Source organism: Zingiber officinale, chromosome 3A (genome assembly GCF_018446385.1).
Source record: "Zingiber officinale cultivar Zhangliang chromosome 3A, Zo_v1.1, whole genome shotgun sequence".
NCBI classification, from domain to species: Eukaryota; Viridiplantae; Streptophyta; class Magnoliopsida; order Zingiberales; family Zingiberaceae; genus Zingiber; species Zingiber officinale.
Genome location: NC_055990.1, coordinates 44,906,226 through 44,978,314, shown reverse-complemented (window position 1 = coordinate 44,978,314; position 72,089 = coordinate 44,906,226). Strand labels below are relative to the sequence as shown.

The window sequence follows — 72,089 nt, the reverse complement described above, 5'->3', positions numbered from 1 at the left end:
ACAGATACAAGAATGTTAAGATAGTAACACACCTACTATCTTATGTAAATTAAGTGCAATATAAAATAAATATACCGACAAAAAGATTTGAAAGACGGAGCTTGGTCGGCACGAATGAAGTTGCTTGCTGAAATCATAGGCGTGAGCAAATTGCAGAAAAGCACCAGAATTGATTAGAAAGTTCTCTACTGCCTCTGACTTCGAGCCTTAATTTATAAGAGTACTGGAGGTTCGGTCGACCGATCCCTCTTTTCAGTCGACTGAACCAGCTCCATACCTTCCTCGCTGAAGACTGCAACAGGTTCGATCTGTCGTAGTAAATGCTCATGAATGGTTCGGTCGACCGAACCCATTTTTTGGTCAACCGAATAGTTTATTTCCTTGTTCGTCGAAATCTGCCAGATCCTCATTAATGCTACAATTAATTTTGATTGGATCGGTCGACCAGTCATCCGGTTCGGTCGATCGATCAGCCTTTTCCCTTTTTTGCTGATCGATGTTTGTTAACTTGGCCTGTGCTGAGTCACCAGGGATCGGTCGATCGATCTTACTGTTCTGTCTACCGATTAAGCTTTGATCAGACTTTGACTTTGATCTGGTCAGAGCTGTTTGCTTTCTGATTTTTTCTGTTATGCTTTGTTCGGTCGACTGAACCACTAGTTCGGTTGACCGATCCAGTCTGACCTGCAGCACAGTGTTAGAACAAAAACTTCCTGCAACATAGATGTTAGCACACAACATAATAATGAATGAGTAATAAAAGAGCAGTAGAACTGTTCTTGATCTCAACTTGGAAACCTTCCTAGTTTCTTCAGTTGGATCAGCGACCTAGGGTTATTCCCTTCTGGAACTCGACCTCACAGTCACTCCTCCAGTTTGTTTACCTCAACCCACCTGCCAAACTTTGATCCTCCAGATCTAGTTTGGACTTTTCACTCAACCTTGATCGGCTCCCCAGGCCTTTTCCTTCGATCTTCAGCCCTCCAGACCTCTGGATCATACCACCAAGCATTGGGTCCACTTGACCTGCTTGGATTTGCACCTGGGTTCCACGATCTGCTAAGATTTCTCTTGCCTAGCCTCCAACTAGCTCTTCTTAGTTGAGTAAACATCCTGCACACTCAGTCAACTTGTTAGATCATAATAAGACTTAAGTTGAACCTTTGACAACATCAAAACTCAGGTTTGATTCTTGTGCAACTTGCACCAACAACAAGAATACACAGCAGAAAAGAATCACAAAAATTCAAACGCTAGCACAAGTAGTTTTACTTGGTTCGGAGCCTTCGACAACTCCTACTCCAAAACTTACACTCATTGAGTACTTTCGTTGAAAAATTACTATCAGTTTAAATATTTGAGTTATAAAACTTGAGTACACAAACTATAAAATAAAAAGTTACCAATAAGAAGAAAGTATAAACAGAGATCCTTAATCGTTGGTTGTCGGAGTAGCTTTTCAGGATCATCAGAACCTTCTTAAAGCAACGCTTAAGAATGAAAGTTGTAGCAAATGTTATGTTTAAGTTGTTGGTCAAAGTCTTCTTTTATAGCCGTGTTCGGGCGCCTGGATCCCCTCCTGGGTTCCTAGACTGTGCTGACTTGGCGAGCTCTCATCGAAACTTCATCCTTGAAGTTTATCCACCTCCAGGTGCCCGAACCCCCTCCGAGCGCCTAGACCATTGACATGGGTCAGCCAGTCATCGAACTCCAACTCAGCTTTAGAATGAACTTTGCTGGTCTGGACACCTGGAGCACCTCCGGTTGCCCAGACTGCCCAAGTGCCTGGCCAGGCACTCGCTCGGGCCTCATTAAAGCTTGTTTGGGCACCCAAATCAACTCTAGTCCACAATTACCATTCAATGAATATAAACATGTTATGAGTTTTACATCAAACCAGTCCACAATTACTCCCTCATCCTAGAACAAAGACTCTACTCCATAGACGCTAGAGAAAAACCCAAAGACATGGTGAAACTAAACATACAATCCTCAAAAGCGAAGAGAGAAAGAAGAAGTATGCTTATCCAATGACGATGAGTGATCTTCGGATCCAATCCTTTGCTTCTGGAGTTGAGGTGATGGAAGATCGCTGGATTAATGTCTTGGATGGTGTGGAATGACACCAGAATGAATCTCCTCTTCCCGGCTCATCTCCCGGCTCTCCCCCTTTGGGAAAGGGGTTAAAACCCCTTTTATAAGCTAGGGTATGGCACGGTGGCACGGTCGTGCAAGAATGGGATGGTCGTGCCCTAACTGGCCTCTGGATGCGCTGCACGGCTATGCCAATTGGCACGGTCGTGTGATGCTAGGGCTTGGATCTGGGGTGCACGGCCGTGCAGGGTTGCACGACCGTGGTCTGCTCCTCCTCGGTCATGGGGTGCACGGTCATGCAGGGTTGCACGGTCGTGGTCTGCTCCGCCTTTGGTTTGGTCGCACGACCGTGCAAGGGTTGTACGGTCATGCATATCTTCCCTTCTGTTTAGCCACACGGTCGTGCAAGGTTTCCACAGTCGTGTTTTCTGGTTCACTTCGGTGCGTCGACAAATGTTGCTTTCACTCCGAAAGTTGTCCCTATGAACACAAAACCAAACAAATAGCAGATATCCGTACAAAAGAGTATATATGATGAATACATGATAAAAGAGACGATCATACAAAGAATACGTATGTATAAAGTAAACGAATGTGCATAAAAGCATGCATAAACCATCCTAATATTTACGCACATCACACCCCTAGACTTGAACCTTTGCTTGTCCTCAAGCAAAACACTACAAACTATGTTCATGAGCGCCTGGTAGTGTTTCATGATCCCTAGTGCATTTGCCTAACTCTATCAACTAGTTTCATTGATAAGCATGATTGTGAAGTTACCTAACTATAGCCTAAGTAAAAGTTCCTTGTGCTCGGTGCAATAAGTAGCGCAAACTCTTCAAGTTTCAATTCTTTGTCCTAGTTAAGTCGTCATACGATTGAGTTCCTAATGTTCCCGGTGATAAGCACTTACCTGCCACACACTTGGTTTGTTTTTCTTAAGTTACACAAGGTCTCAAAGGATACTTCTCAGAATCAAGAGAAACATAACATTCATTTCCCCAGTAACCTAACTCAGTCTCAAAGGGGTGAATTGTTAGCTTCCACTCACGACAACTGTTGTTTATCCTTTATTTTTTTCTCTTTTTTTTATGGTGTCGTGTAGCACTAATCACACATGTGGGATGCATATGTTGGGATTTAGATTTTTTTCAAATGAGCTTTCATGCTCTGAGGTTGTCTAGTAACCAAAATATAAGTAAGAAATCCCCAAGGGAACACAAGTACTAACCAATTCGGATGAATCATAACTATTCCAAAAAATATTTCCACTATTCAAGCTTAAGTACTTAGGTGTAGTGTAAATAAGATCCTTAAGGTTAGGTCAAAACTTATATCAAACTCCGTACAATACTTAGCTTGTTTCATGCTACTAGAGATAGAGAAAAGAGATACACCAAACATACTAACATTATCTTGACAACTCATAAACTAAGAAAATGTTAGTCATTTTGCTATCGGACAAGTAGCAGAAAAAGTAGAAGGTTTGATGTTCTCAAATATGCCTCAAAACCAGAAATACAAAATAATAAAAAAAATGAAATAAGAAAAATGCAGAAAATAAACTAAAAATAGAAATATGCAAATCAGAAGGAAAATGCAAAAAGAAAAGAAAACATAAAAACTCGCCTAGGGTTGTGCAGACAAACACAATACCCCCCCCCCCCCCGGCAGACTTAGACCTTTCATCATCCCGATGAAATCAATATGTTAGTGGGGGTGGGGGATATGGATGTCCTTAATGTGTGTTAGGGGGAAATCTAGGCATACTAGGAAGATGGCCAAGGTGTTGATGATATTGATATAGGGTGTCTACTTGTTGTCTAGTGATATCCATATCATCCATAAAATTTCTCATTCTTTCCTGATCAACATCATAGTCCTGAACGAACCCTGTCACCTGACTATAGAAGTCTCTAGTGAACCAGAAATGATCCTGTACCTCCCTAAACTGGTCGTCAAATAACTTGAAATGACCCTCCAACAATCGTTGTTGGGAATTTTGCTTCTCATGAAGGGAGTCTAAAGAGGTACGGAAGTTAGAAAAATCAAACCTAGAGGATCCCGTGCCATAAGCAAAAGAGTGTCTAGGAGGTTCCGGATGTCTGGAAGGCTACAGGAATCTTGATGACGAGGGCTCTTGGTGGTACTCGGGTTCTTCTATAATAGAGGGCACAGTCTCAAGGTGTAAATCAGTAATCACCCAATTTAGGGGGTCGCGAACTGAAGTGCGCTCGGGGCAAGGAAGGAGTAATGGAAAACCATTGGTTCTAGGGAAAGCAAACTCATTCTCATCCTGACAAATTATATTCATAGCAAGACAAGAATTTATGTCGATCTTGTCATTACCATGAATTACCTCTAATCCATCAAGTGCACAACCCAAATTGAATGCTACTTGGGTGATCAACCCACCAAACACTATCATCCCCAAAGATGCCTTAGCTACCTTCCACAAAGTTTGCAAGAAATGAAACCCCGAATCAAAATCAACTTTATTTAACATTTCCCAAAGAAAATACAGTTCTATCTTCCTAACCACCCCATCACTCTCTCCTCGACCAAAGATCGTTTTGCTCATCACTCGGTGAAGGTATCTAAAGGTTGGATTTTGCATGTGGGATGCTTTGGCTCTAGAGGGCTTATAAGGGTCTTTTAATCCGGTTATCGACGTCCAAAATTCATTCCGCCTAATTTCATCATCAAATCCTCGGGCACCACCAATGGTTAAACCAAAAATATTATTAAATCACTAAAATTCCACCAAACTTCTTTATTCATCATCCTAAAAGTTATGCCCCCTACATAGTCATGTTTAGAAGAAAATTTAACATCGAGTGAGCTCAAAAATTCAAGGACTAGGCGGGGGTAGGTCGGTGCATGAGCATACATGATGTCATTCCAATCTAAAGAGCTTATCATCCAATCTACATCATCTCTAATTTCTATCATGTCCATAGTAATAGTTGTTGGTCCCTTTGGAGGCCGACAAGAGGGGAGGGGTGAATTGCCCTATAAAAATAAACCACAAACCTTTCTCGGATATTCAACTAATTTAAAAGAACTTGTAATTATAAACAAAAAGAGACTAATTAGAAATAAACTCAGACACAGAGGGTTTACTTGGTTTGCAATCAGAGGATTGCTAATCCAAGGTAAAGATGGTGCACTATCTGATTCTCCTCTGGTCGGAGTAGCCTCTAATAGCGTTGACAGTACAAAAGAATAGAAAGCACAGAGAAAATGAATTACAAGTTGGTTTTCTTAACTGTGCAGATCAGTGCTATATTTATAGCACTGGTCGAGGCGTCCCGAAGGAGTTCCGGGTGCCCTGGGGGGATAAAACTTTATCCCCCAACGTTTAGATCGCGTTAGAATCGATCTGGTAAAAAAACTTCATCCCGGGCACCCGGAAGGGTTCCGGGCACCCCGGGCTGCTCCGGGAGCCCCGAGCCTTGAAGTCAACAGAAGTTGACATTTTCGTCTCTGGTTCAGCTCGTCTCGATCCGGGTCTTGTTCGCTCCGGCTCCGCTAGTTTGGGCGATCTCGGCCATCCGAAATAGGGCTCACCCAAGTTCTGGCCTTCTCCTCGAGCAGCCTTCCTTCTTGGTTTCTCGCCCCTCGAACGCCACGCACATTCTTCTTGTCCACCGGTGTACTCTTCCACGGTCACCTCGTCCCTCGGACGCACCGAGCCCGTCGGCTCTCTCCCCGTGCCGTCCTTCTCGCTAGCCGCGTCTTCCGCTCGACTTCCTGTGTTCCTAAGCTCCTGCACACTTAGACACAAGGGTTAGACAAAACAGGACCTAACTTAACTTATTTGATCACATCAAAATACCTTGGGGTTCCAACAATCTCCCCCTTTTTGATGTGAGCAACCCAAGTTAAGTTAGGGTAAAACAGATGCAATAAAAACAGTTAATATACAAATAAGTCCAAATATTTTTCAATTATATACCTCCCCCTAGACTTAACATACTTCTCCCCCTTTGATCACATAAAAAATAGGGGTTCTTAAACAAGTCTAAGGTAAAAAAAAATTCTATGGCAAATCTTAAAAACAATTTCAAAAAAAATTTCTAAGTCAATATTCATTAAAAAATTTCGAAGGCAGTTATCATAAAAAATTCTTAGGCAAAAAAAAATCCCAAGGTAAATTTTATAAAAAATTTCTAAGTCAATTTTTATAATAAAAAAAAATTCTAACACAAATTGAATAACTCTTTTAAAGCATTAAGTAAATTAAATTAATGCTTTTTCAGTTAGTCAATTAAACTTTTCATTTTGATACTTGGCTTCCAGGTCGTGGCGAGACACTAGACCTTCTTAGTTATTGGAGCAACAACCACTTCCTTAGACAAAGCCTCATAAAGAAATTAGTTGTTTAATTTCCTTGATGAAAATGCTAAGTCTAATTTTAATTTTAAATTAAACAGGTTTTTGGAACCCAATAGAGGTTCCTTCCTACAGGGTTAATTAAATATTTTCTAGGTACATAGGCCTTTGATATTTTTCTAATTTAATTTTGGTGAAATCTATAATACCAGTTTAGTCCTCTATAATTTCTAAAAGTAGAAATATTTGAACCATTAGACTTTTTCAATCTTTCTATTTCTTCTTTTAGTTTTTCATTTTCAATTTTCAATTTATCTAAATCCTCTATAAGACATGATTTTGCCAAAAAAAAATTGATTCTAAAATTTCATTTTCTAATTTGGTATTTTTATTTTCTAATTTATACATGGATTTAGCCATTGCCTTAATACCAAAGTAAAGTTGATCAGGGGGTAAGAGGCATACCTCACTTACCATATCAAACTTGAAGCCTGAATCTCCCCCTGCTTCGCTTCTTTCTTCTGAGGTTGCTCCCCCTTCATCGATGCTAGGTTATGATGTGCTTTGCCCTTCGTAGCTTGCCATCAGCGCTAGCCCGGCATATTCTTGAATCTCGGACTCAGATGATGAAGTGTCGTCCCAAGTAGCTTTTAGGTTCTTGTGCTTCTTGGGAATTTTGCCTTTGTCCTTCTTTAGTTCTGGGTAATCCTTTTTTAGGTGTCCTTCCTTTTGACATTGGTAGCAACGCATCCTTCTTCTATTTCTTGAATTCTTTTTATTCTACATTTCTTTGAATTTATTAGATCTAAAAAACTTTTTAAAGTTCCTTACCATGTATGCTTCCTGATCGTCTTCTGAATCTGACTCGGGTTCATCCTTCTTGGTTGCATTTAGTGTGATCATCTGGCTTGATTCCTTTGTTCCTGCACACCTAGTTTCATGCAATTCAAGAGTGGAGAACAGTTCTTCTAAAGTACTTACCTCCAGGTCTTTCGAAATGTAGTAAGCGTCGATGATTAATGTCCATTCTGAAGTTCTGGGAAACACGTTGAGTGCGTAGCATATTGTATCCCGATTTATTACCATTTCTCCGAGGTTCTCAAGACCAGTAATCAGTTCTTTTACCTTCGCGTGTAAATTGGCTACCTTCTCACATTTTTCCAGACGGATGTTCATCAGCTTGTTCTGGAGGATGTCTCTTCTAGCGAGCTTCGCTTCGGACGTGCCTTCGTGGAGTTCCAGGAACTTCTTCGAGAGTTCTTTAGAAGATGAATAGCTTCTGATGCGGTTTACCTCATGAGGCAGCAACACGCTCAGCAGGTGATATTTTGCACGGCTGTTCACTACAGACTCATTATGTTCCTTCTTTGTCCAATGGCTCTCTTCTTTTCCTTCTCCATCTTGATTCATCGGAGCTACAAAACCATACTTCATAATAAACTGAATTTCAAAATTAGTTCTTAGGAATACCTCCATACATCGCTTCCAGTCTGCGAAGTCCCCCTCTAATTTTGGTGGAACGATGCTTGGTCCGGTAATCTCGTTGCTTCTATCGGCGGTTAGTCCTCCTAAATCGCCTCGCTCTGATACCACTTGTTGGTCCCTTTGGAGGCCAGCAAGAGGGGAGGGGTGAATTACCCTACAAAAATAAGCCACAAACCTTTCTCGGATATTCAACTAATTTAAAAGAACTTGTAATTATAAACAAAAAGAGACTAATTAGAAATAAACTCAAACACAAAGGGTTTACTTGGTTTGCAATCAGAGGATTGCTAATCCAAGTCAAAGATAGCGCACTATCTGATTCTCCTCTGGGCGGAGTAGCCTCTTACAGCGTTGACAGTACAAAAGAATAGAAAGCACGGAGAAAATGAATTACAAGTTGGTTTTCTTGACTGTGCAGATCAGTGCTATATTTATAGCACTGGTCGGAGTGCCCCAAAGGGGTTCCGGGCGCCCTGGGGGGATAAAACTTTATCCCCCAATGTTCAGATCGTGTTAGAATCGATCTGGTCAAAAAAACTTCATCCCGGGCGCCCGGAAGGGTTCCGGGCACCTCGGGCTACTCCGGGCGCCCGGAATGGTTCCGGGCGCCCGGAATGGTTCCGGGCGCATTCCGGGCGCCCCGAGCCTTAAAGTCAACAGAAGTTGACTTTTTCATCTCTGGTTCAGCTCGTCTCTGTCCGGGTCTTGTTCGCTCCGTCTCCGCTAGCTTGGGTGATCTCGGCAATCCGGAATAGGGCTCACCCGAACCCAAGTTCCGGCCTTATCCTCGAGCAGCCTTCCTTCCCGGTTTCTCATCCCTCGAACGCCGCGCAAGTTCTTCTCGTCCACTAGTGTACACTTCCGCGGTCACCTCGTCCCTTGGACGCACCGAGCCCGTCGCCTCTCTTCTCGTACCGTCCTTCTCGCTAGTCACGTCTTCCGCTCGACTTCCTGTGTTCCTAAGCTCCTGCACACTTAGACACAAGGGTTAGACAAAACATGACCTAACTTAACTTGTTTGATCACATCAAAACACCTTGGGATTCCAACAATAGTATCCATATATTTAGTGCATGTAATTTTCCTAGCGACAAGGATATCATATCTAGCCTTTTGTTTATGATTTCTAAAAATGATATTGAACTCGTTTTCGTTACCTTCATCGCGTGCCACCCTTTTTCCTTTGCCTTTTGATGTGGACGCCTTCCCTTTGCCTTTGTCCCCTCTCGGTGCATCTCCTTCACCAGATCCACCACTTCCCTGACGAAGTCTTTTCAAGATCTGTGACATGGTGCAAGGCTTTGAGGAGTTTCTTGTGGAAATGAGTCTTGAGGGTGGAAGGGGAGGAGAAGGAAGGGAAAATAGGAAGGTTTCTTCTCTCTTTTCAGACTTGTGGCTTGAATAAATCTTAGATCTAGATGGAGATCTAAGAAAAAGTGAGCTCTAGAGGTGGGAATCAGGGTTTGATGAGGTATAGTAGAGAGGGTAAGGCTTTTGGAAGAGAGGGAGATGGAAATAGGGTTTTTAGAGAGGTAGGGCGGTGCACACGGGTAGAGGCAGGGTCGTGTCTTATAGACACGACCGAGTTAGGTATGGCTCTGCACGGCCATGCCAATTAGCACGACCTCCTCTATTCTCCTTTCGGCCAAGGTCTCATGGCCGTGCCGGATGGCACGACCCAGTTCTTCCTCGTCTCTGGGCATGTCTCACGGCAGTGCCAATTGGCACGGCCCGAGCCTTCTCCTTCTCGGGTAGTCTCACACGGTCGTGCCGAGTGGCACGACCTGTGCCCTCATTCTCTCTGCATAGGCCACACGACCGTGCAGGGTTGCACGGGTCGTGGCCTCCATCCTGCTGTTGGCTTCGCACGGCCGTGTGGAATCACACGGTCGACTCCTTTAAACTCACAGTGACTCACCTTTTGCTCTCTCGGTCCCTCTGATGCCTCCATGCCCATGAAATGCTCACGGCTAGCTCATGGAGGCTTACACATCCTGAAAACGAACACCCAAAAGTGAAGAAATGATAAAAATGCTAAAGGAAACAACATTCTAGAATGAAAAACCCTTGGGTTGCCTCCCAAGAAGTGCTTGTTTTAGGCCTTTAGCTCGACCCCATTTCAGTTAATGCGTACTAAACCCGTGAGAGCACGGCTCTCCTCCACGGGTTAATGCTCCAGTCTGCGCCTTCAGTTTCACTCGTGCAGGACAAATATACTTCTTGTTGCTTGCTGGAGGGGAACTCTCATGGACACTGCACTCCTCGACTTTGTGTATGTTGATCTTACTAGAATTGTCCTGAGAAGAGGGGTTGCAGATGGAGGAATCAGATAAGTCAAACTCGATCTTTTCTTTACCTATCTCCAAGGATAATCTATGACTTTCTACATCGATGATGGCTCCAGCTGTGGAAAGGAATGGTCTTCCAAGGATGATCAGTATCTTGGGGTCTTCCTCCATATCCAAGATAATGAAATTTGTGGGAACTATACATCCACCCACTTCTACTGGCACATCTTCCACTATTCCCATTGGGTATCTGCATGAATGGTCAGCTAGTTATAGTGCCATAGTGGTCAGTTTAATGTTCTGGAGGCCCAGCTTCTTGCATAAAGAGTACGGAAGTAGGCTAACGTTGGCCCCCAAGTCACAGAAAGCTCTCGGTATCTGTTCAGATCCAATCTTGCACGGTATGGAGAGACTTCCTGGATCCTGAAGCTTTGGTGGAGAATTTACCGTAAGGAGAGCGCTGCAATTCTCTATTAATGTTACGGTCTCGAAGTCGCCCTTCTGCCTCCTGTTAGATAAGATACCCTTTAAGAACTTTGCGAACTTCGGCATTTGGTGCAATGCATCTATCAGTGGTACTTCTATGCAAATCTCCTTGATCTTCTTAAGGAATCGGTTGAACTCTTTATCCTTCTGGGATGTTATCAGTTTATGAGGAAAGGGAATCGTCTGATTCTGTGGGGGAACTTGAAGAGTTTTTTCAACCTTTTTAGTAGCCTCCTCTCCATTCCTGTTTTGAGTCAGATTGGGCATTAGGAGAGAGGGCTCCTTCTCTGAGTCAAGTTCCTTCTGGGTAATGATTTGGGGATCCCCCATAATACGTCCGCTCCTCAGCTCAATGTGGTTGCAATGCTCTACTAGATTTATATCTGGCTTCCCTGGAAATGTTCTTTGTGCTCTTGAAATAGATTCGGCTATCTGGGCTATCTGGTTATCTTGCATCTTTTGGTGCTTCTCAAAATTCTCCATTCTTTGAGTTAACAACTTGATCTCATTCTTCATCTTCTTTTGCTCTGAGAGAGCTTCTTCAAGCATCTTTTCAATTCTGGACAGTTGTGAAGGTTGCTGTTGAAAAGTTTGTTGTCCAGCTGAGTAGTTCTGCTGCCCAGGTGAGTAGTTCTGTTGTCTAGGTTGATAGCTCTGTTTTGCTGGCCCTTGATCCTGATTGTTCCAATATGAGAAGTTTGGGTGATTTCTCCAACCTGTATTGTATGTATTAGAGTACGGTTTATTTTGCCTTTGGTTGTAGCTAACTATTGCATCACACTGCTCAAGTTGGTTTATCTGTGCTTGTATTGGCCCTAGGGGGCAAGTATCTTGAGCATGATCCATACTTTCGCAAGTTTCACAAACACAAACTATCACATTGACCGTGTTGTTGTTGTTTCCCATGGCCTCAAATTTCTTGGTCAGAGCATCCAACTTTGCAGACATGAGAGTGACTGCATCCACGTCGAATTTCCCTGACGCTTTTATTGGATTCCCTGAGAAAGAACCACCTGATTTTTTTGATGCCCACTGATGGTGATTCTGTGCCACATTCTCTATGATCTCTTCAGCTTCATCAAGGCTCTTGTTCATCAGTGCTCCTCCTGCTGCAGAATCGAGGGATACCTTCGTGTGATAGTTGATTCCATTGTAGAAGGTGTGCAGGACCAACCATTTCTCAAGGCCATGATGGGGGCACTATCTCAGCATGCTCTTGAATCTGTCCCAGACTTCAAATAATTATTCTGAGTCTATCTATTTGAAGCTTTCGGTCAAGTTTCTCATGTCGGCAGTTTTGCTTGGTGGATAGAATTTGTCTAGGAATTTCTGCTCACACTGCTCCCAAGATGTAATGTTGTTCGCTGGAAGTGAATTTAGCCACTGCTTGGCTCTGTCTTTCAGGGAGAATCCAAAGAGAAATAACCTTACTGATTCTAGAGGGACTTCGTTCACTTTCATGGTGCCGCAGATCTCGTAGAAAAGCTCCAAGTGGTGGTTTGGATCATCGTGTGGTCCTCCTTCAAATTGAATCTACTGAACCATGTGAATTACTGCAGGCTTGATTTCAAAGTTGTTAGCTTCGATTGGCAGTCGAGTGATGCTAGACTGAACCCCTCGTGCATAAGGTGTTGCATAATCCTTCAACAATTTATCAGCCATCTTTGAAGATTCTTGTGTTGCTTGAAATGCCTTCTGTAGGTTTCTCCTTCTCAAGAAAGTCCTATCAATCTCTGGATCGAATGGTAGAAGTTGTCCTGAAATATTAGCTCTTCGCATGCAAAAATAAAATATGAACTATAGTAAAGAAGAAAAGATGTAATAATAGTATTTTTGGCGTTTTTAATAAAAATGCAAAAAGTAAAGAAAAACAAGAATAAAATTATTTATCTCTAAATGCGAATGAAAGTAAAGATAAAAGAAAAGAAAACAACGTCTAGTCTAATCCAGTGTGACTATCACCAATGTTATAGACGCAGTCCCCAGCAACGGCGCTAAAAACTTGTTACGATTTCGCAAGGGCACGGATTCGTCGTCAGTAATATAAAAGATTGTCGAACCCACAAGGACTGGTTATAAGCACTAGTGAAGGCACACTTAGGATTGGCTATGCTATCGATGGTTGTAAGTAATCTAAGAGAAAAGATCGGGAAGCGAGGAATGGGAACTAGCAACGAGAGGAAATTAACCTGGTTAATGAAGAGTTCTAGGAGTTCGATTTCATTGTGGTGGTATTGATGTTTCTCATACTATCCTATACTCATTGTGTTGGATCGAGAAACGCTAGAGGGGGGGGTGAATAGCACTCGTGGCTATTTCGTTCGATTCGTAAAACTATCGGAGTTAAATCACACAGCGGAATAAAGAAACAAACACAGAGACACAGGAGAATTTACTTCGTTCGGAGTCTAGATCGACTCCTACTCGAAGGCCCGCGATCCTTGATCGCTTTCCGTGGGCAACAACTATATTTTGGAAATGTTTTACAAACTAATTACAATAAAAGCTGTTAAATTTACCAACAACGAGAGAAATAGTAGATGCAGAGCTCCGAGTTGTCGGTGTCAAGTCGCAGCACTTCGGGATCGTCTCGTAGGCAGCTTGTATCAGAAGGATTGCTTGGAATCAGAGATGCTGAGCTGCTGGTCGAAACCCTCTTATAAAGGGTGTTCAAGGCGCCTCCACCAGGCTCCAAGGCGCCTTGAATCCCTAAGTATTATCCCGAAAATAATTCTGCGATGAAGCTTTGACCGCTGCCTCTTATCCATCTTAAGGCGCATTCATCACTGTCCAAGGCGCCTTAAGCCACCTGTTCAAGGCGCCTTGAGCTTCCTTCAAGGCGCCTCCAACCCTTCTGGACAACTGGCTTCGGCTCGCACCCGAGGCGCCTCCAAGCTCCATGGAGGCGCCTCGGTTACTGTTCATCCGAGGCTATTCTTTGCACTTTGGTCCCTATAAGATACATTAATCCCAAATATACCCTGCAGCACAAAGTTAGCACATAAAACATAATAGATATGATAATGACAGTCTCCGAACTGTCCGGGTCTGACTTCAAGTTTCCAACCGGAAACCCTAGGTCGACCCGATGTCTACTGTTCCCTCAATGGGGAACGCGTCCTCACCTACTCCACTCAGGAGATTTACCTGATGTCAGTGCGATCCTCCAGATCGACTAGACTTTTGCTCGGTGCTCGATGCATCCGGACTTTCTACTGGACTTCCGCTTCCCGGCTGGTCCAGTCTTTCACCTGGTTCACGAACCAGGACTTTCCACCTAGGGTTACCCCCCCCCCCCCTTGGACTTTTGCCTGAAGCACTCGACCCACAAAGACTTTCCACATAGGGTTACCGCCCCCTATGACCTAGGGTTACCACCCCCTAGGGTTTTCAACTTGCCTAACCGCAACTAGGGCTTTTGCCTAAGTACACTTAGGACTTTCCTGCAATCTCATTCATACCGTTAGATCACCACACATCTTAACTTTGAATCCTTTGCCATTATCAAAACTTAGGTTCGATCGTCGGATGCTTCCCGCGCCAACATATTGTCCTTCGGCATGCATTCATCGGAAGCTAAAGCAACTATCTTTGAGCACCAAACAAAGACAATCCCTACGAAATCCTGTCACGATTAACCCCTATCACTAGGGTGCCTCGGTAGATCACAAGGATATGACTCTTACTGATGTTATCAATGATAGAATTAAGAAACTAGGTTTGGTCTCTTACTTCCTTGCGAAGGAGTCACCTCTCCTTTCGAGGAAGTACCCTAGATGTCCATGAACGGGCTACCCCTATCACTAGGGCCCCTCAGGTGTACGATCTAAGGTATCCCCTCTACGAGGTTGGCAATTCCTGTGCAATTAATCCACACGACAAAGAGATCGAGGAATCGAGACAAAACAAGCGAAATCATTCAATGAATATAAACATGTTATGAGTTTTACATCAAACCAGCCCACAATTACTCCCTCGTCCTAGAACAAAGACTCTACTCCATAGACGCTAGAGAAGAACCCGAAGACATGGTGAAACTAAACATACAATCCTCAAAAGAGAAGAGAGAAAGAAGAAGTAAACTTATCCAATAACGATGAGTGATCTCCGGAGTTGCTTCTGGAGTTGAGGTGGTGATAGAAGGTCATTGGATCGATGTCCTGGATGGCACAGAACGGCACCAGAATGATTCTCCTCTTCCCGGCTCGCCTCCCAGCTCTCCCCCTTTGGAAAAGGGGTTAAAACCCCTTTTATAAGCTAGGGTATGGCGCGGCAGCACAGCCGTGCAAGAATGGCACGGTCGTGCCATAACTGGGCTCTGGATACATTGTACGGTCGTGCCAATTGGCACGACTGTGTGATGCTAGGGCTCGAATCTAGGGTGCACGACCATGCAGGCACTACAACAAAAACATTAAAAGACAACGGTTAAAAACCGTTGTCGTAGGCCCTTTAAAACCGTTGTAATTGGCAGTATTGTTAAAAGTGGAGGCTACGACAACGATTTAAAACCGTTGTCGTAGAATGAAACAACAATAGTTTTGCAACGGTTTAAAACCGTTGTCTTTGAATGAAAAGACAACGGTTTAAAACCGTTGTTGTTTAGAGCACTTTTAATAACGCTGCTGTCAGTTACAACAGTTTTTTGGGCTACGATAATGGTTTTTAACCGTTGCCTTTTAGGGTGATAGACAACAATAATAACAATTTTAAATCGTTGTCTTTTAAACTATTATCTTTTGATACCAATATATCATATTTCAATATAAATATATAATAAAAGCTTATAATCACAAAAGAAAGAATATTCCCCATATCAATGTCATTCAAAATATTACTTATACAAGAATTATAATCATAAAAGAAGAAACATGTCTCATATTCAAATAAAATTTATCCCAATACAAATAAACAGATAAACTCCATTTACAACTGTTTCCTGTGGGGCAACTCCCTGAACGTTTGTGGGCTCATTTGTGGACTCTCTTCCCTCAACGTGTCATTGAGTATGGCCAACTCCCTGAGCTGTTGCTTCTTGTAGTAGTCCATTGACTCGTCCTGCAAGATTTGGAGTTTGAATAGTGACTATGTTTCGATAATAACATTCGCATCGACATCTTGTAGAACAATGAGGAGGATGCAACCTAGGTGAAAGTTTTTGTTGCCACAGGCTTCAGAAGATCTTCAAGGGTGGCAACAGCTTGGTTTAAGCGAGCATCAATTATGTCTGGTGTAAATTCTACCTCTAATAGTATGTGCAGTGGTTTGTTTAAGTGTTCATATCCAGATTTATCCCATAAGCTTTCTTCCTGTTCAAAAAAAGGAGGGAAAACTTGAGTATTAAGACAAGAAATAATGCACCTTAGCTTTTGAGTTGATAATAACAATCCATTAATTAGGACATATTATAGGATGCTAATATCGAAAATTACATAAGTTCTAAAATGCACGGTTAACTTAATGTCGATGTAACTTGTACAAAGAACAGCATACTCTAGCAGAAACAAGAGAAGAGAAGCTCATATCACATTCAAAAACATGGATTATTTTGCCTTCAAACATAAAGACAAAGATCTATTTTTTTATGTAGGTAGGCCTTAAAAAGTTAATAGTGAGGATAATACATCAAGGTTTGGGAGATTGGAATATACTCATTTTTCATTAAGCTAAATATTACATGATATCCACATACCATTATAGAATCCTTCACTGAACCTCAACCTCATATATAAACCCTGCATTGAGTTGAAGCTTCAACTCTTTTTAAGGAGTTCCCACGTGGTCCTAGTAAACAGCCAACAAAGTTGTACTGAAACGCATGAAACCAGCAGTTTAATACATGTTGAGAGATTAACTAGTTGAATTGATTTAGACAATCTATCGACAAAATCTTGCTAAAGAGACCTGTCATCAGTTGCATTGACTGCAGAACCTTGGTATCTGGAGTCACTGTGATCAGTTTATTCTGGATATAGGAAAAGAATCGGCATCAGATTGGAAGCAAAATAACAAAATCTTGAAATAATACTTCTACTCAATTCAAAATTTTCATACATTGTCTGTACAACTTGAGATTGAAATTTACCTCTTCAGTCATGATGTCACCAACTTTAGTTGACTTGGAAGATCTTCCCTGTACAATCATTTTGATAATATAAAGAAGAAGGAATCGTTAAGAACACAAGTAATTTGCACGGCAAGTATAATTGCATAAAAGAATCATTATCAAAACTGGTTCTTAGTTTTCAAAAAAGATATTGAACAGAGGTGAAGACCAAATTTATCTACTAATCAACTGCTCTTGTAGGATGTTAAAATTGTCTTGAACTTATTTCCCTAATGTCTTGAAGAGGTGAAGAACAAATCTGCTGCTTAGAGAGAACTGGCACACACATTGGACCATCACACAATTGATTTGCATCAAGTAAATGATTGTGTTTGAGACAATGTGATTATCAAAATGTCATGAAAATAACTTTCAGGATAATTAGATAATTTTTAACTTAATTGAAATTTAAAACTTCACATTGGCGTACACTCAGTTGTAAAAAGATTGCCATAAAAATTGAAGCTGCCGAAGAACATATGAAAATCATCTACCCAGTTGAATCTACTGGAGCAGCCATAGAATTGAGAAATTTACCAACTAATTGGAAAATATCTTATGATTTCACATAAATGTTTAGCTTTAACCATGCACCCATGAGCACATTTAATACCATTTCACAGCCAACAAAAACAAACATGGACAATCAATTACCTCTCTCAGTAACAATTCCAGCAATTGCCTTCTCTTCTCCGGGTCTCACCACCACTAAAGCTCCAACATTGTGTTGTGTCATCTAGAAACAGTAGAGCATAAGCCATCAGTTAAAACTATTTAAAGCTGGATGGTAATCCTAAACAAGATTGACACAATGGCCATTTACAGATTTGACAGCATCATAAACAGTGTCATTAGTTGTGCACCACAGCCAGGAACCATCAGCATTCTTCCCCTTAGCTGTAAGAACATCCCGGATAGTCGTGCTTTCAAAACCATGCTCTTCCAACTGTGTAGGAGAAACTGACTCAAAACGTGAAAACACAGTAGGTAACATCGCTGGGTTCACACGCATGTGTTAGAGAACACCTCACTTAAGGGCATTCCCGTGCAAACAGAGTGCTTGAATTGCTCCCTGCATGTTTCCTGTCATCAACAATGGAGTCATTAAACTACTTGTCTGATAAACCCAATACATATAATCACTAAGCATCAACAAGTAGATTTGCCTTAAATATATGGTTCTCAATTGTTAATAGACTGACATAATATACAATCCACAGCATCACAGGAAACCCTCAACAAATTGTGCATGGAATCCATTTGTTCTAACCACTTATCCAAAAAAAACTCTGAATTGTTAGAACAAAGAATCAATTTGTATTTATATTAGAACAAAGAATCCAGCAGCTAAGATTGTGGAATTACTAACCGGGATCGCATTGTTGATAGAAGTCCTCGAAATCTGCACAGGCGAATAACCAGGAAACAACAGAAGGTCAATGACGATAACATCGTTGAGAAAGGAAAAGAAGAAAGAAGCAGAGTGGAGTTACCGGTGGTGAGCGCCCTGATGATGGCGGCTCGTCGGCCCTTGATGTCGTGGAACACCTCCTCCACCAGGCGGGAGTTTTGGGCTGCCGATCCACGGTCTATCTTGGCGATCGAGGGGGCTCCTAATTGATCACGAAGCTGAGAACATAGCCAAGAGAGAGAAGGGCGTCAAGCTTCGTGAGCGAGGGGAAACTCGATCAAAAAGGGAAAACCAGATCTTTCTTTCAGATCTGAGTTTTACTGCCATCCATACCTAAAACCTCATATCTACAAGAGGGAAAGAATAAGGAGACTCACGAAGCTGGTCCTTGATGATGCCGGCAACGGAGTAGGGGAGGGGGTTGATCGGGGGAAGCAGATAGCGGCGGAAGGAGTCACAGATTGTTGATGAAGGCCCCGAAGGGATCAAGGTTTGGTTTCAGCACCATGTCGCACAGCCGTATGAGGAGAAAGATCGTATGAGGGGAGAGGTTTAGGGTTTGGGTAGGTTAAGAGGGGAAAATAGAGCGCCAAAAAAATTTCGGAGAGAGGGAAGCAAACCACTGCTACAACAAAAACAACGAAGGGGAAAAACGGTGAAAGAATAAAGTCAAAGACAACGATTTATTAAAACTGTTGTCTTTGACCCCTAAAAAAGCGCTTAAAGACAACAGTTTTAGGAAACTGTTGTAAAAGGTGTTGTTGATTTTACAAAAAGTCGCTCAACAACAACGGTTTTTACAAAACTATTGTCTTTTATTTTTTTCAGGCGCTCAAAGACAACGGTTTTGTCAAAAACCGTTGTCTTTTACCAAATTAACAACAGTTCCTTCTAAAATCGTTGTCTTTATGGTGTTGTCTTTTAACAATTTTGTTGTAGTGAGGGTTGCACAGCCGTGGTCTGCTCCGCCTCTGGTTTGGTCGCATGACCGTGCAAGGGTTGCATGGCCGTGGATATCTTCCCTTCTGTTTGCCCACACGGTCGTGCAAGATTTGCACGGCCGTGTTCTCTGGTTCGCTCTGGTGAGTCGACAAATGTAGTTTCACTCCAAAAGTTGTCCCTATCTGTAACGCCCGAAAATTCTCAAAATAATTATTAGAAATATCCTAGTATTTTTCTGAAATTTTAGGATATTTTTACAGAATTTTTATAGTAGCGGAGGTAGCAAAAATAAATGGAATCGTAAAATAGCCTACGCGGGAATTGAACCCGAGACCTATTGGATCCTACGACTTATAGCGGACTCCAGTAACCAAGTGAACCCAGCAGGGCTGTGCTGAAAGAAAAGGGAGGCAATTAAATTTATATTAGAGTTGGACCGAATTACCCACTTAATATAAATAGGGAATTTAAGTGAGGAATTGTTATTTTCTTAAACGAGAAAACCTTTCCCTCACCCTAGCCACGCCGCCCCCTTCTCCTCCCTCATCTCTCGGCGCCAACCACAAGCAAGCCTAGGGTTTTATCCCAAGGGCTATAGGAGCACCTTCCGGCGACGACTCCGACACGAGGATGTTTCTCTCCGCAAGAAGAACGCATAAACGCGAGAAGATCGTCGAAAGGATCATCTTCTCCGGAAGTCTAGCGATTAGAATCGTAAGAAAACTAGCGCAGGAGGTAAGAAACCCCTCACCTGCAGTATAAGTAGCTTCCGTATGAATTTTATGCTTCAGTTAGTAGTATGTAGATTTTCAGCACAAAGGATGCAAATTAGCGCATACCAAGTGTTCGGTTAAATTATTAGCACGGTTAAAATGCAACTTAAGCATTTTACCAGCTTAGCTAAATGCAATAGAAGCATTCATTCAGTATGTTTAGCTTTAGTACAGCTTATATGGGACTACGGTCCAATGGGTGGGCTCCCACAGTCGCCTCTAGGTTCAGATAACCTAGCTCTAGGTTCAGATAACCTAGAAATAGCAATATAAGAAGAACTCAGCTATAATCAGTATTTTATTTTAGCAGTGGCACTGTACTGGATTAGATATCCATTGGGTTGGGCTCCCATAGTCGTCCCTAGGTTCAGATAACCTAGTAACTCTACTAAATTCGGGACTTGCAAACCCGGGTCTAGTTAGGGATGCGCGCATAGTACGTACAGTTGTCGGGCCCAAACAACAGCATGATTATTATTTTAATCTATTTATGAAAATAGTTTTCAAAACTTCACAAATAGCTATGTGGATTCAGTACAGCTTTAGCATTGGTTAGAATTAACTTAGTTCAGTTTTTGTATCAGTTCAGTTCTCTATTGATACAATATGATAGTTTATGTTAGCACTTATTGCCATGACTAGTTTGTTTGTATGCCATGCTATGCTCTTACATGTTCAGTATTCATATATTTCAAATAGCATATTTTAAAAACATAAATTGCATCGTATGCATATTTTAGTGAGGTAGATGGTTTCTTACTAAGCTCTCAAGCTTACAGATACTATTTTTCCTTATACTGCAGATAAAGGTAAAGGGAAGATGGACTAGCGGAGGCTGGAGGTCAATGCAATGATGAAGATGTGTGTGTATGGAACCTGGAATAAAGACCTTGGAAGAACTAGAACATTTAAGAACTTAGTATTTCTTATCATGTTACTCTTTGCTTATTCAGTATCTAAATGCATGGAATTATAGAAAATCTGTTTAGATTGTTAGTAACCATGTTTAGAATATTAGTTGTTTAATATTAGAGTGTTCTCCAGTTATTTTAGAACTTATGTAGGTGAGTTTGGCACGAAACAGTGCTGAAATCAGAGCCTTGCTGCGAAATCAGAAACCCCAATCGATCAGTGGATCGATTGGGAGCCCTCAATCGATCAGGGGATCGATTAGGAGCCCTCAATTGATCAGGGGATCGATTAGGAGCCTGGTTCCGTGAACAGTAAGCTTCTGGATCGATCAGCCGATCGATCCAGTCGCATTCTGTCGCATACAATAAGCTTCTGGATCGATCAGCCGATCGATCCAATCGTATTCTGTTACGAACAGAGAGTTGGGGAAATCGCTCCCGCAAACAGAGAGTGCTGGAATCGATCACTAGATCGATTGACCAGTCTGGATCGAACAGCCGATCGATCCAGAATACTACCCCGAGCACAGTAGCCATCTGAATCGATCCATGGATCGATTCAACAGCTTGCAATCGATCGAGTTCAATCTAGATCGATTGGGAAGTTGGGTTTCGACCAAGAGACCTTGTAGTTCAGCTCCTTGACCATAGAGGATATAGGGTATGCCATGAATACCTTAGGTTGCATCCCTTAGCACATGTAGGACCAAGAACTTGTATTAGCTTAGCAGAGTTTTAAATTGGTACAGTTTTCCGCACCTAGACTTAGTAATGGTCATGGATATAGCTTAGCACAGCATAATGTGACGGTCCGGCCTTACAGCCTATTTAGTAGAAGGTGGGTCGTTACAGAGTGGTATCAGAGCAAAAGTTCCATACTTCCTTCACACACTTCAACATTGAACCTGCAGCTTCCAAGTAAGAATACCTCTCACTTTGTTATGTTTATTGCTTTCATGTTTGTAGATAACTAAAGTATGCTTATCTAAGATAGTAACTAACATGATAGTATTAGCTATGTAAACATGATGCTTTAGTTATGTATGTCCTTTGTTCCTTTAGAGATGGCACGAGGACGCCCAGCTAGAAGGGCACCAGCTACTGAGCCCCAGCATGAGGCAGGCAGTTCAGTGCCTCCCCCAAACCTTACAGCATTAGTGGCTCAGTTACAGCAGCAGCTAGCTGAACAGCAACAGGAGATAGCCACCTTAAAGGCTAATCAGCAAAATACTCCCACAGTCACTCCAGAACCAAACTTAGCAACGCCAGTAGTCTTAGAGGTTCCACCAGTCCAGCCTACAGCACCAGTAGCCCCAGCAACAGAGGCAAGAAGAGAAGCCTATCTGATCCAGTGGCAGAGAGTTAAGCCAGAGAATTTCTCAGGCACTAGTGAACCATGGGATGCTCAGGCCTGGTTCAAAACACTGGAGAGTACGATGGAGCTTCTGGACTAGCCAGAACATGAGAAGGTGAAGTGCGCCTCCTTTTACTTGATAGGAGATGCACGTATGTGGTGGGAGAGAATTAGAGCGAAGCGCCCAGTAAACCAGATGACATGGGCTGACTTCGAGAAAGAATTCTTCGAGGAGTTCTTTCACATGCGGGTCACGAACTACCACTACGACGAGTTCACAGAGTTTCGCCAGGGCAACCTTTCAGTGGAGGAAGCCGTGAAGAAATTCAACAGATTGGCTCGTCTATGCCCTGAACTAGTCAGCACAAAAAAAGAACGAGTCCGGTTGATACTTAAGATGCTGAGGCCGGAAATAGCAATGAACGTGGCTGGCGGTGTTCATAGGCCGCAAACCACCAAGGAACTAGTCAGCAGTGCTCTGACCACCGAGCACTACCAGAATAATATCAAGCAGCAGAAACAAGTTCTCTCAGAGTTCAAAGGGCAAGGAGGCTCAGGTACTCAGAAACAACAGGGCCACAGCTCTAACTGGAAAGTGAACTCCAGCAATAAGCGCAAACCAAGGAGTTACCCAAAGGGAGGACCAGCCAGCAAACAGCCTAGTTATCCCAAGTGTGCTACTTGTGGGAAATTTCACCCAGGAGTTTGTCGCAAGGGCACACGAGGATGCTTTGAATGTGGACAAGAAGGGCATATGGCTAAGCAATGCCCGAACAAGACAAGTCTTCCTCGACCACAGCCGATACACTATGGAGGCCAGCCAGCACAGCTACATCAGATGCAGGCCGTTTTAGATGGTCCACACATCAGCCAGGGCAGACTAGAAGCCCCTCCAGCTACGACCAATGCGAGGATTTACTCACTCACCAGAGAGGGCGTAGCGAATGCCTCGACAGTTGTTACAGGTCAGATTAGTATACTGCAGCAAAGTACAACTGTCTTATTCGATACTGGGGCAACCCATTCGTATGTATCCAGGGCATTTGCCGAGAAGTTAGCGATACCTCCAGAGGTACTCAGTAGCCAATTTTTGACGATGCTACCTTCAGGAGAAATTATAACATCCACGTACTGGCTCAGAGCAGTGCCAGTCATTATAGCAGACAGAGAACTCTTTTGTGATCTGATAGTGCTAGAAATGACTGATTATGATGTCATCTTTGGAATGGACTTCCTGATCAGATACGGTGCCTCTATAGAGTGCCGTAAACAGAAAGTCGTATTCCAACCGGAAGCAGAAGTACAGTTCGAGTACATCGGAGAACCAAAGAGAAAGGCCAAGAAGTTTCTCTCAGCTCTAAGAGCACAGAAATTAATGGATTTAGGATGTACGGGATTCCTAGGACATGTAGTCAATACCAGTCAGGACAAGGACCAACAGCTAGCAGAGGTCCGAGTCGTATGTGACTACCCAGCAGTCTTCCCTGAGGAGTTACCAGGTCTAGCACCAGACAGGGAGATTGAATTTGAGATAGAACTCATTCCCGGTACAAATCCTATCTCCAAGGCACCCTACCGCATGGCTCCAGCAGAACTGAAGGAACTTCATGAACAACTACAGGAGCTGCTTGACAAAGGCTTCATACGTCCTAGTCACTCACCATGGGGGGCGCTTATATTGTTCGTGAAGAAGAAGGACGGGAGCATGCGCCTGTGTATAGATTACCGGGCACTGAATCAAGTCACAATCAAGAACAGGTATCCTCTTCCCAGAATTGATGACCTGTTTGATCAGCTAAAGGAAGCAGCAGTGTTTTCCAAAATAGACCTCAGATCAGGTTATCATCAGGTGAAAGTTAAAGAAAGGGATATACCCAAGACAGCATTCAGGACTAGATACGGACACTACAAGTTCGTAGTCATGCCCTTTGGCGTGACAAATGCTCCAGCTACTTTCATGGACCTCATAAACAGGGTATTCAGAGAATACCTAGATAAGTTTGTTATTGTATTCATCGATGACATCCTTATCTATTCAGGAACTCAAGAAGAACACGCCGAGCACCTGAGAATAGTATTGCAGACCCTTCAGCAGAATCAGCTGTACGCCAAGTTCACGAAATGTGAATTTTGGTTAGATCAGGTGTCCTTCTTGGGTCACATCATCTCAAAGGATGGAATCATGGTAGACCCCAGTAAGATAGAAGCTGTGAGTAGTTGGAAAAGACCCAAGAACGCCAATGAGATCAGAAGCTTTCTGGGATTAGCAGGTTATTATAGAAAGTTCGTAGAAGATTTCTCTGTTGGTTGCTACTCGGAAAACCTATAGGTTCCACTGTACAAAAATTTTGTACAAAGGTCTGAACCTTTTCCTAGCTACCATGTGTTCTTTTAAATTAAATTTTGGATCGCCTGCGGAACTTAACACGTTTGATCCAAAACTTAATCTATTTGTTCTTTTAGGTTTTGACTTGGATCTCCTGCGGAACTTTACACGTTCGACCCAAGTCTCCTTAAGTTATTAATTCCATTAAATATTAATTTCCATAATTGGGTCCCAGTACTGACGTGGCGAGGCACTGTGCCTTCTTGGATATGGGAGCAACCACCACCGACTAGACAAAACCTTTTATAGAAAGCTAATATTTAATTTCCTAAAATAACTTTAGGTTAACCAAAGAGAACAATCAAATCACAAGGAAAAGAAAAAATAAAAGAACACAACATCGAAAAAACATATTCGAAATTCTAGAACGTAAGCCTCTTGTATTTGGTATTATTTCCATAAATAACTAGCATGATGCGGAAATAAAAATTACTAGTTATACCTTGTAGAAAAAACCTCTTGATCTTCTACCGTATTCCTCTTCTAACCTCGGACGTTGTGTGGGCAACGATCTACCGAGATGAGAAACCACCAACCACCTTCTTCTCCTCCAAGCAAGGTTCGGCCACAAAGGAAGAACTTCACCAAAGAAGAAAACCAAAATACTAACCAAGCTCCAAGAGATGCTAGCTTTCTCTCCTTCTTCTTCTTCTTCTAAGTAGTATCCGGCCACCACAAGAACTCCAAGAGGGATGAAGTATTCGGCCACCACAAGAGGAAGAGAGGGAGAGGATGATAGCCGGCCACACCAAGGAACAAAAGAGGGAGAGGAATAATAGATGTTGTGTCTCATGAAGGCACCCTCACCCCTTCTTTTATATTCCTTGGCCTAGGCAAATTAGGAAATTTAATTACAATAAAATTTTCTTAATTTTCCTTGACATGAATTAATTGAGAAAAATAAAATAAAATTTCCCAATCAACTTGTGATGGCCGGCCACAATCAAAAGAGCAAATTAGGAGAGTTTCAATCAATAAATTAAAACTTCCTAATTTGTTTCCGAAAATTTTAAAAAATAAAATTTCTCTTTAAAAATCTCTTCATGGTTAATAAAAGGAAATTTCTATAATTTTAATTTTATTATCATGTGAATAATTTTAAAGAAAAAATAAAATATCTCACCAATCTACAAATAAGGAAAGAGATCTAATCTCTTTCTTTAATCTTTTGTAGATCTTTTATAAGAGAGATATTTTAATTTAAATTCTCTTTAATAAATTATTTCTTCCACATAATAAAAATTAAAATTAAAATTCCTTTTTAATTTAATTTGGCCGGCCCCCACTAGCTTGGGTTCAAGCTAGGGCCGGCCACCCAAATTCATACCTAGGCCGGCCCTAGCTTGTTCCCAAGCTAGCTTGGCCGGCCCCTATTGGGTGGGTATAAAAGGTGGGTATAGGTGGGTATAGAACTCTATAACTAAGAGGCTACGATAGGGACCGAGAGGAGGAATTGGTTTTGGTCTCCCGATAAAATTAAGCATCCCGTGTTCGCCCCGAACACACAACTTAATTTTATCAATGATAATTCATTCCACTAGAGAACTATCATTGAACTACCGCACCAATCCCAAATTATATTTTTGGGCTCCTTCTTATTATGAGTGTGTTAGTCTCCCTGTGTTTAAGATATCGAATGTCCACTAATTAAGTGAGTTACTGACAACTCATTTAATTAATATCTAAGTCCAAGAGTAGTACCACTCAACCTTATCGTCATGTCGGACTAAGTCCACCTGCAGGGTTTAACATGACAATCCTTATGAGCTCCTCTTGGGGACATTATCAACCTAGTATCTCTAGGACACAGTTTCCTTCTATAATCAACAACACACACTATAAGTGATACCATTTCCCAACTTATCGGGCTTATTGATTCATCGAACTAAATCTCACCCATTGATAAATTAAAGAAATAAATATCAAATATATGTGCTTGTTATTATATTAGGATTAAGAGCACACACTTCCATAATAACCGAGGTCTTTGTTTCTTTATAAAATCAGTATAAAAGAAACGACCTCAAATGGTCCTACTCAATACACTCTAAGTGTACTAGTGTAATTATACAGTCAAGATAAACTGATACCTAATTACACTACGACCTTCTAATGGTTTGTTCCTTTCCATTTTGGTCGTGAGCTACTGTTTATAATTTATAAGGTACTGATAACATTATCTTCTGCATATGGCACCACATGCTATGTTATCTACAATATAAATTAATTGAACAACTACAAACAAATGTAGACAATTTGACCAAATGTGATTCTTTATTCATAATGAATGTTTACAAAGCTTAGGCTTTCAGTATACACTCCAACATTCTCCAGGATAGCCTCCCCACTGACAGCTCTTACCAGAAAGAACAGAAGGTTTCAGTGGACAGAGGACTGTGAGAACAGCTTTAGCGAGCTAAAGAGGAGATTGACCAGTGCACCTATTCTGACTCTACCAGAAAACACAGGCAGCTTTGACATTTATAGTGATGCCTCTAAATTGGGACTAGGAGCAGTACTGATGCAAAATGGCAAGGTGATCGCCTATACCTCCAGACAACTCAAGGAATATGAGAAGAATTACCCTACTCATGACCTTGAGCTTGCAGCAGTAGTGTTCGCTCTCAAAATTTGGAGACATTACTTGTATGGAGCTCAGTGTAGAGTATATATAGATCATCAGAGTCTAAAGTACTTCTTCACTCAGAAGGATCTGAATATGCGACAGCGTAGATGGCTTGAGTTGGTCAAGGATTATGACATAGACATCCTCTACCACCCAGGAAAAGCTAATAAGGTAGCAGATGCACTTAGCAGAAAGTCCAGTGCTACCTTACTATCCCTAGCAGCCATGTCACCGCCCCTACAGAAGGAGATCACATATTTTGGTCTCGAACTCATAGTGGGACAGCTCTCTACTATGACATTAGCATCTACCCTGCTTGGTGACGTCCAGACAGCTCAGGAACAGGATCCTGAAATTCAGCAAACCAAGCAAGGGTTAGCAGAATCAGAAAGTGGAGAATTCAGAGTATCAGATAGTGGGGCATTATATTTCGGTGACAGACTCTGGGTTCCAGATCAGGAGGAACTACTCAGGAAGATCTTAGATGAGGCTCACAGAACTCCTTATACGATGCATCCTGGCTCCACCAAGATGTACCAAGACCTGAAGAGACGTTTTTGGTGGCCTGGGATGAAGAGAGACATCGCTAGATATGTTAGCACCTGTCTGACCTGTCAGAGGGTCAAGGCAGAACATCAGAGACCAGGAGGAGTTCTGCAGCCTATCCAGATTCCAGAATGGAAGTGGGAAGATATTTCCATGGACTTCATAGTGGGACTACCCAGAACCACGAATGGTTTTGATACCATCTGGGTAATAGTCGATAGATTGACTAAATCAGCCCACTTCTTAGCTATCAGGATATCCTACTCCATGGAGCAGCTAGCTCAGTTGTATCTCAAGGAGATCGTTAGATTACATGGAGTCCCACGAACCATTATTTCAGACAGGGACAGTAGGTTCACATCACACTTCTGGGAGTGTGTACAGTCAGCTTTGGGCACTAAGTTAAAGTTTAGCACAGCCTTCCATCCTCAGACAGATGGTCAAACAGAGCGAGTAAATCAGGTACTCGAAGATATGCTCCGAGTATATGCCCTAGATTTCAAAGGATGTTGGTGCAAATATCTGAGCTTAGCAGAATTTGCATACAACAACAGCTATCAGGCCACTATCGGCATGGCACCTTACGAGGTTCTCTATGGGCGGAGGTGTAGATCTCCAATCTGCTGGTATGAGAGTGGTGAACAGAAGGAACTAGAACTTCAGACAGATCTAGTAGCAGACACCACAGCAGCTATACAGCAGATCTGCTAGAGGATAGAGACAGCTCAGAGCTGCCAGAAAAGCTATGCTGATACACGGCGCAGACCCTTAGAGTTTTCAGTTGGGGATTCAGTGTTCCTCAGAGTAGCTCCCATGAAGGGAGTAATGCGTTTTGGGAAGAAGGGCAAACTAAGTCCCAGATATGTGGGACCATACCTTATCAGCAGAAGAGTTGGCAAGGTAGCATATGAGCTAGAGCTACCCCAGGAAATGTCAGCTGTTCATAATGTATTTCATGTCTCTATGTTGAAGAAGCATATCCCAGATGCCACCCAGGTGATTGAGCCCCAGTCGGTACAAGTCCGTGAAGACCTCAGCTATGATAGTCGGCCTACTCAGATAGTAGATCGAGCAGTTAAGAAATTGCGGAACAAGGAGGTACCATTAGTAAAAGTCATTTGGCAAAATCACACAGCAGAAGAGGCAACATGGGAGACAGAAGCCAGCATGAGACAGAAGTACCCAGAGTTATTCTAAGTTCGAGGACGAACTTTTTATAAGGTATGGGGGATTGTAACACCCGAAAATTCTCAAAATAATTATTAGAAATATCCTAGTATTTTTCTGAAATTTTAGGATATTTTTACAAAATTTTTAGAGTAGCGGAGGTAGCAAAAATAAATGGAATTGTAAAATAGCCTACGCGGGAATTGAACCCGAGACCTATTGGATCCTACGACTTATAGCGGACTCCAGTAACCAAGTGAACCCAGTAGGGCCGTGCTGAAAGAAAAGGGAGGCAATTAAATTTATATTAGAGTTGGGCCGAATTACCGACTTAATATAAATAGGGAATTTAAGTGAGGAATTGTTATTTTCTTAAACGAGAAAACCTTTCCCTCACCCTAGCCACGCCGCCCCCTTCTCCTCCCTCATCTCTCGGCGCCAACCACAAGCAAGCCTAGGGTATTATCCCAAGGGCTATAGGAGCACCTTCCGGCGATGACTCCGACACGAGGACGTTTCTCTCCGCAAGAAGAACGCATAAACGCGAGAAGATCGTCGAAAGGATCATCTTCTCCGGAAGTCTAGCGATTAGAATCATAAGAAAACTAGCGCAGGAGGTAAGAAACCCCTCACCTGCAGTATAAGTAGCTTCCGTATGAATTTTATGCTTCAGTTAATAGTATGTAGATTTTCAGCACAAAGGATGCAAATTAGCGCATACCAAGTGTTCGGTTAAATTATTAGCACGGTTAAAATGCAACTTAAGCATTTTACCAGCTTAGCTAAATGCAATAGAAGCATTCATTCAGTATGTTTAGATTTAGTACAACTTATATGGGACTACGGTCCAATGGGTGGGCTCCCACAGTCGCCTCTAGGTTCAGATAACTTAGCTCTAGGTTCAGATAACCTAGAAATAGCAATATAAGAATAACTCAGCTATAATCAATATTTTATTTTAGCAGTGGCACTGTACTGGATTAGATATCCATTGGGTTGGGCTCCCATAGTCGTCCCTAGGTTCAGATAACCTAATAACCCTACTAAATTCGGGACTTGCAAACCCGGGTCTAATTAGGGATGCGCGCATAGCACGTACAGTTGCCGGGCCCAAACAGCAGCATGATTATTATTTTAATCTATTTATGAAAATAGTTTTCAAAACTTCACAAATAGCTATGTGGATTCAGTACAGCTTTAGCATTGGTTAGAATTAACTTAGTTCAGTTTTTGTATCAGTTCAGTTCTCTATTGATACAATATGATAGTTTATGTTAGCACTTATTGCCATGACTAGTTTGTTTGTATGCCATGCTATGCTCTTACATGTTCAGTATTCATATGTTTCAAATAGCATATTTTAAAAACATAAATTGCATCATATGCATGTTTTAGTGAGGTAGATGGTTTCTTACTAAGCTCTCAAGCTTACAGATACTATTTTTCCTTATACTGCAGATAAAGGTAAAGGGAAGATGGACTAGCGGAGGCTGGAGGTCAATGCAATGATGAAGATGTGTGTGGATGGAACCTGGAATAAAGACCTTGGAAGAACTAGAACATTTAAGAACTTAGTGTTTCTTATCAATATACTCTTTGCTTATTCAGTATCTAAATGCATGGAATTATAGAAAATCTGCTTAGATTGTTAGTAACCATGTTTAGAATGTTAGTTGTTTGATATTAGAGTGTTCTCCAGTTATTTTAGAACTTATGTAGGTGAGTTTGGCACGAAACAGTGCTAAAATCAGAGCCTTGCTGCGAAATCAGAAACCCCAATCGATCAGTGGATCGATTGGGAGCTCTCAATCGATCAGGGGATCGATTGGGAGCCTGGTTCCGCGAACAATAAGCTTCTGGATCGATCAGCGGATCGATCTAGTCGCATTCTGTCGCATACAGTAAGCTTCTGGATCGATCAGCCGATCGATCCAGTCGTATTCTGTTGCGAACAGAGAGTTGGGGAAATCGCTCCCGCGAACAGAGAGCGCTGGAATCCGTCACTAGATCGATTGAGCAGTCTGGATCGATCAGCCGATCGATCCAGAATACTACCCCGAGCACAGTAGCCATCTGAATCAATCCATGGATCGATTCAACTGCTTGCAATCGATCGAGTTCAATCTGGATCGATTGGGAAGTTGGGTTTCGACCAAGAGACCTTGTAGTTCAGCTCCTTGACCATAGAGGATGTAGGGTATGCCATGAATACCTTAGGTTGCATCCCTTAGCACATGTAGGACCAAGAACTTGTATTAGCTTAGCAGAGTTTTAAATTGGTACAGTTTTCCGCACCTAGACTTAGTAATGGTCATGGATATAGCTTAGCACAGTATAATGTGACGGTCCGGCCTTACAGCATAGTTAGTAGAAGGTGGGTCATTACACTGTCAACACAAAATCAAACAAAGAGCAGATATCCGTACAAAAGAGTATATATGATGAATACATGATAAAAGAAGTGATCATACAAAGAAAACGTACGTATAAAGCAAACGAATGTGTGTAAAAGCATGCATAAATCATCATAATATTTGCACACATCACTCTTGCTTCCTTTCTATTTGATATGCATGGGACTTGTTACCTTGCCATGTTAATTTATTGTGTAGGAATTGCTAATTTCGTAAAGAGAGGATCTTAGATCGTATACCCGAGGGGTCCTAGTGACAGGGGTAACCCGTTCATGGACGTCTAGGATATTCCCTTGAAAGGAGAGACAACTTCACCACAAGGAAGTAAGAGACCAAACCAAACCCCTATCTCTATCCCTAATGATAGCGATTAGATTTGTATTCTTGTGATCTACCGAGGCGCCTTAGTGACAGGGGTTAACCGTAACAAGATTTCACAGGGATCTTCTCTGATCAGTACTTAAGGATAGTAGCTTTAACTTCCGGCGAAGGTATGTTGATTGACAATGAGTAAAAGATAGAACATGATGCATCAGGTTCCACCACAACGAAACTGAAATCCTAGAATCCATTTCCCAAAGCTCAATTCCCTCCAAGATAGATTCTCTCATCCTTCTCTTTCTCTCTTTAATCACTCTCATTAGTTTGCAAGCGCCAAAGCCAACTTTCAACCGTCTAGATAACTTATTTTGCAACATCTCTAATGCTTAATCAACAATTCCTATGGTTCGACAATCTTATATTTTACTGACGACAAATCTGTGCACTTACGGAATTGTAACAAGTTTTTGGCGCCGTTGTCGGAGACGATTTTCGATTAACATTAGTTGATTAGCATATGAGTTACCCTAGATATTTTTTTTCCTTTGCATTTTCTTTCTTGTTTTTATTATGCACTTTCTTTCTTATAATTTAAATTCTGCATTTTCTTTCTTACTTTTTATATAGCATTTTATTTCTTGTCTTTAATTCTTCATTTTTGTTCTTTTTTCACAATTTTTTTAGATACCATGAGCACTAACATATCAAGCGGGTCCTTAAGAGATTTCTCTGCACCCATTTCTGTAAGATTTTTATCTCCCATTGTGCAGCTTCATATTGAAGCAGAAAGTTTCCAACTAGACCCAGAGTTAATTTTCATGATACAATGTCACAAATTTGGAGGAGAAGTATCAGAAAGTCCTTATCTGCACCTTGAGACATTTCTAGAGCTTTGTGATATGATGAATTATGAAGGAGTGTCAGCAGATACAGTTCAGTTGATGGCATTTCCTTTTAGTATCAAGGATAAAGCAAGACTTGGTTATATTCTCTCCATCCTCAAAGCATCACAAGTTGGGAGCAATTGGAGAAGCAATTTCTAGATCATTTTTTTCCCTCCAAGTAGAACAATTTATATGAGGAATTGCATCATAAATTTTGCTCAGGCATATAGAGAATCATTATTTGAAGCATGGGACAGATTCAAGAATCTACAAAGACAGTGCCCTCATCATGGTTTGGAAAAATGGCTAACCTTACACATATTCTATAGGGGAATTTCTTTCTCAGATAAGTGTTTGTTAGATTCATCAACTGGAGGTTCTTTTATAGATAAGAGTGTAAACGAAGCATATACATTGATTGATCAAGTAGCATTGAACCTCCATGAATGGTCAAGCAAAAGTTGGATGGAATCTCCCACAGAAATTCAAGAAGTAGAAGCCATATATACAAGAGAGTCTGTCAAACAAAATACAGTTCAACCACCCAAGAATGTTGAAATTCACAAGTCACAGAATGAGGAGTTCAAACATTTGGGGGAAAAGATTAATAGTATAGTTTCAAAATGGTTCAAGGAAGACCTTCCTCCTACACAGACAAGATCTAGTGTAAATGATAATAATTTTAAGTTGAGAAGTGGCAAGAATCATGAAGAACTACTGAAGCAGGATTTGTTTAGAATTGAGGAGAAGAACAATAGAAGACCTCAAGAACTCAGTTTCATTACTCCAGGAAGTTCCCAAAGGCGACAAGTATGTTTCCCTCAACGATTGATCACACCTACACTAGATAAGCAAGTTGGACCTCCTCTTCAAGCTCAAAGGGAATATGGGAAAAAGGAAGTACCTTTCCCAAGACCTTCACTAAAGGTTCCTTTTCCACAAAGGCTAGTGAGGGTCAATGAAAATGAAGACTTTGGCAAATTCTGTGATACTAATATGGTTGAATGTAGATTTCTGGATGTATATGAAGATAAGGACTCTTCAGATGAGAATTGTGATGATAATGCAGTGGATAACAAGCTTTCATATTTACCTTCTGGGTTTACAAGGTGTTATGATGAAATTGAATTTTCAGACGATAAATGTGATGGGGTAGATCAACTTAAAACCGCAAATGAAGTTAATGATCCTCCTATAGATGATTCTCCCATTGAGGATATTGGTGTTGGTTTATTTTTTGATACTTGTGTTTGTTGGTGTTGCAAGGTTGCAAACATAGTCTCACATTGAAAACACATGGGAAAGATCATGGGTTTATAAAGAGAAAGATATCTCCATTGGCATGAGGCCTTTTGGGGAGAGCCCAAGAGCAAAGCCATGAGGGCCTAGGCCCAAAGTGGACAATATCATGTCATTGTGGAGATATCTAAATTCTTTTCGATCCTACAATTGGTATCAGAGCCCGGACTGCCAGAAGGTTTAACCGCCGACTGTGCATAAGAGTTATGCTCTGATTGAGCCATGTGGGTACAATATTGACCTCGAACAAAGAAAGTGGGGGCTCCTATGTTCTGATTAAGAGGACCATACACCAGGCAGGAAGTCCTAGTTGCGGCTAGGCAAGGAAGTCCTAGTAGGTCGGGTGGACCGAAGGGCAGGAAGTCCTAGTTGCAGCTAGGCAAGGAAGACATGGTGGGTCGAGGATCGGACATGGGAAGCCTGTGGTCCTTTGTTTGAGGGGGGATTGTTGGTGTTGCAAGGTTGCAAACATAGTCCCACATTGAAAACACATGGGAAAGATCATGGGTTTATAAAGAGAAAGATATCTCCATTGGCATGAGGCCTTTTGGGGAGAGCCCAAGAGTAAAGCCATGAGGGCCTAGGCCCAAAGTGGACAATATCATGCCATTGTGGAGATATCTAAATTCTTTTCGATCCTACAAGTATCTCTAGTGATCTTTTGGAAAATTTTATAGAGGTACCTGTAATTGATTTTGTTGGATGTGATTCAATTTTTGATACATATTTAGTTCATACTAATACGGTTCTAGTTCCTTCTAATATAGCATGCTTGGGAGAGGTATGTTTTTCTTTTGGGTGTGCAGATTCTCATGGGGCCTATAATTGGAAGCTTGATCTGAACCGTCATCGACCACTTGAAAGAACTTCAAAGAAGACAAAAATGGAGAGAGTTATACTTTACTCTGTAGCTCCTTTAATGAAAGCTCTCTCCATAATAAGAACCCTTGGTAGGAGGGTGTTGAAATATCTTACCCCTCCAAGAGAGAGATTTCGATGAATTTAATGAGGTGGTCAAGCTAATGACCTTAAACAAGCTCTTCTTGGGAGGCAACCCAAGTTCATTTTCTTTGTTTTCATTCATTGGTTTAGTTCTTTCTAGTTTCATTTATTTCTTTATAATAAACATGTATCCTCTACTTAATTTTTGTTGTCTACTTTCTTGTATAGGACTTAAAGATTAGGAGGAGTGCAACTACATGGTGAAGTTAATGACATGGGCATTTGACACGCATCATTTGGTAACTTCTCCTACTTTAAATCTCCTCTACATTGTTTTTAGTTTTCATTGGGACAATGAAAATTTTAAGTCTGGGGGGGGGATGCATTAGATGCATTTAGTTTAGTTTAGTTTTTGCTTTTGCATACTTCTTTTTGCCTAATAAAATTTGCTAGTTGCATCATTCATCACATCATGATTGTTTGTTCCTTAATACAAAATACTAGCACGTTTCATCTAGATATTTATATTGTGTGATTTGGTATACTAGTATGCCTATTGATCTTTATTTTCCTATCCATAGAAGCATGAAGTGAGCATTGTTATTACTAGAAGAATTTGAATGTTGGCCTAGTTTTAGGATCTCTTCACATTATGCTTAACTTTGATGGTAGATATTTTTGAAAATAGTCATGATTTATAAAACCGGACTAGTACTCTTGCTTCTATGGTGACCTCTCAACTACATTTTGGTTACTGGATAAATTTAGATCATTAAGCTCATTTGGAAAAATCAATCCCAAAAAATAAAAAAAATTGATGAAAGTTTGTTCAAGATTGATACTTTGCAAACATAAAAAAAGAAGAAGAAAAAAATAAGGGATAAATAAATAGTTATCGTGAATGAAAACTAACAATTCACCCCTTTGAGACCGAGTTAGGTTACTAGGAAAATGAATTCTATGTTTCTCTTGATACTGAGTATTCCTTTGAGACCTTGTGTAGACGATGCATAGCATTTTTTAGTGGAACGAACCTTGCATGTGGTAGGTAAGTGTCTATCGCCGGAAGTATGAGGAACACGGTTAAATGAAAAATTGACTAGGCTTAGAGATTGATACTTGAAAGAGTTAGGTCACTTATTACACTGAGCAAGGAGAACTTCTACTTAGGTCACACTCAAATAATTCTTGTATCATGCTCATCAATGAAACTATATGATAGGTTTATATTGATTCATTAGGGATTATTAAATGTCATCTATGCACATAAATATAGATTGTAGGTTTTGCTTGAGGACAAGTAAAGGTTCAAGTCTGGGGGTGTGATGTGCGTAGATCTTATGATTATTTATACATGTTTTGATGCACATTCACTTACTTTATTCATGTATATTCTATGCATGTTCACCTCTCTTAGCATATATTCTGCATAAATACTCTTTTGTTTGGAGATCTACTCTTTGTATGTTTTCTTGTTGATAGGACGTGATTTGGAGCAAAAATGAAGCTTAAGTGGAGTCTAGAGCTTCCAAGGTGTCCGGGCAGTGTGGGATTTCCAACACTGCAGACCAAAGGTTAAATGACCATAACTTTCTGTTCAGCTAGAGTTATGAGTCACTCCATATATCAAAATGTAGATAACTTCAAGATTTACAACTCTTATGAAGACTTCAACTAGAGAAAACCAAGTCTTGAAGGTCTAAAGTTCATTTCTATGAGACACGGCCTTAGCACACGGCCGTGTCAAATCCTGCACTGCACACTAAGAGTAAAACAGGCATAACTTTGTAGTTTGTTGGAGTTTTGGGTTGTTCTTTATACCAAATTGTATCATTAGGGACCACGTTAAGAGGCACTAAAATGGCTTACAAGTAAAGGCACGGCCTTGATACACAGCGTGTCAATTCTACACGGTTGTGCCACTTAACCAGTGTAGAAGATAGGCATGGTCGTGTCAACTCACACGACCGTGCCACTTAACTAGTGTAGAAGATAGGCATGGTCGTGTCAATTCGCACGATCGTGCCACTTAACCAGTACAGAAGATAGGTATGGCTGTGTCAACTCGCACGACCGTGCCACTTAACCAGTGCAGAAGATAGGCATGACCGTGTCAACTCGCACGACTGTGCCACTTAACCAGTGCAGAAGATAGGCATGGTCGTACGGATCTCACACGGTCGTGACACGAGCCATGCGGTACCCGTACCTTACCCTATAAAAGGGTCAAGAACCCTATTCATGGGGAGATTTTTTGGTTTGGGACTTCATCCCTCTCATCGGGAAAGGGTTCTCCCCTTTGGGGGAAACCCTAGAGTTTCATCCACCGCCATCCCTTGGTGTTCCGTCGATCTCCAAAGCAAGGAGGCATCCCCAAAACATCGAAGACCTCGGCAAGTATCTCTTCTTCCCCTTCTTCTCACATCAAGGGTTGTAAGTGTGCTTTATTTTATGTTTTGGGGTTGTTCTTCCCTCACAATGGAGTAGATCTCCTTTTCTATGGATGTAGGGAGTAGTTTTGGATAGGGTTTAATATAAGACTCATGTTTGTGCCTTTACTCGTTGGATGATTTCTCTTGCTTCATTTCTATTTGATATGCATGAGACTTGTTGTCTTGTCATGTTAATTGATTGTGTAGGAATTGCTAATTTCATAAAGAGAGGATCTTAGATCGTATACCCAAGGGGCCCTAGTGACAGGGGTAACCCGTTCACGAACGTCTAGGATATTCCCTTGAAAGGAGAGACAACTTCTCCACAAGGAAGTAAGAGACCAAACCAAACCCCTATCTATATCCCTAATGATACCGATTAGATTTGTATTCTTGTGATCTACCGAGGTGCCTTAGTGACAGGGGTTAACCGTAACAGGATTTCACAGGGATCTTTTCTGATCAGTACTTAAGGATAGTAGCTTTAATTTCCGATGAAGGTATGTTGATTGACAATGAGTAAAAGATAGAACATGATGCATCAGGTTCCACCACAACAAAACTGAAATCCTAGAATCCATTTCCCAAAGTTCAATTCCCTCCAAGATCGATTCTCTCATCCTTCTCTTTCTCTCTTCAATCACTCTCGTTAGTTTGCAAGCGCCAAAGCCAACTTTCTACCGTCTAGATAACTTACTTTTAGACGTCTCTAGTGCTTAATCAACAGTCCCTGTGGTTCAACAATCTTATATATTACTGATGATGAATCTGTGCACTTGCGGAATCGTAACAACTTCCTTCTGCCAGATCTCAACCAATCTGGACTTCAGCCAGTTGTCAACCCAACTAGACTTCCTTCTGCCAGATTTCAACCAATCTAGATTTCATGCCAACTATCGACCTAGCTGGACTTTAGCCTGGTGTTTCGGTCCTCTGGACCTATTAAGTCCTGCACACTAGGTAAAAGGTTAGACAAATAACACATTTAACTTTAACTTTTTTGTCATACATCAAAACCTGATTATTAGTGCTACCTACACCAATAATCTCTCCATTTTTGATGTAATGACAACCTGCGTTAAAGGTAGAAAAAAATACAAATAAGCAAACATTAAACATGTAATGCAAATTTGAGTAAAGTGAAGCAAGCATTAAACATGTAATGTAAATTTGAGTAAAGTGAGTTGATTTTTTAACCTAACCCACTATCCTCCCCCTTTGACATACATCAAAAAAATAATACATATAAGTATACCAAAGTATGGAAATATACAAGCATAGTAAGTAAAAAAAAATTCTAAGTAAGCATAAAAACTTGCAGGTTTAAGGTAGGGAGGAGAAAATGAAAAAAAAAATCAAAGTAATTTGAAAGAAATTTTCAAAAATTTACAAAAGCTTTTCAAAATATTAAAAATTAAATTTTACAAAAACAAAACAATTTACAAAGCTAAATTTTGTAAAGCATTTCTAAATAATTTTCAAAAAGCAGTTTCAAAAAAGCCTTTTAAAAGCAAGTTTGTTAAAACAATTTATACAATAGTTTTCAAAATATTTTACATGAAGACTTTACAAAATATTTTCAAAGAAATTACCAAGGAAATTTTGAAAGAAATTTTCAAAATTTTACAAATGTTTTTCAATTGTTTGAAAATTAAATTGATCAAAATCAAAACATTTTGCAATGATAAACTTTACAATAATTTTGCAAGTCAATTTTTAAGACAATTTTTAAAATATTTTTCAAAAAGTAACTTTTCAAAATAGTTTAAAGATTATTTTCAAAGTAATTTTCAACAGAATTTTCAAAATAATAAAATAATTTTCAAAATGTTTTTGCAAAACATTATCAAAGAAATTACCAAAGAAGTTTTTAAAGCAATTTTCAAAACACTTTTCTATCAAAAAAACATTTTAAAACAAGGTTTTAAAACAAACTTTTTAGAGTAATTAAAAATTTTTAAGTATTTTTAAAACAATTTTTAAGGTAATTTTTCAAACATATATTGTGAAAACTTTAAACAAAAAACATTAAACAAAAAAGATTTAAGTTTTAAGATATTTCATTAGTTTGCAAAACAATAGCACGAAAAAAGGAAAATTTTTAAATATGACACTTTGAAAGTAATTTGTCAAATATCTTCCCTCTAAACTTGATATTACTATAAAAAAAGTCATCTAAAGAGTGTCATTAAATATCTAACCTTTAGTTAATAACTAACTATCAAAAGAAAGCAGTGTTCGCTTAGTTAATCATGTTAAGTACTAATGTCCAGTTAAAAATTTACTAAAACATGACTACCTAACTTGATTAATGTACTATTATATTTTTTGCTCAAACTTATGTTGATACACTGATATAAGTATTTGAAGTTTAGGCAAAAGGTCTATGCATCTTACGTCATTCTAAGTTTTTAAATACACAATCAAGGTAGCGCTAGTATTTATGAGATGTTTGTTGTCTAGTTCTATAGGATCATGCTTTCTAGGGAAAATATTTAGGCTAAGTCTATAACTAATTTTTAAACACTACAAAAATGAGAGTTTTTAGAAAATATTAGTAAGAATTAGCTTAGAATTTGAAATATTCTCTCCCTTAACCTAAGGTTAGTTTTCAAGTAAAGAACTTACTTATAATTATTTTACTAAGTTTACAAATGTGATAGATTGTAAGGAATTAATTACAGTTAGAGTTATTCTTTTGTATTTATTAGTATTATTTAAATAAATTATTTAATTCAAATTAAATACTAAGTTAGAGTCATTCTTTTGTATTCATTTGTATTATTTAAATAAATTATGTAATTCTAAATTTTATTATTTCATTGGTATTAAAAAATTTATTTTGAATTAATCAATTATTAAATAATTAAGTTTTAATCATTTATTAATTAATTAAGTTATTACTTTTTTGGATTCAGTTATTAATTAGATAGAAAAGTAGGAGTAAATGATTATTGATTAATTAGAATTAATTATAATTTTATTTTATTTTGTTTAATTAATTTTAATTTAATTTTTGTTTAATTTAATTTTAATTTATACTTATTCATCTCAACCAATTAAGTTTTCATACAACGGGATCCTATGGTTTTGTGAGATGAGTTAAGTTAAATTTTAAGGTTTAGTTTAACTTGTGTTAGATTCAAATTTAGCTTTGGGTTCAACAAGCAAGCATTCTTTGGATAAACGTTTAAGTTGTGGTGAGTCACTTGGGCATCATTAGAATAACCATGCCTTCAAAAAATTTTAAATAATCTTGTCCACTGAACTTAGTACAAAACTTTGGTCTAACCAGCTAAGATTAGTAAGGGGTAGCTTCAGTTAGTTCTACTAAACTAAATGCACCTAGTTGAAGTCATATCTTCCTAGATATGCATAGATAGAGCTTCTCTAACCTACTATCATCCAAAACTTCTTCGGTATTATTTGTCAAGTTAAACTTTTATCCATAATTAAAATAGTCCTAATTATCCAGCCGAGTAAACTATTGCTTTGGAGGTGTCAACTAATTTGGTGTCTCCCCTTGAATTATTGAACTTTAGTTTAAGTTTTAAGTTTATGTCGATTGATTTTATAGTTGTAATAAACTTGATTGTAACTTGAGTTTAAATTAAATTTGTAGTTATTTAATTTAAGTTTAGTTTTTGATTTATTTGATTTCATTTTATTTTTTAAGTTTGAATTTATCTTAGAAGGTTTAATTGTTGAGATTAAGGTTGAGTTATTTGGTTTATTTTGATTTGGTTTTAGGTAATATATTTTATTTTTAGGTACATAGTATTGATTGAGCCCTACTTGCTTGGTTAGACAAACTTTCAGAACCCAAGTTTTGGGTTGTTTCTTATGTTAGCTTATAAGTGATATAAATATTTTATTTGTTGAGCTGGACACATATCCGAGTCCGAATTTCTTGTACACAACTCATTATAATTCAAGTATCATGTCCAGATACTTAGATCTTGTTGTAAATTTTTATAAAAGTTCATTTAGTTCAATTACTTCATTTTTCAATTTGAAATTTTCCTCCTCAAGTTTTAGGACTTGAATTGAAATTTCAGATTGAACTGGTTCAGCTATTAAATTTGTTTTAAGTTGTTCTTTTATGTTTTGATTTTCTTTGAGAAGTTGATTAATTTGAGTTTTTGATTTTTCTAACTTTTTATTCAAGCATGAAATGATTTTGAAAAAGCTGGCAGTTAGGGTAGAATTTACCTCGTTGAAACATTCAGAAACGAGTACGGACTCATGGCTTGACTCGTATTCTAACTCGTCATCTTCATCAGCTTTGCTTTCTGATTTCGGTCCAGGTGCCATCAGCTAAAGGTAGTTCTGTTGCTTTGGTTCTTCGACGTTCGACTCTTCGAAGGATGATTCATCCCAAGTTATTTTTAATGCCTTCTTTCAACTTTGGACACTCGTGCTTGTAGTGTCCCTTTTTGTTGCACCTGTAGCAAGTGACGCTTGATTTATTTAACTTGATCATCTTCTGAATATCCTTTTTACTAAAGTCCTTCTTTCTTCTAGTAAACATCTTTCTTATCATGTTTACTAGTTGTTCTTCTTTATATGAGTTTGGGTTAGACTCAGATTCTAGCTTAGGTTTGTTCTTGTTCTTAACTTCTTTTGAGGGACCTACAAGAAATGTAACACCTTTCTCGAACCTTTTGGAGTTAGTTTACTCATGGAGTTCAAGTTCACCAAAAGAATTCATCTAATTTTAATTTAAATAAATTCTTTGAAACCTTGTAGGCATCAACTATAGATGCCCACAATTCGTTTCAAGGAAAGGAATTTAAGGCGTACCTGATTATATCCTGATTTTCCATCTGGTGGTCGATTAAGTAGAGACTGTTGAGGATATCCTTGATCCTCGCATATAGTTGGCTCGCTGTTTCTCCTTCCAACATTGTAATGTTAAACAACTTATTTAGAAGCAAGTCTCGTTTAGTTACCTTAGCGTCATTGTTCCTTCATGTAATTCGATGAGCTTGTCCCATAGCTCATTTTCATTCTCATGCAGGCTGACATGGTTGAGTTCTTCTTTCGTGAGTCTTCACTGGATGGTGTTCAACGCCTTCAAGTCGATTTAGGCCTTCTTCTTATCTTCTAGATTCCATCTTTCTAGATCGAGGGAAACTTTAGTTGCTTCATCTACCAGCGCCCTCTATCCTCGTCGAATGGTGAACCATTGCTCGATGTCAGTCTTTAGGTAGATCTCCATTCTCTTCTTCTAATACAAAAAATCATTTTCATTGAAGAGGGGAGGGGAGGGTGAGCGGTATTGTATCCTTCAGGTTGGGTCATTAATGATGAAACCTTGCACACATAAATTAAACTAATAGAGAAATCTCAAGACTAGGTCTTGGATTAGTAGTGTGGGAGATGATAAGTATAAAAAGAAACTCGATTGGTATTGCACTAATTCAGAGTATTTTGTAACACGAAAAGCTTGTCCAAAAGAGGTGATTGCACCAATTTGAACTAGGTCGAAAATCTTAAAATCGAACAAGATCTAAAAAGAAAGAAAATAAAAGAACCCCTTTACTTGATTAGTGGTTGAATCAATTCATAGTGGAATCTTGTTCTGATACCACTTGTTAGATCGTAAAGACGCTAGAGGGGGGTGAATAGCGTTCATCACTTTTTCAAGTCACAAGAATATGCAACAGAAAAGAATCACGAAAACCAAAATGCTAACACAAGTAGTTTTATTTGGTTTTGGAGCCTTTGACGAGTCCTACTCCAAGACCCGCACTCATTGAGTACTTTCGTTGGACAATCACTATCAGTTTGAATATTTGAGTTACAAAATTTAAGGACACGAACTGTAAAATAAAAAGTTACTGATAAGAAGAAAGTATGAATAGAGTTCCTTAATATTCGATTGTCGGAGCAACTTTTTAGGATCGTCGGAGCCTTCTCAGAGTAGCGACAAGAACAAAAGTTATAGCAAATGTTGTGTTTAAGTTGCTAGTCGAAACCTCCTTTTATAGCCATGTTCGAGTGTCTAGATCCGCTCTCTGGCACCTAGACTATGTTAAAGTGCCGAACTCTCATCGAAACTTCATCCTCAAAGTTTATCCACCTTCGGGCTCCCAGACCCCCTTCGAGTGCATAGACCATTGACATGGGTCGACCAATCATCGCGCTCCAACTCAACTTCAAGATAAACTTTGCTAGTCCAGGCAGTTGGAGCACCTCTAGGCGTCCGAACTGCCCAGGTACCTAGCTAGGCACCTACTCGAGCCTCATCGAAGTTGGTTCGGACATCCGGATCAACTCTGGGCACTCAGATCAACTCCGAGCGCTCGGTTCCCTTCCGAGCACCCAGACAATTCTTTTTTACCTTTGTCTTTCCTATAAAAAATAGTTAGTTCAGACAACCATAATATGTTTATCCTACAAAACCAAGTTAACATAGTAATAAGGTAGCAATATTAAATAGATCCTATCTTTTCGAGACCATGATCTAGTCACGGTCTCAATTTAGATTTTTGAAATGGACCTAAATTAGACATGCGCCTAACGTCCCCAAATGGGACTTGTGCTCACTGGATTACTCTCCTCCAATGCTTACCTTACTTACCAATCGCAGACTTCCTTAATGTCAGATCCCTTGACCCACCAGGACTTCCTGCCAGGTCTAAACCAATCCGAACTTCAGCTAGTTATCAACCCAACTAGACTTCCTTCTGGCAGATCTCAACCAATCTGGACTTCAGACAATCATCAACCTAACTGGACTTTCTTCTACTAGATTTTAATCAATCTAGACTTCGTGTTAGTTGTCAACTTAGCTGGACTTCAGTCTGGTATTGCGGTCTTCTAGACCCATCAAGTCCCGCACATTTAATTAGACAAATAATACATCTAATTTTAACCTATTTATCATACGTCAAAATCTGATTATTAGTGCAATATACACCAACATTTACCTCGAATTATGCATGAAAAAGTGACTCGAATATAATATGAAAATATGATGAAAATCTTATATACTTCATACCTACCAATACATATACCTTGTTTGAATTATAAATTCACAATAGTGGCCATGTTATTTGATCTAGTAGCACATGCCTTCAATCTCTCTTGAGTATTTGACTATTCATGGACTAATGCAATATAAATTCAAGAGACTTCCCAGGTAAAATATTTACATCCTTGGTAGATAGATGTTCTCAATCTCTTTCGGCTATTCATGGACTTTTGCAAAATAGATTAGAAAGACCTACAAGGTAAATGATTGACTTCTTTGCTTATTATTATTATTATTATTATTATTATTATTATTATTATTATTATTATTATTATTATTATTATTATTATTATTTTGATAATTTTAATGTTCAGGCATCGTCCTATTAGTCCAAAAAATAGACGGTCTTTCTCTTAATTTGTCTACTGAATAAATATGGAATACAATTTTATGTACATTTAGAGGTTGGTGTTTTGAATATTGGTCCTTACTGAAATTTGAATTATGATTTATTTATTTAGTTATTAAAATATTTTATCACCGCTTCATACCCATAGAGCTATAGTACCCTTGGTATTATTATTATTTGTTAAGGTTGTGTATTGTGCATTTTTATTTTCAAATAAAATAAAAGGAATAATCATAAAAGATAAACCCTTAGACAAATATAAGCCTATCTAGCTCACTAGCTAAAAAAAATAATGAGTAGATATAATTTGATTCAAAGAAGTTAGAAAATTCGTTTATGTTGAACATTTTCTTTTCATGTATGAGATAGTATATCATAAACATTTTTTTTTTGTATTCACGCCCTATACTTCCTTTGAACATTATTCTGTAACTATTTTAAAAATAGCTTTCTTTAATTTAGATATTTTAACATTTATTATTATTTCATATTTGAACATTATAATAATAAATATTGTTACCTGTTAAAAATGTATTCTTGATATATGATAAGCAGAGATACATCACTATTCATGTTTTTTGCCGGGCCATAACATATACAATCTTATGCAGTTAAGCTCGGTTTCCGGTCGGTGATGGAGGTTGTCGGTAGAAACTCTCATTTCTTGCAGTGTGTGCATCCTTTATCATTCTCGATGTCGTGATCGGCCAATCGATTGTAAATTTTTTCCATTTTCTTACGTGCAATCGTTTTTCTTATAAAGAAAAGATACAGTGGTAATGAATCAATGCACGTGAAGGGACTTATTCCATTCAACAGCATGGAACTGCATGCTAGAAAGTTAACTTATGTTTGTTAACCTTGATGCCGTTCTCACAGAGTAGTACTAGCTATATGTTACATGCTTTGTCCAACCAGTCGATCCGTCGAGCCTCATCAACCAGGCCAATGATAGATTTTTGAATCGCGAAGGGAGAGGGAGGAACAGGTGTGAGATAGATTACAGAAGTCACATGCAAAAGAGCAAAAAGGTAAGGACACGTGTATCTGGTGTACGTACGGTATGGAAAAGATAACCCTCCCCTTACCAACACCACCATGCCACAGCACGCTCACACTCTCAATGAGAGATACGGAACCCGTCTCTCGGCTCCCAACGTACGCGGTTGGGACACCGTGAAAAGAAAGAGAAGATACGGCCGGCCTCGTCGCCCCAGCAGAGCAGCCCAAACTCAAACCAGTCAAGCCAGGCGAAGCAAAGGAGAGCATGGCACATGGCATGGCGACACGGCACCGCACGCAAGATTGCCACTGTTACAGAAAATCCACACTGACTTGTCAAATGTCACTTCTCCACAACTCAAATCATAAGACTGTCAGCGATGCGTCAATCACTTCCCTCCTCCTCCTCCGCTCTTCCTCCTCACCTCTCCTCTCCTGCGCTGCCCTCTGCTGCTCTGCGCAACACGAGCCACGGTGGTCAAGGCAGCGTGCATGGCTCCTCCCTGCTAATGCTGCCACTGCCGTGGCACCAGTCCCCATAACTGCAGTCCCAATTAAAACTCTTGCCCCTGACGCAAAGCACGAGACCGGCTCCCACCCAGTCGCTTTTTTACCCTATAACTCACTCGCACAGTGAACTCATAGGTAAGGTAAGGTGAGGTGAAGGAAGGCAGGCAGAGCGGAGAGAGGACTGGAGTTGTTTAATCACACTATTAATTTTAATTTATTGCTTTTATACGTACGCACGTACTGACTGTGATTTTTTAATGAAAGTTAAATCGAGTCGGACATGGTCCATTAGATATGTATTGCAATCAGTGGCGATGGGGGCCGGCGCGAGTAGGGGATGAATGGATCCATCACAGAGTGGAGTGGGGCATCCATCATCAGCTGAGAATATCTAAGAACTGTTAGAGTCGTGGGGCACCCATGATGTGGACCTCTCAATGGACTGGTTCCCCAATCAACGTCCGACCAGGGATATCGATCCAGTTTCGAGGGATTATTTTTTTTTTTTTGTTTTTAATTTTTATTTTTTATCAGCTCCTCTTTTGTTGTTTTCTAGCTTCCGAGTAAAGTTATGGAAAAGGTTTAATTACTGATCAGCTCGCCGCTCAAATACTTACAAGGAAATTAAGAAGAAGCTGAGCTGAGCTCGTTCTGAATTCTGATACGTACGTATGTACGTACGTACGTACGTGAAAAATGTTAAAGGAAAAAGACGGCAGGAGTAGAGTAGTAGATTAGTAAAAAAAAAGGGGTGCAATTACTTTAGCAGAAGGAGCTGTCACAGAAAGTTGGTGCATTTTTTAAATGTACACCATCCCAAGTTATTGCGTTTGTTTTTCCCTTCTGAGAGCAAACATCTGCATCCAATTTCCTCATTTTACCACCTCAATTATTTTATATACCTCAGCCGCCGAGCACATCCATCCAAATTGCTCTCCCTTTCTTGCAAGTTGGCGTTGCCAACAGACTCACACCAAAGATAATTTCTTCTTCTTCTACTTCTTCTCTCTGTCTCCCTCTCCCTCTCCGGGGAAAAGAGATCAGGAAAAGAAGGAGAGAGAGGAAAGGAAATCGTAAGCTTGGCAGATATGCAGATGGGAACGAAGAGCATGAAGTAGGAGGGAGGAGGAGGAGCGTGCACTACGCCTGTGGTCTCATATATCCCTTGTCTCTTAATTTCTTCTGATGATCGCCAGAAGCTAGCTGAGGTCTTCCTCTCTGCCTGACAAAAATTTCCCCCCAGTCGCCTCTGAACCTTAAGCTAGTGGAAGGGAGAGAGATCAGGAGGAGGAACAGTAGGAGAGCAGAAGGGGGAGAATTAATTAAAGAAGGTAGAGTTGATGGAGGAGACCCTCAAGTCCCTCTCGTTGGACTACCTCAACTTGCTCATCAACGGGCAGGCCTTCAGCGACGTCACCTTCAGCGTCGAGGGCCGCCTCGTCCACGCGCACCGCTGCATCCTCGCCGCCCGTAGCCTCTTCTTCCGCCGGTTCTTCTGCGGCACCGACCCCCCCTCCCCGGGCCTGCTCTCGTCGCCGCGCCGCTCCAGCGCCGTGCCCACCGCCGTCATCCCGGTCAACTCCGTCAGCTATGAGGTCTTTCTCCTCGTCCTCCAGTTTCTCTACAGCGGCCAGGCCTCGGTGGTGCCGCAGAAGCACGAACCCCGCTCCAGCTGCGGCGAGCGCGGTTGCTGGCACACCCACTGCACCGCCGCGGTCGATCTCGCCCTCGACACCCTCGCCGCCGCCCGCTCCTTCGGCGTCAAGCAACTCGAGCAGATCACAGAGGTCTAATTAATTCTCTCAATTAACCTCACGCTTGCGCTTGCTTCCTTCCGCAAACCATTTATCTATCTATCTATCTCATCTATTGATTTATGTATATATAAATCGATCCATCTCCCCTTTCCCAATTCCTTGGGGCTGAAACAGTTCTATTGCCTTGGTTACAGTTCATTTGTCCTTCTCAATGAAGTGGCTGGCTTCCCTTTTCTTTTTCTTTTTTTTTCCTCCACCCTTTTTTGGGAACATTGAATTCCAATAATGTGTTTCCTCTTTTTTGGATATGTTCATCTACTGTTCCTCCTCTTCTGCTTCTTCTTCTTCTTCTTCTTCTTCTTCAACCTCTTTTGTTTCTGCTAAACACATCATAATAATACCCTATTCCCACAGCAAATCGATGAGCAGATGTCGATCATCTTTCACCACCCATTATATATGGACTTGCATTTCTTCTAATTAATCAGCTCCCTCTCTTAATTAATTAATTAATTAAATCTTGCATTCCCTTAATTTCCTGTCACAATTTTCTTGAATTGGGAGAAGCTATTGCTCTCTCGCAATAACTCACAGCCTTGGTTATATTTTATGGAAGAAATGAAATCAAGCAACAATTCTTTACGTACGTCGTTAGTTTTGTTGCAGAAGCAATTGGCGAGCATGGTGGAGAAGGCGTCGATCGAGGACGTGATGAAGGTGTTGCTGGCGTCGCGGCAGCAGGAGACGCAGCAACTGTGGACGACCTGCTCCCACCTCGTCGCCAAGTCCGGCCTCCCGGCGGAGGTCCTCGCCAAGCACCTCCCCATCGACGTGGTGGCCCAGATTGAGCAGCTCCGCCTCAAGTCCTCCATCGGCCGCCGCCCTTCCTTCATCCCGCACCACCAGCTCGACCTCGGCGGACCCTCCGTCGACGTCGAGGACCACCACCACAAGATCCGCCGCATGCGCCGCGCGCTCGATTCTTCCGACGTTGAGCTCGTCAAGCTGATGGTCATGGGCGAGGGGCTCAACCTCGACGAGGCGCTCGCGCTCCACTACGCCGTCGAGAACTGCAGCCGCGAGGTCGTCAAGGCGCTCCTCGAGCTCGGCGCGGCCGACGTCAACTGCCCCGCCGGCCCCGCCGGCAAGACGCCCCTCCACATCGCGGCCGAGATGGTGTGCCCCGACATGGTGGCCGTGCTCCTCGACCACCACGCCGACCCCAACGTGCGCACCGTAGACGGCGTCACTCCGCTCGACATCCTCCGCACCCTCACCTCCGACTTCCTCTTCAAAGGCGCCGTGCCGGGTCTGACGCACATCGAGCCCAACAAGCTCCGGCTCTGCCTCGAGCTCGTCCAATCAGCTGCCATGGTGATGTCGCGCGAGGACGCTAACAATTGCGCGGCCGCCGGGAACAACCAGGTGTTCCCCCGGCTGAACCAACAGGAAACCGGCCCGTGCAACGCGAGCTGCTCCAGCCCGAGCATGGTCAACCTCAGCCTCGATTCAAGGATGGTGTATCTGAATCTGGGGATGGCAGAGCAATTTGGGTGCAAGATGAACGATGGCGGCGGCGGTGGAGGCGATCAGAGCAGCAGCAGTCGATCACAAGGCATGGGTCCTTCATCCTTGTATCATTCCCACGGCTTCCCCTAACTCAGTCTGAGCTTGTGTGACATATTAATTAGTCACATCATTCTATAATGCCCAATGCATGGTCAGGGGTGATCGATGATACCTTTTAGCAAGCTAAGGATAGTAGCATTGTTACTTTTTGGAAGAATTGGGGAAGCTAGCAAAGCAAGAAACTGAAAAACTAGGGCATGTGGAGCTGTGTATGAAGTCAAGAGAGCTGTGAGAGCTAGCTAGAGATGAAAATTTTAATATCATTTGAGTTTAAATTAATTTGTCTGGATTGATGTTACACTCCTTTTGGTGTTTATTGGGTGTTGGGGATGCACCAGCATGTGAGAGATTTCAAGGGGGAGACAACAAGAATCTAAGGAAGCTGTGCATGGTGGAGGAGAAATATAATATATATTCAGGTCAATCTTTTCTTCTCTTTTCTCCTTTGGCCTCTCATGCATGATATTATTTTTATATATACTTCTATATCTAGACTTGTTACATCTGTTGTATTTATATATTACAGAGCAACTACTCGAAACTCTTATCTTTAGCTTTGTCTAGCTAGGAGGATCATGATCAGCCAACAACTCCTACCATTTTCCTACTTTTCTTTTCTTTCTCTAGGTAATTAAATTGCTTCATTTCCCAACTTTAATTTTACTAGAATTCAAGCTTGTGTTTTGATTTTTACTCATATTTTTAAAAAAAATATATATATGTATATATAAATAAGGAATGCAATTAATACATACATATATGGATATTATACCTTCTCCTTAAGTGATGTGCTCTACCTTCCTGCTGAGGCTTAAAGGCACACAATAGTTGTTACAGTGGTTGAACATTTTCCCTTTTCTTTCCTTTTTCTTTTTTTGCATGTAAATATATATCTATCTATATCTATGCATGATTTTCAGAGATATTATTTCAGCTGTTGACAAACAAGGCCATGGCTTTGCATGAGTGTAGCATGTATAGAGTGTAACTGAAAAGTACTGTTACTGCATCAAAACAACTTAATTAACTTGTTTTGTTTAACTGTAATTTTGAAGGATTATGATCATAGTGCATTGCACTTCATTATTAATAGCCTTTGAGCTCTATATATTATTTTTTTTTCATTTCATGTTAGTCTGAGTCACACAGTACTTTCATGTTCATGTATCCATGCATGTAGATTGTGACTCGCAGTTGTTTGTCAAATTCTTGGGCACTGTGATGGAGTTCTTGATGGGATTGAGCATCATGAATCACCATAGAGTGTGTTGCATTTAGACATATTTTTGTTTGTTATTCTTTTGGAAACCCTTCTTCTCATATAATATCCATATAAAGGTATTTAATTGTTCTTTCTAAAGATACATATACTTGTGGATTAAAATTTGAAGTGTTATTCATAAACTATGAAATGAAAGCAATATCACTACAATGTTAGGTTTTCGAACATATATCCTCATTTTCTCTAAAACTCATGAATTTTCCTCTAAAGCATTAAGGGAAAATTAGAAAAAGAATTGAACCAAGGCTCTTTAAACCAATGAATGTCTATGTAGTAAATATTATAGGATGCAATAAAAGACTTAAATAGCTTTTATTTTAAGGTCTTTAGGTACATATTGAGAAATTTAACCCTAAAATAAAACATGCAATTAACTAATGCTTGAAATAGTTAAGTAATTAAAATAAAAATCCTCAAAGTGCAATGGATAAATGTCCAAAAGGTACAACATATATAGAAGATGTCTCATAGATTTGACACCTTCAAAACTTGCTTAGAAAAGATATACAATAACTATTGTTAGTTAATAAAATAGTTGATATAAATGTGTATGATAAGTAATACGATAAAAATACAAAATAATATATTTTTTTAGCATAGGTAGCAAATTAGGCAAGAAGGTACAATGTTTCAGCCTAATAATATATGCATAATTAAGTAATTTTAGGTTTTATAAATACAGTTAAGCATGCTAGAGGTTGATATTGATTGAATAAGGCTGAAACAAAATTAATTCTATTTGGCATGTGAGATGAGGTAATGAGAGTAGTAAAATTCCTAACACTAAACAAGTATGATGATACTACTAAACAATCTAAGCACGTAATGCTTAAATTAACTAAACATGAAAAATATGAGCAAATACCTTGTAACTTAAATAGAAAATAAGTCTAAAATAAGTCATTCATGTTTAGTTCAAATAAACAATGGAAATAGTATAAAGAATCAAAAGGGTTTTAAAATAAAAATGAGTAGTTAAGAGTAACTCAAAATTCATTGCAACCCAACAATGAAGATTTTAGCAATGCAGTGCATCATTCTAAGCTCATATATATTGTTTTTACTTATATAGGAATTATAAGGTCATGATTATATTCTAATAGGGGGAGAAGTGATTTTGATTTAAAATTAGAAGACAAGCCTTAATCTCATATACTCTATTTTAACTCCTCACGAGTTTTAGGACAAGTATGAGTTTTGAAAACAACATATATAAAATGAAGGATATTCTTCTAATTATATCTAAAAGTGTGAATGAAGATAATCATAATTAATGTCTACTAAAAACAAATATTTAAGAGTATTTTTCCTAAAAATCCATAGTAATTAAACACATTACTATAATTAGGATAATGGAAAGAATACTAATGGTGCTAATAACCCTTCCACCATGCAACACGCGTATAATAAAACACACAATTGAAATCAAACCAAACTTAAGTTGTTATCTGCAACAAACAAAAGTTCATTCATAAAACTAAGAACAAAGGGAACTAACCGACAACCTCTAAAAGTAACTTACTAAGACTCTTGTAAAGCTCAACCAAGGCTCTTGGTGCCCTATAATCATCACTTTCTTGAAAGGATGTCTATAAACAAATAAAAGCAAAACCTTTCTAATTGCGCTTTTAAGTACATGATTAGTTTGGATCTAACCATTTTGGATCAATTGTGTACTATCATATCTTTGATTGGCAGATCAATTCATTAGGAACTAGCTAGGCTTAATTCTAGAATCCAGTTATGTTTTTTTTTCTTCCCATAACAACTCCAACATGATTACCAAAAAAGCTATAACCTCCGTCATTTCACTAGTGGAAATCATATGTTTGATCGACTGGCGAGCAGAAGGTGCACATTATTCTTCTAATTTCATAGGCTTGATTAACTGGAATATATGCCAGATTAAGCTCGTCCTTAGGAAAGAAACTTATGATTAATTTGTTCCTTTTTGCACCCAAAAAAGAGTGAACTTATTCGTATTTGATCACTAGAGTCAATTAGCAAGACAAACTGTAGTGGGGTACGTGAGTGATCTCTGTAAAGGATATGGAGATCCCTCCTTTTGGGATTTCTTACCTGCCTTCATTTGATTCGGAGATTATGAGGCATCTTGACAAGAACAGCGACCGTTCGCATTCAATTCAATTCTCCACCCACCACCAGAATCCAATTCAAGGAGGTCAACTCATTTCACATCCTGCTTTAAAGGGGGGCATGGCCATGGCGTGCCTTTACCTGGCCCCTCAGACCAATTCCAAATGCCATTCCGGTCTCTGCTCAATGCCCATGTAGAAAGAAAGGGTTATGGAATTGGTAGGGGACGCACCTAAACGATGGATTCTGTAGAGCCCATGCGTTACGATTTGGATTGGAACTTTGCAGATTTGTCTATACGTTAAAATTCCATCAGACCGCTTTTAACTTTGTATGTAATAATTTTGAAGACTTTTTTATACATCTAAATTTAATAAAAGTGAATGACGTGATACAGAAGAAATAGATCAGGAATTGGTTAAATTTGAAACTTCATAGCAATTCAACAAAAGAAAGAAGAAAATGAAGTGACTGACTTAGCAGGATACAAGTTCTATTTACAGCACAGTATTTGCTTTCCCAACTAATTCTCATGCTATTTAAGCGAGTAGAACGGTCACTTAAGCAAAGAGAGTTTTGCTTCAGCTACTACATTACTGATCCGAAAATTTTATGTTAACTAAAACAAGCCTCTGGTAGCTCACAACAACACGAGAAGTTTGGACATAGAACAAGAGCATCACTGTTCCTTCCAAATTCTTCCGGTTACCCTCAGTTTCAGCTCCTTCCGATCCCCTCCTGAGAAGAACAGGGCCATGTTACGCTGGATGATTAGCCCATCGTAACTGTCTCTCACCTTTCGATGGCTATCGCGAATGCTTCGAGGAACCCCTTGCCAGGTTATCTTCCTCCCGTAGCCTCCAACCTCAAGGCTATAGCTGTAGCTTTTGGCTTCACTGTCATCGCCCATAAATCTCAGGAATGCAATGTATACAGGTGATGTGCCCAGCTGAAATGCCTCAAAGTGCAGGCAGAAGTACTGTCCAAAGCAACTGAAAACCTAAATAAAGCACAGCATCATTTGTTTGAGTCCACATAGAAGATGAACAAGATACGAACCATATTTCTCAGATACTGAGCAACATAATGATCATATTTAATAATATCATCTGAGAGCTTTAGATAATTAGAAAAGAGCTGAAGTTCGTGACAATGGTTTGCTTGCGCAAAAGGTACTAGTTAACAAGGGGGAAAAAATTAAGCTAAGAAGTTTGAGGTAGCAACGACCCCCTTGCTATGATGGACAGTTAATTGCAGAAATCCAGTTTGCAAAGTATTGATCTGGGTAAAGACTATTCAATCTGAAAAAAAAAACAAATAGCAGTCATCCTATGCCTATCTGAGAAGAGACGAGAAAATGCTATCAGTCTACACAAATATCATGCTCAGCTGAAGAGACATAGATTAACCTAAGAAATTGGAGTGAAGTAAATCTATGTTCCCACGAGTTTTAGGAGGGAACCCACATGATTAACTAGATTACATAGTTAGCAAATCAAAGAAGTTTTAGAAGCAAAAGTATCAGACCAAAATAACAGATAGAGATATTACCGTCAACATCCATGTAGCATTCTCTACCTCATGTGGATTTGACTTTACATATCTATGGTTGAAGGAGCTTCCACTGTGCATGTCAACCTTGTGATCATCCTTCAAGTGAGATACCAAATAAGAAATGTCACCAACAACTGTGCACTCAGATCCAGCATAAGGACAATTGTAGGGTCTAAACATGCATTGTGATTCATGTTTCAGCTTACAGTAGTATGGATATATACCCAAACAACCAAAGCTTTGATATTTGCAGGGTAATTCAAGAGAAGCTGCAACCTTCTCTAATGCAAGGCATCTTATGTTGCCTAGCTCATGCCTGCAAGTGGGGCATCGATTATGAACTCTGGGTTTGCATCCAGAACATAGCGTATGGCCATTTGAGCACTGCATACAAAAGAAAAGAAAAGATTAAAAAATAACATATTCCGCATATTTTTTAGGACAAAAACTTTGAATGATACATAATACATTTGACTATGCCCAAGACTGTAATTGCATAAATAAATTTTTTATTCATGCCTTATATTGTAATTTCATTAACTCTTTTATAATCACATATCAGCTTATTTTTTAACACTCATCACATTATATTGAGGCTAGGGAAAGCCTACTGAGACATCCTGTTAACATTGTTTGTCAAAAGTTGTTAAATTTCTTATCAAAGTCTGCTTCAACACTCTTCTATCTCTTCTCTGTTCTTCCTCAGTTTTGTGCTTCTTCTTCCTCCTCTGCTCCTCTGTTCAGTTGTTGTTGGAAGTAAACCCCATGTAATTTTTCTCTCACCTTTTCTTTCTATACGAATTTCAATCTCATTCTCTGATCAAATGAAAAAAACATGTCCTCACAACATAAAGTCATCATCAAATATATTTGTCTCAGCTATTTGAATTTTACCCCTCTAATGTACTTCCTACCAGGATATCCTCACAAGAGAAAATCTCATCACATATTAATTGATAAATCCCAAAGCTAGAATATTAACAAAATAGAAAAGAGTTTATCCCTATAAATTGCAACAATTAGATAGATGGCTCATTGGGCTGCACAAAGCACTATAAATTGTATTTTAGGTGCTTCCAAATTATATCATAGATGTAACTAAAATTGTGTCACATATGCTACAAAGTTATGCTGTAGATGCCACCAAATTGTATTATAGTTGTTGCAAAATTGCATCATAAGTGCTATCAATTTGTATTATGGATCTATTGAATTGTATCCTAGGCACTAATATATTGGTCCTATAAAAATTTAAGATAAGGATTATCTAATTATATTGTAGGTGCTCGCTACCAAATTAATATTATAGATACTATCAAAGTGTATCTTAGGTTCTATGATATTAGAAGAAAACAATAGTGTTTTAAATTCATGCATAAATCTACTTTAGAATTCATACAGGAATGAGTGTACCAATTTAGTCATGGTGACCAATTTTAATTCTAGGTTTAATTATATCCACTACATTAATTAGGGTCACAATAAGATCTTGATCATGCCTATTTAGTCAAGATTAGGTCTTCATCACGTCCTAAAAAGATAAGATCACATTCGCAAAGTCAAGGTTAAGTTTGATTTTAATTGGGCTAATAGCCAACTTGGGGTTGGAGGAAACTTAGGATTTGATTAGGTCAAACTCATAACTTAGGCTTTATCTGTCAATCAAATGTTATGAGCCTTTCCTTGTGACCTTATTGTTTCCCTTAGATTCACCTAACATCTATAGTCGAGCTTGATTGAGGTTTGATCACTCAACAGATTAGTGATGAATGGAACAAATGAGCTCATGCCCTTTAAAACTTTACTTTCTTTAGAATTCTTCTTAAGGCTTTTTCTACTTTCAATTTTCCTTTATTCATTCTAGTTTTCTAATTCAATCCAATTTTCTCAATTTGATTAATAGAAATGATGATATGTTGTAAATTGTCTTCTTTTGTCATTAGAAGGCAACCGAAGTTTTGGATGATTATCAAACTAATTATGGACACCAAGGACTTTTTTTATTATGACAGAAAACTAATTCATGAAGTAAATTGATATATATGAAATTTGTATACTATGTAAAAAGTCTCTTGATTAATATTTTACACTTGGATTAGTTGATCATATCAACTCGTACATTTTTTTTTTGGGTGTTTACTCCTATTATGGTCAGATCACAGCAAATAGAGAAGTCTGCTAGGATTTTAATCCTATCTTGAACTTCCATTTGTGATGCGCTAGAGGTGCTGACGTGTTAGGACAAATATTAGAGTTGGATTTGATTCACATGAGCTAGTTTGAGGTCATGTTGCTTGTTATGTGTATTCAACTCAATCAAGTCATGGCTTGTCCAAAGCTCATATAGTTTTAACTATTGTCAATAGTTGTTGGAAATGAGGTTAAAGAGATGTTCTCCCTTTATAGACCTTAGAGTGAGTGCACGACTAATAAAAGATAGGCATAAGGCAGAGTTCTCACTGTTATGCCTGGCATTACTTGGTAATCAGTGCATTACAGAGACATGTATCTAAGCACATGTATTCTAGCCAACAGTTGAGCCCTTATAAGATACTCACCTTTGTATTAGGTTTCAAAAAAGTGAAATTTCATACAGTAATATTATCTTCCAAAATTTTAAAATTCTTCTTCTCCACTTTGATAAGAACTTGGCATTTAACCTACTTTACCAGTGATTCAATTTACCACACCAGCAGAAGCTTGAGTTCTTCTATTCTCGCACACTTAATCAGTTAGTTGCCTTGGTCATGTCCTCCTCCCTTCACCAGAACTGCATTCACTTCAATTGAACTGCACCAGATTCTTTAAGGTCACTCGAGTTTGCTATTGCCATCTTGAAGTAAAGATGTCAAGCTCATTCTTGCCGGTTCAAAGTGAAATTAGCTACGCTTGTTGATCTAGCATGACTTTTGTTTGCTGCACTCTTAGTAGTGGGAGACTTGTGAGGCCCCTTCACCAATCTTAACCCTCTAGGCTAACTGAGAGTTAAAAAGACTTGTGTGACTCGGATAAGCTACTTGTGCAGTGTCATTCTCTTAAGAATGTCCATCAAGGTGCACAACCTTAGCATCCTAGATCTTATATCCCACATCACCAAACACAACATTTGCTTCTTCCAAATCCTTGTACTTTAGAAATAGATGTTGAAGTGCACATCAACCTGGTCCTCAGCAAAGTGAACAAGTTTAAGGCAAAGAACATGATCCTCCAATCAAAGCAGATCAATTGAGGCAAACCTACTCAAAGGGTAAGTGGAAGACTTTACTATTCAACTTGTGCAAGCTAAGTGCAAAGAGAAAGAAATATCCCTAAACTAAGAGTAATTTACTGCCGAACAAACTTAATCATCTACAACTAACCAAATCCATGCCTTATATTTATCATAACTATTTGAGTTGACTACTTGAATCATATTCTTCTATTATGCCCTTGCATAATAGCTTATAATATTTAGTTGATTAAAGAATTTTTCCTTATATTAACCAGATTTCTACTTTTTCTTCCATTTCTCCTTCCGCCTTCCATATCAAAAAGATACAACTCCTCTAGCTGCAAAATTAATCAATCGCCTCTGAACATCTATAATCTTCTCAATCCATCAACTGTCATCATATATATTGGACTACAACTAATTCAGCCACTATTTGTTCTATTAATGATAGCTCCATCCATAATTTTTAGATACAAGACTCCTAAAATTTTTAATCGAAGGAATTTCATATTCATCCATCTTATTTGTTCTCTTTATTTTTTTCTTGTTAGTGAAAATAATTTAACACGAACAAACAATACAAAACTAGATACTGCAAAATATCAATGGCAAATACAAACCAAAAATCAGTAGGCCATACAACAGAACAGCAAACATGGATTAACACAAGGTTTCTGTGAGGTCAAAGATAAGAGAGGTAAATAACAAGAGAAAAAAAGAATGTATTCGTAAAACCTGATGGATTGGAGGGTACATTGCATTTAGGCACACAGGACATTCCAAAAGCTCACGCACGCTGCTTGCATCAGCAAGATTTGCCTTTGCAGAAAGCTGAGTATGATCATTTATTTGCTCGCTTACTTCCACCATATCTTCATTTTTAGGAGGATCAATAACCTCAGGATTGTCTCTCACCTCATCATAGTAAGTAGCATCAGGTGCCATGAGGAGATACTATTATGTTCTACATGCAAAGTTAACCAAGTCAATCAAATTAATTTTCCCAAAATCAAATCACGCGTAGAAGAACAATAAGCTGTTTGGTATATGGTCTTAGGTCTGGTACAGGGAAAAACAGTGGTGAAACAATCTTCAAAAAAATACATGACAAGGATCTACCAAATGGAAGTTGTACGAGTAGATCCAGAAACTAAATTTTCAATCAATACCACTTGATACATTCATCACAAAATTTGCAAAGCAGGCCCAGGAGTTATGTGGTTCAAGCAGGAAGATATATGATCGCTATTAAATGGAAGTAATTAATGGCCCTAACGAGGAGACAAAGGGCCGTAAGAAGAGAGGGCAAAGTTCAACATGTGACGCTGCCTCCTTGTCAACTGAAAATGTAAACACGGCTTAGCATGTCACGCGGCATTCAAAAGGAAAGGTTCGACACAAGTTACGAGTTGGTGTTCGGCCTACTTCAATCATCTTAAAATGTGAACACGCCACACTGCCTTCTTACCTATTCACAACCTTCCTAACCCTTGCGACTATATCTGAGAGTTTTTAAGACAGTCAAGCTGACTACCAAACCAGACTCCTACTTTTAGAAAATTCCAGGGAAACCAGACAATGATTGGCAAGCAAATTAAGTACCGAAGATGTTAACTGTTAACTACATGGTGTCTCTCGCATAAATCCATCCATCAAATCCCTAAAAATCACAAAGGAGCAAAACCTCTTTGTTGAAAATAAAAACAGACTAATACCGATCATAATCTTGAATTCTTTATGCGCTACACATATCGACTCGAAAATCTCAAAAGTACCACACAGAAGGTCCATAGTACACTCCCATAGATCCAATCAAGCGTATCGAAAAAAAATGGAAAATAAAGCAAGAGACGAACATATAGGTATAAAATTTTGCTCCGTCCGCATCTAGTGTCCTCCAAAAAGACCAACAAAAGTACGATCATTAGACACAAATGATCGGATCAAACTCCTCCAAATTACAACTCCAGAGAGAAAAATCGGACCGCGAATCAAGAACAAGATGCAAAAGATATTCAAGAAAAAACTGAAAAAAAAACGAACTAACTCTCGGAAGCGACTCGCGACCATACCTCACGAGGAAAAGGAGAAACCAACAGCAGCAGCAAGAGGGAGGTCAGATTTCCCTTGGGCGAGGCTCAAAGGGGGGCTTCACCGCTCAACATATCGCCGGAAGAGAATTCGAATTAAAGCCCTTCTCTCTCTCCCTCTCCCTCGGGAAGAATAAAATAAAAAAAATAGTTGCGGTCTGCTGTTCCCGGGCACGTCGCCTTTAAGCAGTGCCTGCTCCCCTTTGAAGCGGAAGGCCGGAGCCTGCTCAGTCTTGAAAGCGTGCCGTTGAAGCAATTCGAAACGGTAGGCGGCAAAGTCAAGGAGATGCGGGCCCCGCTGGGCATCACAACTTATAACCACCGTCGGATCTCAATCTTACCGTCCACCTGTTAGCTGATTCGGCTTAATATAACAGGCTAATTGCCATTTTGAATTTGAAATCGCTGGTGTACCAAACTTGAATAAATAAATGATGCGATGCAGTTGCGTTTGGCAGAGTACTTTTATCGGCTAATAAATATTTATCGAAATTTTTCAAAAATTATCAACATATTATTTTCGTTATTTTACATCAGAATAATTTTAAATAATTTATAAAATATTATTTATTAAGAATGTAAAAATTATATATATATATATATATATATAAACAAATATATATTTATGCTTCAATTATCTATTTTATCAAAATAGAAATAGCCTAAATAAACTAAACGAAACTATTTGCATTTTTAAAAAAAATACATATTATAATTAAACAAGCACACCTCTTATATCTAAATGAATACTTATTTTCTTTATGCACCCTTAAGTAAACAAAATGAATCAATTTCTTGTTATTTTTTTTACCAAAATAAATTCTAGTTAAGTTTTTTTATCCCAAAATGGTGGCATTTGTTAATTATAAACAAATACACTTATCATAGCTAAACAAAAACTATTATAACTAAATAACATATATAAATTTTGATTTATTTTTTATCATAAAAAAGAAGAATGAAGATGCCAATGAAAAACACATCAATCCCATTAAAAATTAATAAGTATGTCTTAGGATTGGTAGTGTCAAAATTTATCAACCCCAATGCAATACTTTTCACACAATAAAAGGTGTCTTCACATAAATTTTATCTATAGTTTTTAATCAGCTTCTATGGAAACTTTTCAATTACAAAGGGCATATAATAGAAGGATATGAATTATATTTAGTTGTGGGAGAGAAAAGAAATAATTCCTCCTTACACATAACTAATGTTTGACTACAAAGTGCGGAATTGTGTGCAAGGTCGAACTCACGGATACTTGATTAACTTACGAGTAAGTCAGGAGTTCACGGCTAGACGGTCGACTAGCTCATAAGCAAATCACATGCAAGCTCATAGTGACATGCCCAACTGACTCACAAGTCAGCTTGTGAGCAGACCATAAGCTCATAGTGAAGCAGCCAACGAGCTCACGATCGAGGAGCACCATGCTTAGGAGAAGGGTGGAGACAACAAACAAAATTTGGAGGAAAAAAAGTCTTTGGATGGTAAGTGATAAAGTAGAATTTGGATTAATGTTCCGATCCGAGAACGAGGGGTGTGTCAATTTCTTGATAAGTCATCTTCTGATCATCTCTTGTGATGAATTAGATTCCTTCAATCAGGTCAGTTCTAGAGGAGTTGGATTTTAATGGATTAGATGTTGATGAGAAGAGTCTGGCCACTAGCAATTCCGCTATCGACTAGTTAACGGATGGTGACTCAGTTGGCCAGTGAATGGAATCAACTGAGTTTCTAGGAACCACCTTTCTCTAACTAGAAATCAACACGAGGTTAGAAGGAGGATCAAGGCATATCTTAGTGTTGCCCCTCCGATGTTCAATTTAGAGACCAAGAGTGGAGAAATAAATGGAGGAATGACAGAATAAAGTAGATGATATAAGATAGGATGATCATGATTAGATAGATCTCCCCCTCTAGAGCCTCCATGTCTTTACCTTATACAGGGAGAGAAGTCTAAGGGGCATACCTCTTGGAGAGAAAGTCAAGGGGTGAATAGTTCGCTTCTATTTTTTGATCTTCTTAATTACGCAATGGAAACTTAGAAGCAATGTTAATTCTTTGTGTTTACTTGATATCCACTTCCTTGAGATGATTCATCTAAGGATCCACATCACGATCACAACATCCACTATGAAACTTCTCTTTCTCGGAACAACGCCGAAGGTGGAGAAACCTTACATAGTTTATGGTCTCTAAATCAATTACAACAATGAATTTAGAAACCTTTTGCTTCGAACAGAAGGTTCCGTAAGTGATTGCTCTAATCGCTTATGATCTCCAAATTGATTATAACAATCAATTTAGAAACCTTCTGTTTTGAATAGAAGGTTTCTTAAGTGATTGCTAAATCTCTTAACACTCCCTTAAGTGATTAAGGGTTTTGGTAAATCGATTGACACACTATACCATTTAGCTTTTGTACCGAAACAAGTACTTGATGGCAGATAAACTTCATGTTCTCTGGACTTTGTACCTAGAGGTTCCTCATCTCCGGGTCTTCAACTACCCAGCTATAAGGAACTATAGCGCTAAACACACCAAAAAGCACAGTGAAAAAATAAGTTCCTATCCAGAAGATCCATGCAAAGCAAATCATATACTAAGTTTTGTTAAAAAGTATACCTTTGTTGTGTGCCCTTCGCAATCCCGACAGTAATATTTTTTTAGATGCGGATCTTAACTCAATCAAGTGGTCGCGCCTCTATGGTATCCACACGAACAAACCTTCGTTTGTCTCACAAACTTAGAAAGTGGAGAAGAGAATCAACCAAAAGTTGTGCTAGCAACCTCTTTGGAAGATTCAGCCAAGAGTGGAAGAGAGGAGAAGAAGAAGAGCAAGAACAAAAGTTTTATTATGGAAATAAATCCAAAACCCCCTTTTATGTTGGAGACTGTTGGCTGGCTAGAAGGGGGTTGAATAACCTGCACAAATAAAAAAACTGCCCTTCTCGGACTTTCAAAGGAACACTTGCATATATAAAATAAACAGAAAATAACAAAAAGAAGAGGCACCGGATTTGACTTGGTTACAATCGGGGAGGTTGTTAATCCAAGGAGAATGAAGCGCAATAGATATCTCCTTTCGGGCGGAGAAACCTCTTACAACATTCAAGCACAGAAAAATAAGAAGCTAAACTAACAATGAAAGCATATAAGTGTTGTAATTAGAATTGCTTGTCTTTTAGAGCTTCTTGGACCAAGTCTATATTTATAGCCTTGGTCGGGGCACCTGGAAAGATTCCAGGCGGTTGGAAGGGGATAAAACTTTATCCCTTCTCGTATAGATCGTGTTTGGCTACGATCTGGATAGCATCCAAGTCCGGGCACCCGAAAGGGTTCCGGGCCCCAGACTGGTCTCGGCGCCCGAAAGGGTTTCCGGCCCCAGACTGCTCCGGGCGCCCGGACCAAGAAAGTCAACAGAGTTGACTTTTTCGATCCGGGCCCTCTGCTCCAGTTCAGCTCGCCTCGGTCTGGGTCTTCCACTCCGGCTCTGCTTGCTTGGGTGATCTTGGCCATCCAGAATAGGGCCCACCTGAACCCAACTTCCGGCCTTCTCGAGCAGAGTTCCTCTCCAGCTTCTCGTGTAAAATACTGAAAATAGGCGAATATTAATAAGGGAATTTTTTGGAATTTTTGGAAATTTTTCGAGAATTTTCCGGAGCTCGTATGGACGAGTTATCGGGGATAAAAGCGAGGCCGGGAAAAGCCTGTTTAGGCTACCCAATTAAATGAGGAAAAGTTGATTTTTATTTATTTACTTTTCCTTTCTTATTTCTTTTCTCATCCCCGCGTGCCGAGCCATTCCCCCGACGCCGCCCTTCACTCTTCTCCGATCGCGTGCCCTAACCGGCGCCGCGGTAGTTCCCATCTCCTTGCAATTCAAGCCGTGGTCGCGGGTTGCATCTTCTTCTTCCCTTTCCTTCTCCACGCCGTCCCTGTGCCCTTCTCCCCTTCCGCGACACCGAAGCCACCACTGCTGGCTCCTCCTTTCCTGCGCGTCGACGCAGATTGCCTGCTACTGCGAGTCCTAGCCGACTCCTTCCCGACGCCTTCTCTGCCCGAAGCCGATCACCTCTTCCTCAGCCCTACCGTCGGCCCTTCTCCTCTTTCGAACGTCGGCAACCGACCAAACTCCTCTACCTTAGATCGTCGTTGCACGGAGCAGCGCAGACACACCACAGATCCCTCTGCCTAGTTGGATTCCTCCCTTCTGAGGCCTAACTCCGAATTAGGTAAGACAGATTTTGGGTAGGGTTGTTCACTGTAGGATTTTGATTTGGGCTCCTGTGATGAACCGATTGACGATTCACTGTGGTAAAAGTCACTGATTTCGTTGTCTTACTGTTGGAGCAGGGAAGAAACACTGTTGATCACGCTAGGGTTTTTGGGCGTTGATCACGCTGTTGTATTGCCGCCGAGGAGTTATAGGGTTTGCATTACTGTGGAGTGTTCTTGGTCCGGCAGCATCCTTCCCTAGCAGTGGGTAAGTACAGATTTAGATGTGTTTTTGTGTTGAATCTGTGATGGATTATGTTATAGTAAGTCCTAATTAGAAGGTGGAACGATTAGGGTTAATTTCATTAACCCTAATTGATCAATGGATTAGGATTTAGTTTAGTTAATGAATGCATGATAGAATTAACTAAACAAAATATTATGACACAGGACTTTGATTCGAGACGAGCATCTCGACGTCCGAGTTGGACTGGACTGATCTTATTTTCCTATTGGAGGCGGGTACTTTGACTTATGTCTTTGATATGCATAATAATATGTTTAACATATAGCAGTGATCGTGTAATCATTTTGTTCGGTTGGTCACTACATGATAGTTACATGGTTGCTTGTTTATTTATTCTGCACTGCATATTATTTACCTGATCATATATGCTTTAGGTAGTGACCCAACCACATGCTATGTTATCTTCTGGATCTAGGGTTTATTTGATGCTCTATCTGATTTGTGTACCTTCTATCTGATACATCTTCCAGTGGTACACACTTTGTATTATTTATATGGTCATTACTATGTTATTCATGAGATTGCCATGCTAGTGTCATGCATCATGATTGCATACTGTGCGATTGTCGGCTCCACTATGGTTGAGCCCATCGCCAGTTACATGTACTGCACACACCACCACCACCCATGGGTTAGTGGTATATCAGGCAGGTGTGTGGCGGTTCTGCTGTTTGGCTCCGTTGGTTAGGTGACTCAGCGTGGTAGCCGGCAGTCAGTTCCGCTCTGTTTGGCTCCGTTGGCATTTAGTGTAGCAGCGTGGTAGCCGGCAAAGATATCCTCCCCGTCATCGTGTACCGGGAGATGAGAGCATTGAGCTCCCCCATTTATGATTTGGGGTCAGAGGACAGGAGTACTCCGACAGCATCCCGTCCACTCGATCGCTCATCAAGAGCAGTGATGTCAGAGTGCACGGTCACCATATGCATTTATTGCATTTATTGTTTGTGATTGCTGCATTTACTTGCTGTATTTATATGGATGCATATGATTGACATGCATACAGGATTATGATTTCCCCGGTCTGACGACCCTGTTACCTTTGTACTTTGATTCCGGTTAGTACAGTTATCTCCTGATTTCGTTTCAGTTGCATTTATCCTTCTCGTATTCAGGAGACTGTACGCATGATTAGTGTTGTCTGTTATTTGTTTTATTATGCATATCAGTTGTACCTGCTGAGTGTTGGACTCACCCCGCTTCCATTGTTGATATATTTTCAGGTTGAGACTGTCAGGAGCAGTTCCAGTCGCTGGTTTCCACAGCACGTAGTGCTAGACCTCTGCTAGTTTTGAGTTGTCATTTTATTTTAGCTTTTCTCTATCAGACTTTGTTTTAGTCTTGTTTTGGATTTTACATATGGATATTGTATGGAATCCTTCCGTTTGATGGACTTTTGGTATGATTTGGATTTTTATTCTACTACATGCCTTCCTGGACGGCAGAAGAGGTGAGTTCGTCGGATTTGAGCTTTACGAGTGTAGTTGAGTAGGGTGGATTTCGAGTCAGAGTACTATTGTTTGTGATTACTATTATTAACTGCGTGGTTGTGACAGCCAGAGGCTGAATATCTATATAAACTGTGTGGTGATTGTTTTTACTTATTGTTAAAATTCCAGCCGCCTGTGGCTGAGGTATATGTGTTATGTAGAAGTTTCAGATTGTCCGCCGTACAGGGGAGATGCTGCCGAAATTTCTTCGGACAAGGACTCCTCTGGGGCGTGACATCTCGTCCCTCAGAATTATCGTGTGCTTCCTTCTCATTTGCCAACGTACTCATCCGCAGCTCTTCGTCCCTCGGACGTACCGAGCTCATCGGCTCTCTTCCATGTCGTCCTTCTCGCTAGCTGTGTCTCTTGCTCCCCGAGTAATCTTCCGCTCCGGCTTCTTGTGTTAGAGTGTATACTAAAAGCCTAGCTTTTGGTATAAACATTTATCTAGAAATAAGAATCACATTGGTCAAATGTCTACATTTGTGATAAATGTAGTTGTTCAATTAATTTATATTGTAGATAACATGGTGTGTGGTGTCACACACAGAGGATCATGTTATCAGTACCTTATAAATTATAAACAGTAGCTCACGACCAAAATGGAAAGGAACAAACCATTAGAAGGTCGTAGTGTAATTAGGTATCAGTTTTTCTTGACTGTATAATTACACTAGTACACTTAGAGTGTATTGAGTATGACCATTTGAGGTCGTTTCTTTTATACTGATTTTATAAAGAAACAAAGACCTCGGTTATTATGGAAGTGTGTGCTCTTAATCCTGATATAATAACAAGCACATATATTTGATATTTATTTCTTTAATTTATCAATGGGTGAGATTTAGTTCGATGAATCAATAAGCCCGATAAGTTGGGAAATGGTATCACTTATAGTGTGTGTTGTTGATTATAGAAGGAAACTGTGTCCTAGATGTACTAGGTTGAGAATGTCCCCAAGAGGAGCTCATAAGGATTGTCATGTTAAACCCTGCAGGTGGACTTAGTCCGACATGACGATGAAGTTGAGTGGTACTACTCTTAGAACTAGATATTAATTAAGTGAGTTGTCAGTAACTTACTTAATTAGTGGACATTTGTTATCTTAAACACAGGGAGACTAACACACTCATAATAAGAAGGAGCCCAAAAATGTAATTTGGGATTGGTGCGGTAGTTCAATAATAGTTCTCTAGTGGAATGAATTATTATTGATAAAATTAAGTTGTGTGTTCGGGGCGAGCACGGGATGCTTAATTTTATCGGGAGACCAAAACCAATTCCTCCTCTCGGTCCCTATCGTAGCCTCTTAATTATAGAGTACTATACCCACCTATACCCACCTTCTTACCCATCCTATAGGGGGCCGGCCAAGCTAGCTTGGAGACCAAGCTAGGGTCGGCCATGTTTTGGTTCATGGGTGAATTCATGTGGCCGGCCCTAGCTTGAACTCAAGCTTAGGTGGCCGACCCTATTAAAATAAAAAGAAATTTTATTTTTAAAAATTTTCTTATGTGGATAACATGATTTAAAAGAGAGTTTAAAAATTTAAATCTTTCCTTTTATAAGATTCTACAAAAGATTAAGAGAAGAGTTAAATCTCTTTCCTTATTTGTAGATTAAAAGGTTGATTTTAATTTTGGTAAAAACTTTCCTTTTAATCATGTTCATGATTTAAAAGAGAGTTTAAAAATTAAATATCTCTTTTATAAAGCTTCTACAAAGATTAAGAAAAGATTAGATATCTTTCCTTATTTGTAGATTGGAAGAGATTTTAATTTTTAAAGATAACTTTCTTTTTAATCCACATGTTTAAAAGAAATATTTTAATTTATAAAATTTCCTTTTTATTGACCATCATGAAGGGAAAAATTTTTATAGAAATTTTTTATAAAATTTCTGGAAACAAATTAGGAAAGTTTTAATTCTTGATTGAATTAAATTTCCTTTGCTTGGTTCAAAGTGGTCGCCCACATTGTTAATGAGGAAAAAAATTATTTTTAATTAAATAAATTTTCCTTATCAATGGCAAAAGAATTAAGGAAATTTTTATTTAAATTTCCTTATTTGCCAAGACCAAGGATTATAAAAGAGAGGGTAGAGGTGCCTTCATTGTGTACAACTCTATTATTTTTCCTCTCTCTTTTTCTTCCTTAGTGTGGCCGGCCATCCTTTCCTCTTTTATTCTCTTTGATGGCCGAACCTCATCCTTCTTGTGGAGACTCATATGGTGGTCGGATCAAGTTTAGAGAAGAAGAAGAAGAAGGAGAGAAAGAAAGCTTTGTTTCTAGCATCCCTTGGAGCATGGTGGTGGTGGCCGAACCTCTTCATCCTAGAAGAAGTTTTGATGGCCGAAACTTGCAAGGAAGAAGAAGGTGCTTGGTGGTTCTCATCTCGAAAGATCGTTGCCCACACAACGTCCGAGGTTAGAAGAGGAATACGATAGAAGATCAAGAGGTCTTTCTAAAAGGTATAACTAGTATTTTTCCTTTCCGCATCATACTAGTTATTTTTGGAAATAATACCAGATACAAGAGGCATACGATTTTAGTGTTTCGAATTTATTTTCGATATAGTGTTCTTTTGTTTTTCTTTTCCTTGTGATTTGATTGTTCTTTTCGGTTAACCTAAAGTTATTTTAGGAAATTAAATATTAGCTTTCTATAAAAGGTTTTGTCTAGTCGGTGGTGGTTGCTCCCATATCCAAGAAGGCCATGTGCCTCGCCACGTCAGTACTGGGAACCAATTATGGAAATTAATATTTAATGGAATTAATAACTTAAGGTGACTTGGGTCGAATGTGTTAAGTTCCGCAGGAGATCCAAGTCAAAACCTAAAAGAACAAATAGATTAAGTTTTGGATCAAACGTGTTAAGTTCCGCAGGCGATCAAAAATTTAATTTAAAAGAACACATGGTAGCTAGGAAAAGGTTTAGACCTTTGTATAAAATTTTTGTACAGTGGAACCTCTAGGCTTTCCGAGTAGCAACCAACAATTGGTATCAGAGCTAGGGTTTTGCCTCTGTGTATTTGGTATTAGTTTAATTATGCACATGTCATACATAATTTAGGCAGGATAATAGTATGATGTGCTAACTTTGTGGATGCAGGATCCAACTATTATGGCTTATAGTTTTATGTGTGTGATTGGACCCTTGGACATGTCAAGGGCATTTATATGTGTGTGCATGATTGTATTATAAAATGCAGCAGGAGCTGTATTTAGTTTTATTAGGATTTTATTTTTGATCTAGATACATGTACATTCCTTTTATGGAATATAGGATCAAAATTATAAAATTCTATTTATGTCGCGGATCGAATCTTGCAAAAAGTGGAACCTTCTAAGGACCAGAGGTGCAGCGGAACAAGGAGCAAGATGGATGCGACAGCTAGACCCGGTGGCGGTGGCCAAATATGGCAGCAGCTTGGGATGACAACACACGGAGGACAACTAGAGATAAAAGCCATAATAGTTGAAAATTAGATTTTCTATTTATTGCTTTTATATTGTGCTGTGTGTGCATGTTAGTTTACAAGTTTAGTAGGCTAGCATAGTTAAAATTCCTCATTAATAAATAACTAAGTGGGAGAGAGATTTTTAAGTAAATCCCATGGTCTCCATTACTAGTTTGTAAGTGATGCAAACAAGCTTGCGCGTTGGCTCTGAGTGTCTTCCTCCATAACGGATGAGCTAGTTTACAGATCACTAGAACATACTTCCATTTTTGGATGACTATAGGAAGTTAATTAAGAGCGTTTGATCTTCCCCAACGGAAGGGGCATAATCTTATTAATGGACTTAGCGTCAAGTAATGGTATACACTTAGACACATCTAATAGTATCCTCCCCATCGGAGTCACTGTTATTATTTGTGTGACCAAATGAAACCAACTATTAATTTGTCATAGAACTAGGTTGATAAGATAATAAAATTAAAGGGTTAAAACCCCTCTTACAAATGATTGATTTTGTATACGTCAACACTAACGTGGCATACAAAATTAACGGTGTTTGAGATAATTTTATTTGTCATAAAGTTACGTTGACAAGATAGTTAATGGGTAAAACCCTCCTCTTACAAATGTTGATTTTGTATACGTCCACACTAACGTGGCATGCAAAATTCACGGTGTTTTGAGGTGTTGGTAAATTTAAATAGTATTGTTAGAGGAATCAATATTATTTTAAATTTAGAAGTCTTGACCAAATATTTGATTAAAGATAGACCAACTATTCGTCATAAAGTAAGGTTGACGAGATAATAAAATTAAATGATAAAATTTCCTCTTTGAATTTGTATACGTCCACACTAACGTGACATACAAAATTCATGGGGATTTTTAAGGAGTTGGTCTTAACCAAATATTTTTGTGATTCTTAGGATGATGGTCAATCCCTAGCTGATATACTTTAGGATAGACTTAGTGGTCCCAATTATAATTGATTGGAAATAGGATTTGGACATTAAGGTAGACTGTCCTCTTAGAACTAAGAACAATATAGGTGTATTTTATTCATTAGTTGAAACATGTTTAGTGGTGTTATCTACCGAAACCTGGAGTGTGAGATACAGATGCCATTAATCATGTCCGCAATTCATTGGGGTTCCAGAAACCCGACAACTAAATGAAAATAAAAACACCGTCCACATAGGCACTTCTGTAAAGTGGCGGTTGCAGTGGGAGATGTTTATCTTTTGATAAAAATAAAACATGGATTTTTGAGTAATTGTCTTTACGCACTAAGTTTAGAAAGAACTAGTTTTCAGTTTCTAAACTATTCAAAGAACATGATATTCTGCCTCTTTTAATAACAAAGTTGTTAAGGAAAAGAGGAAGTTATCTGTTCTGGTACGTTGGTTGGCAATTTATAAATCCAATAACTCTCACGATGCAACAAATGGAAATTAGTAACACATCTTCTAACTTTAAGAAAAAGTTCGGAAATGAACCAATTATATCTTTGGCATCTAAGGCTAGGTTATATTAACTTGAGTATGATTCATTGGTAGCTGATGAACTTTTGGGTTCATTAGTAGTGGAAATCTTTCCAACCTGCGAGTCTTACTTGGAAGGAAAAATAACCAAGAAGCTTTCAAGTTTAAGGGGTATGGAGTCAAAGATATGTTGAAATTGGTTCATTCTGATTTGTGTGATCCTATGACTATCCAAGCAAGAGGTTGTTTCAAATTTTTTGTCTATTTTATAGACAACTATTTGATATACGAATACATTTACATGATGTGCCACAAGTCTAAGTGCTTTGATTAGTTCAAAGAGTATGAGGCTGATGTAGAGAAATGTCAAGGTAAAAGTATCAAGACACTACGGTGAGATCGTAGTGGCAAGTACCTCTTGGGAGAATTTAGGAGTCACTTATCAGAAGTAGGGATTCAATCCCAACTAACTACACCTAGGTATATCACAACAGAATGGTGTAGAAAAAGGAAGGTATAGGACTCTTATGGAAATAAGTAGATTGATGATGAGTTATTTAGAAAATTACCAAATTCATTTTAAGGATATACTCTGGAAACGGAAGTGAACAGAGTACCTTCCAAAGTCAGAACTCTCTACTCATATAGAATTGCTGAATAGGTGTAAGCCTATTTTGAAGCATATTCGGATTCGGGTAGTCCAGCACATATGCTGAAGAGAGACAATGATAAGTTGGACAGGAATTCACTTGTTTGTGGGTTATCCTAGAGAAATGAAAGTAGGTTTATAGTCTTAAAAATCAGAAGGTTATTGTTAGCATCAATGACCGATTTTTAGAAAAGGACTATGTAATAAACCTCATGCCCATAAGTAAATTTGTTCTTAAGGAAATAATAAAGGACATGTCTAATCTAGTACCAACTGTACAAGATGAAATATCACAAGAAACTGCAACACGTATCACAAATGATACACAATTGCAGAAAGTGCCTCATCGTAGTGGGAGGGTTGTTAGGCAACCTAAAAAGATTTATGTTTTGGGAGAGTTTTTGGACTCGATCCCTGGAGGACATGAACCTGATCTCCGGACATATGACGAAGCACTTCAAGATAAAGATGCAATATCTTGGCAAAGAGTAATGAATAACAGAATTAGAATATATGTATTCTAATAAAATCTGGAAGCTTATAGAACCACCAAATGGTATAAAAGCCTTTGGGTGTAAAAAGGTCTATATTAGGAAAAGAGGGATAGACAGGAAGGTAGAAACTTTCAAAGCAAGGCTAGATGAAAAAGGAAACTTTTTCACTAGTAGCCATGCTTAAGTCTATCCGGATTCTTTTATCTATTTGGCAAGTGGATGTCAAGACAACATTCCTTAATGGAAGTCTTGAAGAAAACATC

At 39.5% G+C, this 72,089-nt stretch overlaps 3 protein-coding genes, 1 long non-coding RNA gene, 1 other non-coding gene and 1 pseudogene across 6 annotated transcripts; 2 read left to right on the top strand and 4 right to left on the bottom strand.

Moving 5' to 3' along the window:
• Positions 1 to 10,475: 10,475 nt before the first annotated feature.
• Positions 10,476 to 11,207, bottom strand: LOC122050385. The gene has a single exon (XM_042611292.1). It carries the CDS (start codon positions 11,205 to 11,207, stop codon positions 10,476 to 10,478), a length of 732 nt encoding a protein of 243 aa, XP_042467226.1.
• A 667-nt stretch (positions 11,208 to 11,874) lies between these two features.
• Positions 11,875 to 11,946, top strand: LOC122054515 (annotated as a pseudogene).
• A 5,500-nt stretch (positions 11,947 to 17,446) lies between these two features.
• On the bottom strand, positions 17,447 to 18,399 carry LOC122053701. The gene is made up of 4 exons (XR_006132313.1): positions 18,291 to 18,399; positions 18,167 to 18,199; positions 17,621 to 17,880; positions 17,447 to 17,533 (listed from the first exon to the last, which is right to left on the bottom strand). It is a non-coding gene; the product is annotated as an uncharacterized LOC122053701 (long non-coding RNA).
• A 14,323-nt stretch (positions 18,400 to 32,722) lies between these two features.
• Positions 32,723 to 32,828, bottom strand: LOC122054369. The gene has a single exon (XR_006132691.1). It is a non-coding gene; the product is annotated as a small nucleolar RNA R71 (small nucleolar RNA).
• A 14,016-nt stretch (positions 32,829 to 46,844) lies between these two features.
• On the top strand, positions 46,845 to 49,927 carry LOC122051827 (BTB/POZ domain and ankyrin repeat-containing protein NPR5-like). The gene is made up of 2 exons (XM_042613124.1): positions 46,845 to 47,892; positions 48,529 to 49,927. The coding sequence occupies exons 1-2, from the start codon at positions 47,446 to 47,448 to the stop codon at positions 49,519 to 49,521; spliced, it is 1,440 nt and encodes a 479-aa protein (XP_042469058.1). The 5' UTR covers positions 46,845 to 47,445; the 3' UTR covers positions 49,522 to 49,927.
• A 3,357-nt stretch (positions 49,928 to 53,284) lies between these two features.
• On the bottom strand, positions 53,285 to 59,930 carry LOC122051828 (E3 ubiquitin-protein ligase DIS1-like). 2 transcript variants are annotated; one of them, XM_042613126.1, is made up of 5 exons: positions 59,708 to 59,930; positions 58,371 to 58,599; positions 54,701 to 54,808; positions 54,422 to 54,520; positions 53,285 to 53,870 (listed from the first exon to the last, which is right to left on the bottom strand). In XM_042613126.1, the coding sequence occupies exons 2-5, from the start codon at positions 58,578 to 58,580 to the stop codon at positions 53,550 to 53,552; spliced, it is 738 nt and encodes a 245-aa protein (XP_042469060.1). In that variant the 5' UTR covers positions 58,581 to 58,599; positions 59,708 to 59,930; the 3' UTR covers positions 53,285 to 53,549. The 2 variants fall into 2 exon arrangements, with proteins under 2 accessions (XP_042469060.1, XP_042469059.1); XM_042613125.1 differs by having other exon boundaries at positions 54,422 to 54,808; positions 59,708 to 59,929.
• Positions 59,931 to 72,089: the final 12,159 nt, after the last annotated feature.

Coding starts and splice junctions, on each gene's coding strand:
- LOC122050385 (XM_042611292.1), bottom strand. CDS start 11,207: ATGAAGAATGAGATCAAGTTGTTAACTCAAAGAATGGAGAATTTTGAG.
- LOC122051827 (XM_042613124.1), top strand. CDS start 47,446: ATGGAGGAGACCCTCAAGTCCCTCTCGTTGGACTACCTCAACTTGCTC. Junction 47,893..48,528: donor AACTCGAGCAGATCACAGAG/GTCTAATTAATT, acceptor GTTTTGTTGCAG/AAGCAATTGGCGAGCATGGT.
- LOC122051828 (XM_042613125.1), bottom strand. CDS start 58,580: ATGGCACCTGATGCTACTTACTATGATGAGGTGAGAGACAATCCTGAG. Junction 54,809..58,370: donor TGTACCCTCCAATCCATCAG/GTTTTACGAATA, acceptor TTTTGTATGCAG/TGCTCAAATGGCCATACGCT. Junction 53,871..54,421: donor ATGCTACATGGATGTTGACG/GTAATATCTCTA, acceptor TGCTTTATTTAG/GTTTTCAGTTGCTTTGGACA.